Below are 72,089 nucleotides of genomic sequence, written 5' to 3'. Positions count from 1 at the left end.
GATGAAGAATCCACAATCAGACAGTGATGAAGAATCAAAAAAAAGTTTAGACAGTGATCTTGAAGTAGTTTAAGCTCTACTATCAAGAAAATATTCAAGAGGCAAAGGGAAATACAAAGGTAAGGTTCCTCTAATCTACTTTTCTTGTGAAGAAATTGGACATATTACTGCTAGGTGCCCAAATAAGTAGAACAAAGATGAGAAGAAAGGTCACAAGTACAATGGCAAGAAAGACTTCAAATCATTTAAGGATAAAGGTAAGAAAACATGTTTTATGGCTAAAGATTCTAATGATTCTGATGATAAAGAAGAAGATGAAATTATCTACATTGTTGTGAAAGATGAGTCTGATAATGATGAGTAAATGGCACTCATTTCTCATATGAGTAGAAATGATACATGGATCATAGATAGTGGTTGTTCTCATTACATGACTAGTGATAAAACTAAGTTTGAATACTTTGAAGACTATGATGGTGGCAGTGTAAGATTTGGTAACAATGAACCTTGTTGTATAAGAGGAAAAGGAAGAATCTCACTAACCAAGGAACTTGTATGTGATAATGCATACTGGGTAGAAGGACTAAAGTATAATTTGTTGAGTGTGGTACAACTACTCAATAATGGATTCAAAGTAGAATTTATTCATGGAAAAGCAAGATTTCTAGATGGCAAAGGAAAGCTGATTGGATTAGGCACTCAAACAAAAGGTAACTTATTTTATCTTGAACTTGGTGAATGTTCATGTTTCATTGCTCAAATTGAAGAAAGTTGGTTATGGCATAGGAGGTTATGTCATGTAAACTTTGAAAACTTAATAAAAATTAGTAAATTCAAGAAAGTAAGAGGTATTCCTAACATAAAGAAACCTGAGGTTGGTCTATGCAAGAATTGTCAAATTGGTAAAATGGGAAAGACTAGTTTTAAAAGCAAGAACTATCAAACTAAAGAAGTTATAGAAATTGTGCATACTGATTTTTGTGGACCTATTGGCATTGAAAGTTATATGGGTGAAAAATTCTTCATTTTTTTTGTTGATGATTATTCAAGAATGATGACTATCATGTACCTAAGAGAGAAATCGAAAGCATTTGAAAAGTTCAAATGGTATTTGGCCAGAGTAGAAAAAAAAAAGGCAAAATACTGAAATGCTTAAGGTTTGACAGAGGTGGTGAATTCTTTTCACATGAGTTCAATAACTTTTGCATTGAAAGGGGAATCAAAAGATAGGTTTCAACACCTCGAACTCCTGAACAAAATGGAATAGTAGAAAGAAGGAACAGATCTATCATGGATTGTGCAAGAACCTTAATAATTGAGAAAGACATTGCTATCAAATACTAGAAGGAAGCTATCAGCACTGTAGTTCATACCTTGAATCGAGTACAGCTAAACAAGGACTCATTCAAAACACCCTATGAGTTGTGGTATGGCTACAAACCCAATGTAAGTTATCTAAAAGTATTTGGAAGAAAATGTTACATTTTGAAAGAATATAGAAAAGGTAAATTTGATGTAAAAAGTGATGAAGAAATATTTTTGGGATACTCTTGCAAAAGGAAAGCATATAGACGTTTGAACTTATCTACTCACAAAGTCATAGAAAGTGCACATGTGAAAGTTGATGAGTTTGCAGAAAGAACATAAGAAGAAAGCAAAAAGGAACCTAAAGACTAAAGAAGATTTGTTTACATTGAACCTGATACAATGCCAAGTATTACCTATTAATCAGGAATCCCCAACTCCAGAGCCTTCATTAATCGAGTCACAAGAAGTTCAAACTGAGTCAATACCTACCAAGCTGCAAGAACCCAAGTTGTAGACAAAAGCTACATAGTTAGCATCTACCGAGCCTGAGCAACCAGAATCAGAACTAGAAGTTGAGACACAAAAGGATAACAATGCAAGTCATTCAAAAGGCAAGGATCCCATGTTAGCCAAGTATGTCAGAAAGAATCATGCACCAGATCAGATCATTGGAGATAAATTAGAAGGAACAATGACAAGAAGCAAGTTGAAAGGCACTTGTTTACTTGCTGATTTTGAACCTAGAAATGTCAAAGATGCACTAGACAATGAAAGTTGGGTTGAACCTATGAATGAAGAGATATAAGAGATAGAGAAAAAAAAAACATGGACTCTTGTACCAAGACTCAAAGACAAAAATGTGATTGGAACAAAGTGGGTATTCAAAAAAAAACTAAATGAAGATGGTAAGGTATCAAGGAACAAAACTAGACTAGTATCCAAAGGATATTATCAAGAAAAAGGTGTAGACTATGAAATTATTTTTGCTCCTATTGCAAGATTGGAAGGTGTCAAAACCTTACTTGCATATGCTACATTCAAAAGATTCAAAGTTTATCAGATGGATGTCAAGTCAACATTTCTCAATGACATATTGGATAAAGAAGTTTACATTGAACAACCTAGATGTTTTGTTGATGTAGACATGAAGAACATGGTTTGCAAATTGCATAAAGCATTATATGGTCTGAAATAAGCCCCTAGAGCATGGTATGAAAGATTGCATAACTATCTTATTCAGATTGTTTTTCAAAGAACTAATGACAAAAACAGTTTGTACATAAAGGAAGGACCAGATAATAAGATTGTTTTGGCAAAAATATTTGTAGATGATACTTTTTTCACAGGAAATGATGATCTTTGCGAAGAATTTTCAGAACAAATGAACAAGGAATTTGAATTTGTCAATATTTGGTGAAATAAAATAATTTTTTGATCTTCAAATTCAACAGAATAAGAATGGCATCTACATCACTCAATCTAAATACATCAAGGAGATACTAAAAAAGTTTGGTATGGAAGACTACAAATCGGTTGGGACTCCTATGTAACCTGGATTAAAATTGACCAAGGATGATGAATCAAAGCAAGTGGATCAAAAATTGTATAGATCTATAATTGGAAAGTTGCAATATGTAGTGCATACAAGGCCAAACATTGCTCTTGTAGTAGGAATTGTAGCAAGATTCTCAGTAAAACCAAAAGAAAATCACATGATGGCAATCAAAAAGATCATGAGATACCTAAAAGGAACTAAAGATTATGGATTATGGTATAAAATTGGAGGAAATATGGATTTAAAGGTGTTCACTGATGCACATTGCGTAGGAAATATTGATGACAGAAAGAGCACAAGTGGAGGAGCTTTCTTTCTTGGAAAAAGGTTGGTTTCTTGGACAAGCAAAAAGTAGAATTGTATATCTCAATCCATAGTAGAGGCTGAATATGTTGTATCAGCAGTAAATTGCTTAAACATTTTGTGGTTTAAACAATAATTGGAAGGTATGAAGCAAGAAATCAAAGAACCTATTGTTATGTTTTGTGATAACACAAGTGCAATTAACATCTCCAAGAATCCAATGATGCATTCAAAATCTAACATATTGCCATAAAGTATCACTTTGTTAGAGAATTGGTACAAGAAAAGGAAATAAGACTGAAATATGTCCATACAAAGGAACAAATTGCTGACATATTCACAAAGCCTTTACCTAAGGATGCATTCTTGTATCTAAGAGGTAAGTTAGGGGTCATTCCCCTATCTGAAGCTCACTAAAATATAAATTTAGTGATGCATCAACAAGAACATAATTGAAGATCTATTAGTTGATGCAACAAACCAATTAAGACATTGCAAATGAATCAGTACATCAGGTATAATGCTATTCAATTGTTTTGAGTTGTCTTTGGCATGTGTTGTCAAAGAGGGAGAGTATACTATCATATCTTTCTGTAATTTGCAAAATATAAGAGTTTGTATAAAAGGGAGAGATTATTATGAAAGAGGGAGTTTTCTGTACTTTTTTAAGAAAGAAAGAAAGAAAGAAAGGAAGAAAGTAAAGTATTCTATTAGTAAAAGACTTGTTTCAAATTTCATTCTGCTATGACATGTTGTGTTGCCATCAATGCCGAAGAGGGAGATTTTTGGATACAATTGTTCAAATTGTGTGTTGTCTTTGATGTCACACAAATGTCATATCAGTCATCAGATAGTATCTATTGAGCTTAGAAGGTTAGCAAGGCAAAGGAAAGTGTCTACCGAACTCAGATGGTCAGTGAGGCAAAAGGACAGAATCTACCGAGATCACACGTTCATCAAAGGAAATGTGACTGAATTCTTATCGAGCTCACTCAGTCATCAAAGGAAATGTGACTGAAGCAGTTCTTACCGAGCTCAGTTGGTCATCAAAGGAGATGTGACTAAAGAAATTCTTATTGAGCTCAGTTAGTCATCAAAAGAAATGTGGCAGAAGCAGTTCTTACCAAGCTCTCATGAAGGAATTCAGTTCTTACCAAGTAAACTCGACAGCCAAAGGATTTTATAGATATTGCAATTCTAACTGAGTCAAGAAGGTTAACTCAAGAAATTTCTAGAAGCAATATTTACCAAGCAGGGTTAGCCAGTAAAGTATTTCACTATTTTATGAAATAATGTTTATTTGTCCATAGTAATATCTATAGCCGACCGATGTATGGTTTATTGGTAAATGTAACATGTAAATGGGCTGACTTGACAACTAGAATGGTATAAGTAAGAGGTCAAGTCAAAAATTCTAAGTGTGTGAAAAAATGAAATTAATGTAACATGAAGATTGATTATTGTGGAAGCGAATTTTAAGGATGATCAGAGATCATTGAGGAGCAGCAGAGCCATATTTGATCAAGGAGGATCTAATGATGCTGAATAGAGACCTGTAACCAGAAAATTTAGTTGCATCTTGTTCAGGCTAATTCATTATTTCTTTCTAACCATTGTAGTAGTGATTTCAAATCTCTTAACAGAGTTGGTTTAACAACCATTTTGTAAATCCTCTAACAAGGCGAGAGTTCAATTGAATTGTTTTAAAGACCTCTAGTAAGGCCACTCCTAAAAGGGTGATTAAATCCTATAACAGGGTCACACCTAATAGTGTGTATTGTATTCTTTAACAGGGTTGGCTCCTAACAGGGCTCACTTTAGAAGAGTGAAAAATTGGTGACTAGTTGCTTGGTGGTTTTTCCCATATTTGGTTTTCACATTAAATCTGGTGTCTCTTGTGTTTATTTTGTTTTTAGTTACATGCATGAATTCTTGAAAAATAAGTAATAGTTTAATTTACCGAATTAAAGCATTTTTTTATCGAGTATCAACATTAACTAGATCTTTAAGACATCTAGGGGATTTGCGGATTAATTTTTGTAAGTAACTGATTCACCCCTCCCCCCTCTCAGTTACCCTATCTTTATCCCAACACTAACATGTGGCAGCGAGCCCTAGTCATCGATGATGTGGTGGTACAGTTAGCAAGTGTTGTGATAGTGACAAGGCAGTATGAAGAGCAAATGATAAGCTAACACATGGTAGTGATGTGTCAACCAGTTAGAGGGTGCCATGTGACGCCTAGGTGGATGGTTACATGATAAACATCAACCAATGGCATGCTACCACATGGTGAAAATGGGTCAAACTTAGTTGACCCAAAATGCATGGGTAAGGAACAAAATCAGAAATGATTTAAAAATGACTTTAAAAATATTTTCTCAAAAAAACATGTATAAAGCTTTTAAATTCAAAAAGGGTAAAATGTAAAGTTTCAACTTTAGGAATTTTTTAATTTTTAAAAAGATTTGCAGACCAAAGGGCTATAACAAGGGCATGATTTTCAAACTAAGATTCTTGGAGTTTCTAATAAGAAAATATAATAATATTATATATCTCCAAAATTGGGAGAGAATGCAATTTCTATTTTTGGAGTTCATTTTTGCACAAGAAGCCATTTGTTCAGGTTATACAAGGTTTTGTTCTAGATTCTCAGTTTGCAACTGCATTTAAGTATTGAGGTTCAGATGTGTTTTCTAGTAGGGTGATGAGCTAAATGTGTATAAAAGATAGTAAAAATGCACTCAAGGTCAAGTTTAGTCACCTTCAAGTTAGTTAAATCCAGATTTTATTAGCATTTCATGATGCATCTTAGATCTTTTGGTGACACAAGGGTTTTCATCATTCATAAGATATATTTCCAAGTTTGTTATAGAATAATGATGAAAACCAAATTAGATTTCAGAGGTAGAAAGAAGAGAAATGTTTTACAACTATAAAGAATGCAGATTTAGGTGGACACATGTCACTTCTAGATTAGATCTGGGATTCCATTATTCTTCTATATCTTTCTCTCTCTCATCCATTGTAGGGGTTGGCGATTTTCAGTGTGATACCACATTGTTGGATCCAGAACTTTGATTCCACCACATTCTTCAGCATATTTCTCTTGTATGAATAGTAGTAGTTAAGATAACATAGCTAGTTCTGATCTATTTTGTGATTTTATGAGTTTTTTCACATGCATATGAATGTATAGTTTCAAAGAAATGAATACAAATGAGCAAGAATATCTTTAGTTTCATTCCAATTCTCATTTCCTATCTCTATAATATGCAGTCTTATGTGGTTTAGGGATAAAGAACTGAGACCCATTTGCATCCCCTTAAGGTTGTATGTCTAATATATTTTTCTATTGGAACAAAAGGCCAAGTAATGCTTGATTTATTTGATAGGGTTGCTGGTGATTTTGAGAAGGATATTTCATGAAAATGAGGTCTTTATGAACAACGATATCTGATTCACAAAGTGATAAGATAGTTTTGATATCCTGATGTATGGAATATGTCATTGGCATCATAGATGTATGTGTTTAATTTGTGGAATTGCCCAATAGATAAGGCACTGATCAACTACATGATCAACTTGTTCTTACTGCAACATATTTGGGGTTTTGCTAAAATCAACATTATTAATCAAATATTTTTCCCTTTGATGTTGAAGAATAGAAAAGGATTCCCTCACTTAGCTTAGTAATTTCTTTGGCCATATTATTAGCTATTTCATGTCTAAGAACTTTACATAAGTGTTAGAAGATTAATGGTTGTATCTACTTTGTTAGATTTACGTGTATGTTTTAGCACTGGTACCATATAAGTGAATTTGAGGTCTACCTACCTAGGTTTTCTAGATCCTAAAGTAGAAGAAGGGTCTAGCCTTATAGTTGGCCCAGTATTTGAAAGGGTTGTTGAAGATGCGAAGTAGTTGCCCCTAGATGTATCTTTTTCTCATTGGGGTAATTTGAAACCAAGATGTTTCAATACACCAACAGATTATTCAGGCTAGAATTGAGATCTAAATCAACAAAGACAATTGCATAAAAAATCAGGTCAAGTCATTGTTAGTTTCTAACTATTGTAGTAGCGAATCAAATCTCTTAACAAATTTAGCCTAACAACTATTTGTAAATCCTCTAACAAGGTGGCATTTCTAGATTGAAATGTGTAAAGACCTCTATAAAGGCCACTCCTAATAGGATGATTAAATCCTTTAATAGGGTCACACCTAACAGTGTGTTTTGTAACCTTTAGGTTGGATCCTAATAGGGTTCACTTCAAAAGAGTGAAAAATAGTAACTAGTTGCAGTTGGTGATTTTCCCAAATTGGGTTTCCACATTAAATCTTGGTGTCACTTGTGTACATGCTATTTATTTTATATGTATGAAACTAAGTTAATTAAAGATAATCACACTTAATATCATAAGATTTGAATATTCAGTAGTTACCGAGTTACAACAAAATTCTATTTTAGTAGAGATGGTGTTTTGATTTGTATTAAAATCTAAGGGATCAGGGATTTATTTTTATGGTAACTAATTCACCCCTCCCCTCTTAGTTACTCCTCTTATAATTCTAGCACTTTGTAGTGTTTAATTTATTTCTATTTGTAATTGTTTGATATGATTTTAAAGTTTGAACTTTGTTTCTTGAATAGGATAAACGTAGTAGAATCAAAATGGTACTCTGCTTATTATGCCTATCAAATGCAAATGCAAAAAATGTGTTTGATACTGAATTTGATGCTTGTCTAAGACTCTTTCCATAGGGTGAAATGACCTAAAGTTGTTGTTGCTCCCTTATTTTGATATTTATAAAGAAGGGAATTTAGGTTCATTTGCTAAATGTTACAGTTGTAAATTTAGTACTTTTAAGTCATGATTATTAAATTGCACATTCAAATTTAACTTTTACAAATTGAATTCATTGAATTCTATCAATTATCATGTGTTAAAAAAGTAATGAGAATGAATATAAATTTTATCATTTGAATTTCTATATTTCATAAAAATGATCAAGGATTGTACCATAAAAACATATCATATTGTTGGAATGTTCAAAGTGGGAAGAGTACTTCTAGGGGGGGGGGGGGGTGGGGGGCTGGAGTGAATCAGAAGTATCACACTTTTTAGCCTTTTCTAATCGTTTAAATCAGATAACTAAAAAGTAAATTGCATGCATGTAATCATATAAATGAACATAAAGAAAACACATGCAATAACACATAACACCAGATTTGGTAACCCAGAAACCTTCTAGGAATAAGAAGGTAAAATTGGGGTGGGGATGATGCCCACAAAAATTTCTACAACAATAAATGTTTGGCCACTTTTTATGGTCTACCCTGTTAAAGGCTTTACATTGTATTAATAGTGACCTGATTAGACGATTTACAAACACTTTACATGAAGTGTCACCTTGTTAAAGGATTTAAAATAGGCTGTTAAACCCAACTAATACAATAGGATTTTCAGTCACCTTCTCCAAAGGTTCTTCTACCTAGCTGTTAAGCTAACCTATCAATATAGGATTTCCAACTTCTAATACAATGGTAAGAAAGTATTAGAATAGTGAACCTAATAGCATGCAATCTTTAATTGCTAGATTCAAGCACTTGATCTACTCTCTCTGATGTGACCCTTGCTTGATCTAATCTTTGTTCTTATCCCTTGTGCTATTTTTATCAACTGGATGTATAATTGCCGCTCTTTTCCTCTAAGTCTTACTTATTTCACACTGAATTTTTCTATAATCTCCCCATACATTGTTCTCATCCACACATGCAATGGGGTTTTTGACTTCCTTTTAAAGATTGTGAAGACTTAGGGTTAGGTATGGATCTATGATCCATATTGAATCTTAAGTTCTCACTCATTCCTTGCATTTTTATCATTGGTTGCATGCCTTCTCCATTTTTCTGATTGGCTGTATGCAAATCATATAAGAAATGTAAAAGATTCATCCTTATCCTTTTTCTCCTTCAAAAACCTTCTATGTTAGCTCAAAAAATGGTTTACATCTGAGTTTGTGAGGGCACAAACTCATATGCTAATTTTGTGTTACTCAACACATACTAGACTACTGGTGCTCGACACATATACCATCCTAGCTTGCTTGACACCTATTACATTTTATCTTGCTCGGTACATGTAAGATCCTAGATTGCTCAACATTAATTGTGACTCAACACCTATATGTCACTCGACACTTATATACTACTCGACACCTAAAGTCACTTAGCACCTGTTAGAATTCTGACTCGGCACACACTGTGGCTTAGCATATATGGTGTACTCGGCTTCAATATAAAAAGTGGTTAAGTGTGTTGACACTAAAATGTCAAAACCATCTAAGACTAACAATCTCCCCCTTTGACATGAGTGTCAAAAACACTTAACTAGACATTTATTCATCTGTCCTTATGAATACCTTATCGAAAAAATTTCAAAATTTGTTAAAAAAAAAAAGCCTTGTGACTCCCCCTTTACTGATTGTGTCTTGAGATTCTTGAAAGAAAAATACTGTTTGCCTAATACTCTTTGTCTTTTTCCTAGTTTCTTTATTCTATACCTATGTTCTATATATTTCATATGATTGCAAAAATTTTATATCTCCCCCTCACTTTGTCTTATTACATATCTCCCCCTTTTTGCTATAAATTTTTTACGGTATTCTCCTTTATATATAGTATTCTCCCTTATATCTCCCCTAAAACATATATCTCCCCTTTTTTGACACCAATGTCAAATGGTTCTAAGGAGTAATACCATACTTAGCCAAAAAGTTACTATTTACCTCCATTATTGTTTTTAGAGCTGCATCCCAATTCTCCAAAGCAATGTCAAGTGACTTGTGTTGGATGGCAGTCTCTGTAGCAAGGTGTACAAGTCCATCAAGTGTGGAAAGATTTGGATCTTTCTTTAAAACTATTTCAGCATAAACTTGCTCCTTATGGAGGACTTCTAAATGTGGGGTTATGGAGGATTGGATTTGCATAAATTTAGGGTCAATATTGGCTTCCTCTGCTATAACTACAACTAACTCCCTTTGAGTGTGAAGCGATTGAGAAAAATGCTTCTCACTTTGAGTTGGATCTTTTGGCAATTGCATTGTAGAAATTTTCAAATTTCTTTCCAAGCTCATTATTCTTTGATTTGTTTCTTGTGTGAAATTGGAAAAATCACACGACTTCCTATATAATGAGAAAATGTTCTCAAGTACAACCTTGACCTTATCAATTTTCTTGGCCAACTCTACTTGTTTAAGTGCTATTCCACTTGATATCTTCTCACTTCGTTAAAACTTTCTCTCTGACCATTCCATGAGTTTAACATTGGTATCTTGGTCTTCATTTGTCACCTGGTCAACTATGTCTAATAGTTGCTCTATTATTGGCTTTGCTTCATCTGGTGACTACAAGCTGAAGGCATCTATAAAGATGTCCTTGATCTCATGAAGTGCTTGCTTATGTTTGAACTCTTTCCTAAGTATTTCCTGCCTCATCCTTCTATCTAATGTAGTTTGCATTTCAGTCATTTGTGCCATTGTGATGGTCTTGGAATCATAGGAGGGTATAACAATATCTTCATCTAATTTAGGGTCTCCATAGTGAAGTACCCTTGCCACTCTAGTTGAACTTGAGCCTAGAGTTAAGAATTGCAAAAGAATGGCTTCAGTGCTCAGTTTCTTAATGATCTTTGTAGGAGTGTCAGTCTTTGGTTGTTTTACCAATTTTTGAATGGCAACTTGCTCCTTTTCTTTTGAGATATCCTCTTTTTCATCTGATTTCCCTTTCATTGCACTAGACATTTGAATAGTATCACTTGTTGTAATTGATGGAGGTGGTGGTGGAAGCATCAAAATCTTAGTGCAAGAAGCTATATATGTGAAAGGTGTTTCCTTTGGTTTCACCTTTTCTTTTTGTGGTGCTACTATTACCTTTTGTAACTCATCACCAGTTATCAATATAGGGCTTGTGCATAACTATGCCTATAGAGTGGATTGGTGAAAGATCTTGGAGAGATCCTTTGCAATAAGGGGATTGATGTTCTGAGTTGACTTGTTAGGAACATCCTTGATGATTACTGTGTTTGCAGGTGTGATGATTGTATGAGGAGGGCTAGGAGGTGGCATTTGTGTGTCTTGTATACTCTGTTCCTCTTCTTGATACTATTCAACTACTACCATTTCTTCTCCCTTAGTCAATTCCTCTTCTTCTTTCTCCTTATTATCTTCCTCTCCTCTTTCTTCTTTGCCTTTCTTTTCCATCTCTTTCTTTTCTTCTTCATTCTTCTCTATTTCCTTTTCTTCTACCTCTCCTTTCTACTCTTCTACTTTCTTTTTCTCTACCTTCTCTTTGGCACTAGTTTTTGCCTTATTTGTTTCCTCTACCTAATCATCATTTATCCTATAAATTTTTTTCCACAATTGTGTGGATTTATTCACTACATCCTCTATCTTATTTTGAAGGATGTTGAAGGCTCTATACTTAGGTGCAAACTTGCCACCATGTTTCCTGTTTGCCTTTTTTATTTGAGCTTTTGTCCGGTCAGGCTTTACTTGAGCTAGGGTGGATTCTCTGATCTCCCTTTCCATTTTTAGACAATAATGCCATTTATTCTCAATTATTTCATATAGTTCCTTGGGCATGGTATTGTCAAGTTCTAGAGGTTTGTTTTTAAATTCTGCCATCATGGCATACACAGATTCCTCTACTTTATTCTGCTCTTCCCTACTAAGCTTATTGAAATTAAGAGACTTTAAATCATTCAAATATGCATTTTTAATCTTAACACAAAGTTTATCAATTGTCATTTTAGGAGGATGGCTTACCACTTTAAATTGGCCAATATTCTCTGATTCTATTCTTTCTTCATCATTTGTATCTGGCTGTGCCACATACCTTCTTCTCTTCTTTGGCTCTTTAGTAGGCTATTTAGTGGCTTTCTTCTTCTCTTTTGATGCCTCTTTAGCCTTTTGAGTGGATGCTCTTGTAGTGGCCTTTGTTGCTGTTGGCTTAGTGACCTTCTTAGGCTTGGGCAGAGCTTTAGGCTATGTTTTTTCCTTTCTCTTCTTTTTCTTAGTAGGTGTAGGTGCTTCCTTAGCTTCTTCTCCCTGGACACCTTCCTCCTTGCCTTCTCCTAAGCCTTGTGTTAGCTCTACTAGGCCTTGCCCTTGCTCTTCTTCTTCTTCACTATCTCCTTCTACTTCTTCTTCTTGTTCTTCTTCACCTATTTCACCTTCAATGCTTGCTCCAAATTGCTTCTTTATCTTTTTGACTATTTTGTCTTCTTTTTTGATAATAGAAGCTATCTTTAATTTAGTTTCAACTTTGGACTTGACAACATCATATGTTCCAAAGTGAGGAGCTGCCTTATCTATTTCTTCTACAAGCAATATTGTGATTATTGCCGAGGCTTCATCTACATCAAGCTCATATCCTAATGGCCTTAGCCATCTTACTCTTGGTATTATTGCCTGAATATAGGTGTAATCAATGTCAACCAAGAAGCATATGTCATTGACATGTTTCTCTACCAATGAAACTAGTATTCTCATTCTTTGCTTCATGGATTTCTTAAAGTCTTCAAAATAACTTGTCATTTGTGCCTCAAATTTGTCATCCATTTGATCAATGAACTCATTGATTTGTGTAATTGCAATTTTGTTGGGGTTCCAATTCACCTTTCCTATAGAAGGAAATTCTTCCATAACATAAAATAATATACACATAAGAACTGAACCAAATTTGCATTGAGCACCTTTTGATCTCCTTATTGCTCATAGGTTTTCATTAATTTGCTACAACATGAGTTTTGACAGATCATATGTGTGATCTTTCTTCACTAGTTTGTAGGCTACATCAACTGCTAAACATGGCACACTGTTTAATCGACTAGATTGATAGAATTTGTGAGATATTATTATCACAACAAAATCTAGAAGAGGATCAGTTATAGTATCAACAATCATTCCCCTATTGTTCCATTTGGCTCTTGTATTTTTCTCAATGACCTCCTTTCTATCGCTTCTCAAGGTCTTTGGCCAATCTAGGGTTGGGAATCCTACAACCCTATGAACTATCCTCTTTGTAATCTTAATAGGCCCTATCTCCAGCTATAGACAACCATCATGAATTCTACTCAAAATAGTCTGTATCCATTCAATTTTGAATCCTATAGGATAGACTAGGGCATTGGTCAAACCCTTTTTCTCAACTATCTTGAATTCCTTTTTCAGAATCTTGTTCTTACATAGTTTTTCATAAGCTTGGAATATTTCAGAATCACCTATGGCACCAATTTTGTAGTTGTAACATTTTCTCACATCTTGTACCATGACTACTTTAGGTGGAATGAAGGATAGTGCACCAGTTGGGTCATTTTTGTAGGAAACTTCAAGAATTAGCCTAAATTTAGGTTGCTTTATTTCATTACTAACTAACTGAATCTCATGACTTTCCTTTGCTTTGGGGTTTCTTGAACTAGAGGCCATTTTACCAAACTAGGGTTTTAAACCTATTAAAAACTTTAACTCTTCATAGCTTGACACTTGATAAATACCTTTAAATCAATGAGTTCATGCTGAATTGCTGTTGGAATCCATGCAAATGGATGTTAGGTTTCTTCTTGATCACTTCTTTTCTCTTCTTTTCTTTTCTTTGTGTTTGTATGGTGTGAAAATGAACAAAATTTGACCTTATACCTGTCAAAGACTTAGCATTAAATGCTTCGTGCATACAACTATAAACTCGATACTTGAAGGATTCAACATGAGTCAACTCCTATTGTATTTCATTTACTCAACTTCCACTAGTTCTCCTCTTCACTCAGATTCAACTATCAACTCGACATCCATTGGAGCTTTACTCGACATCTGTGGACAGTTTGGTAGTATTTGCAAAAACTTTAGATTTTAACCTGGCATCTTTGCTCATGCAGATTTCTTCCTTGTAGTAATTCTTTGTCTTGGAACTAATGTATGACATAACTTTGTATATCAGTCCCATACATCTTTCTTTTGCTTAGTTAGATGAAGTGTGATCACTTGACCTTTTAGGTGAAGTGATCCCTCCATTTGATGTGCTACACTCATATTTCTTTTTCCAAGTCTTATTCATTTGTCCTCTTATTTGTTCAACATCAACCTTCTCTTTTCCTTTGTTGACTTCTGTCTTGAGTGCTTTTGACTTTGTTGGGCAATTCCTGCTGATATGACTAGTTTTCAAGAAACAAAAACATGTGGTTTGGCTCAACCATCTATTGTAATTCCCTCTAAAATGTGTTCTTATGCAATTTTTAGGAATGTGTCCATACTTCTGACAATAGTGACAGCTATACCTGGTATTGTAATCCTAGTTTTAGTGATGACCATGGTTGTTTCCTCTTGTAGGCTAATTAGATGTCCACATAGGCTTTGATCTGCATTTAAATGCTCTATGTCCATACTTTTTGTAGTTGTAGTAGTGATCTTCAAATCTTGGTGTCCTCATGGTCTTGGTTCTACATTCATGTGCTTGATGTCCTTGTTTTTTACACTTGTGACAAAAGTTTGCATTTGTAGGCTTATTATGCTGATGACTATTCTTGCTCCTGCATACATTAGAGGTTGTCCCTTTTTACTACAGAAATGACAAGTAGGTTTAGTGTTCTTACCTTTGTTACACCTTTCTTCTATAGTCTTGGATGATTCTTGTTGTTTAGTGCTGGTGTAACCAAGTCCTGAAGTATCATTACTAGCCTTTGGTGATTTTAGTAGTTGCTCAAAGTACTTGATAGCCTCATTGAGTTTTTTGAAGATTTCTTCTATCTCCTTTTCTCTCTTCAATTCATTCTGTAATTGTTCATTCTACATCTTCAGAGTGGAAATCTTAATATCCTTCATTTTTAGCTCATGATGAGCATTCATCATCTGACTTAACGTGTCTAGCTACATGTTTGAGATCCTTTCAAACTCAATTGTCTTCTCCTCCAATATATTGGTAAGATTTCTCTTGTCATCTTCTATCATGGCCTTGTCTTCAATGGTTCTCTTCTTTTGTTCAGTCACTTCACAAAGCATTATGGCTTGTGATTCTTGTTCAAGCTTGAATAATTTGATTTCTTTAGCTTGTGCTCTATTTTTCTCCATTAGTTCTACTATTGCTGCATCAAATTCCTTGGAATCTCCATTGCAAAAAACTTGTGTGGTATTAATCTCCTTGTAGTGTAATTAATTTTCAACTATTGCTATCTCCTTCCTTCTTTTTAAGGACTTTCACAATTCTTCTCTGGCTTCTTCCACTTTGTGTAGAGCTAGGTGCACATCAATCACCTGATTGTCTATGATCTTCCCAAGTTTGAAGACTTCTATCTTTCGATCTTTTCTCTAAGCTGTTAGGCTTCTCCTTGTGAGAACCTCTACTCTGATACCAATTGTTGGAATGTTTAAAATGGGAAGATTACTTTTGAGGGGTGGGTGGGGGGGTGGGGGGTGAACCAAAAGTATCACACTTTTTAACCTTTTCTAATCTTTTAGATTTTATAACTAAAAAGTAAACTACATGCATGTAAACATATAAATGAACATAAAGAAAAAAAATGCAATAACACATAACACCAGATTTGGTAACCTAGAAACCCTCCAGGAATAAGAAGTTAAAACTGGGGTGAGGATGATACCCACAAAAATTATTACAACAATAAATTTTTGACCACTTCTGATGGTCTACCCTATTAAAGGCTTTACACTATATCAATAGTGACCTGATTAGAGGATTTACAAACACTTTACATGAAGTGTCACCCTATTAAAGGATTTACAATAGGCTATTAAACCCACCTAATACAATAGAATTTTCAATCACCTTCTCCAAAGGTTCTTCTATCTAGCTGTTAAGCTAACCTATCAATATAGGATTTCCAACTTCTAATATAATGGCAAGAAAGTATTAGAATAGTTAACCTGAAAGTATGCAATATTTAATTGCTGGATTTAGGAACTTGATCTACTCTCTCTAATGTGACTCTTGCTTGATCTGATCTCTATTCTTATCCCTTGTGCTTTTTTGATCAATTGGATGTATAATTGCTACTCTGTTCCTCTAAGTCTTACTTACTTCACACTAAGTTTTGCTATAATCTCCCCATACACTATTCTCATCCACACATGCAATGAGGTTTTTGACCTCCTTTAAAAGACTATGAAGACTTAGGGTTAGGTATGGATGTACGATCCTTATTGAATCTTAAGTTCTCGTTCATTCCTTGCATTTTTATCATTGGTTGCATGCCTTCTCCATTTTTCTGATTGGCTACATGCAGATCGTATAGGAAACATAAAAGATTTGTCTTTATCCTTTTTCTCCTTCAGAAACCTTCTATGTTGGCTCCAAAAATGATTTACATTTGAGTTTGTGAGGGCACAAACTCATATGCTAATTCTGTGTTACTCGACACATACTGAACTACTGGTTCTCGACACATATACCATCCTGGCTTGCTCAACATCTATTACATTTTTTCTTGCTCGGTACATGTAAGATCCTAGATTGCTTGGCATTAACTGTGACTCAACACCTATATGTCACTCGACACTTATATAGTGCTCGAAATGTATTGGAATTTTGACTCAGCACACATTGTGGCTTGACATACATGGTGTACTTGGCTTCAATATAAAAGTGGTTAAGTGTGTTGACACTCAAATGTAAAAACCATCTAAGACCAACACATATGAGCATAATAATGCAAATAAAAAACAATAGTAATGGTAAAATTTGAATGAATCTTGATTCATGAATATGACATCATTTTACATAAAATGCACTTGTTTGTTTGATAATAAACATTTAAAAAATGATATAACTTTTTATGCATGATAAATGAATCATGATTAGATTCAGAGAATACTATCTAGAATCTAGAATTTAGACTATAGTAATTACTAACACATAATAAATTTATAATTGACACATCATACCATAATGGTTTAACTTGCCACATTATCTCATCATCTAAATCTTTGGATTCCTCGCCATCAAGTTCAAACAATCCATTTGTAATGCCCAGCCCAAAGATCCTTGGAACAAGGATACAATTCAAGCCAATATATATATTTTTTTACAAGTATGAATGTACATGGCAACATCATATAGGGATTACAAAGATCACAATGAAAGACTTCACCAAGAACCTGAGCAACCAAAAAATCTTCAAATGCCACTACCAAACATAAATGACAAACCATGGATGAACACAAATGATACAAATCCGATAACATACCAAATTCAAAATGAAATTCCAAGGTATTCAAGAACACCATAAAGGGTAACCAAAACACCTCCAAAAAATTTCAAAAAAAATGAAAAGTGCTCGCTGTCTACCTAGACAATTTTTTGCAAAACCCAAGCGATACTTTAAATCAACATGGTATGATAATTTCCAGTATCGTACAACCTTTCTAATGAAGGTGTGCAATACAATCAAGGTTTGGGTGACACTTCTCAAGAAGGCATGTGATACTTTACCAGTATCGTATGACCTTACTCTAAGAGGCGTGTGATACAACAAAGTGTCACATGATAGAGTTGATAAGGGCATGCGATACTTTCAAGTATCACATGATTTTTATCCTTTGGACATGTGATACTTTAAAGCATCACCTAATGCTAATGCATGGTTGCCTAGAGAAAGAATGAATTACTCTAAGGGCTAAAAAAAGGGATAAAATGGAAAAGAAAACCTCCACAATAAGAAGTACTAGCTCTATGTAGATCGAGGAATGAACACTCGAGTGAATAAACAAGAAGATGTCATGAACAAGAAAGAGGGACATATATCCATCTAAACCATAGTAGTAAAAAGGACATACTAAAAAGAAAAATTGTAGTGTACAAAACAAACATTGCAATAACTAAAAAACCAAACTAGGTATGTGGTTCCTCCCAACCGTCAATAGCATCATAAGACCATCGTGGATCCTAGCCATCCCCTATGGGTAACATCCCAAACTATCGACCAAATCATCGATGTTATCTTATGAGGATGTCACTACTAAAATGTGCTACAAAATAAGAATGAGGAAATCTAACATGCTAGAAGTAAAGCATTAGATAATCCAATAAATTAGCCACATCATCTATCATGTGCTGATCATCATACAAATAAGAAATCTAACATGATAAACCAATAAGCAATAGATACGCCAATGAAGCAATTCACATCATCTAATCATATGCTAAAGATCATAATAGAGGAATGTATCAAATAAACTAGCATCATCCAAACATGATATCCAAACATTCCAATGAAAGCATAAATCACAAGAAAGCATACTCCAAAACTTGAAGTATCAAGTGAAAACATCCAACAATGGCCGCACTAGGATAAAAGACCATCTCTATACACTAATCCCCAGCAGTGGTATGGGTAGCTACACCTCCCAACCATGTAGAACTTGTAGGTCCACTCCCACTATGCTGATGGAGATAATGATCCAACCACAAATATACATAAAGCACAACTTCCATGGATAACACTCACATTAGATAGTATGATGATTGAAACCAAGAACATAGATAATGCATAAACTACAGGTGCTAGTTAGATACTCAATAGGCTACTAAGGGATGACATCATGAAGAGTCACTTGGAATCAACAAGCCCAAGCTTGGATTGTGCATTTGAACTCCTTAATAGAGGGCCCTACACACACATTTTATTATCTTAAGTTTTATTACCACCCAATGTTTTCTTTAGTTAATACTTAGTTAAAACTTCCTCTACCAACCCTATGGGACAAGGTCACTAGGATGCAAGATAGAATCCCCCTCCATATAGTACCCTACCCTACTCATGCTCATCCAAATGAGTGCCTGTAGCATGCAAATTCCCAACCCAACCCCAATGATCATCAGTTCCAAAAGTACCATAGAAGATTAGACCTCGCAAGTCACCCAAAAAATGTATGCACATGTACTTATGTGTGGTGCACCACCATCACAAAGATCATAACCCAAGGACTGGATGAGATCACAAGCAAAATATCACTCATCCAAAAATAACTTAGGAGGACGAATTCTACATGAATCCCAAAGCCAATAAAACCATACATCATGAATTCACTCAACCAACCTCAATCTAGGAGTATGGATTCTACACAAATCCCAATGATGAAACAAAAACAAACATCATGAACTCACTCAACTAGCCTAAATTTGGAAGTATGATTCTACACGAATCTGGATTCCACAAAATAACAACAAGGGTCCAACAGAAACTATAACACCAGGTATAAAATCACTCAACCAAACAAAAAGATGGGAATATAGATGTAGCATGCATCCCAAAGAAATATAAAAAGTGCAACAATGATCTAACTAACATCCAAATGGATGATCTAGATCCACGACCCAACTCCTACCAAGAAAACTCAAGAAAACTAGGCAACACACAAAATGAGGTAAAAAACCCCAAAAATTGAAAAATTTCAAAATTAAAACCCATTTGGTCTTTAGGCACAAAAACCCCAAAAATCTAATAAAATTTTGGTTTGAACATCATATGCAAAAATGGCTAGCATAATGGTGAGAAACCCCAAACCCCCATCTTGAAAATATGGAAAATGTTCATACTCGACCAACCATGCACAACCAACTAACATAAATAGAAGAGAACAATAGCTCTTAGCCTCATAAAAAATGGATACAAAAAATAGAAGCTAAAATAGAGAAGAAACAATAAAATGGGAGAGCCCAACCTCATAGCCAAAAGGGGTGAAATGGGAATTTGAACCATAAAATAAAAACCCCATAGAAGTAGCCAGAAGGAAATCCAAGGTCTCATCAAGCTGGATCCAATGAGACCAACCTTGCAATGATCCCACACCCATAGCTACCACAATGGACAAAATAGTAAATCTTCATGAAGAGGATTTTGGGTTTTACTCTCAAACTTTCTAATTCAAAAGTAAGAAGTGAGGAATTAAATTCTTTTTTGGATACTTATTCACTTTTTGAGTAAATAATCAATTAGGGAAAATAAATAGATAACCTAGTTAAACCCTAAATCAATGTCATGTCCCCTTTTCAAATAATTAAAAAATAATAATCTTTGCTAAGGCAGGCAGGCCCAAGAAAGTGAAGTTTCGGAAAAAGGGGTTAATCTTTGGAAATGGTTGGACTAATAAATGAAAATTATTATTAAAATATGTTTCATTAACCTCTCTTGGACGTGAGTTACAGTTATGCCCTCTTTTAAGGGGTTTGGAGGCATTTTGGGCAGATTCCAAAACTTGATTTTTGCTCATTCTTTGTTATTCTTCAGAGGCTGCCAAACCTGTGGAGAAGGAGACCCAAGAACTAGAGTTCATAGGTTTCCAGGGAGACCCAAGAATGGGAGTTTGTAGGTTTCCAAGAAGGCTAAGGATAGGAGTTTGAAGCCATTCCATGTGCACGCTCATACAGAGTTTTCCTTTGTGCCGAACAGTGCAGATTTGTGGGTTTTCGAGTATGTTTTTTGTATGAGTTTGGTGTTTATAGTTGAGTATTTCATATCAGTTTGAGTTGCTGCTGTATTTCAGACTTTAAGGTGTTAAAATAGAGCTAAATATATGTATTGGGATGTGATTAAACTTTTGAGATAGATTATTAGTGTTTTTGGGGTGTTTTCGGGCATTTTTGTGTTAATTTCGGGAGCCCGATGAGCATAGTTTTTGTCCTACATTTCTGAACTCTTGTGTAAAGGCTATATGGATCTAGAAATTTCATTTTGTAGGCTGTTATGCTGCTGAAATTTCTGTAAAAATTTCCATTTTCAGATTTATTAATAATTTGTGAAGTTGTGAAGCTTTTGGCACTATTTTCAACATACTCGATTTGGAGTTTCTTGAGAAATTTGGTGGATTTTTGTGATATTAGTTGTTTGATCTTAAAGATCTGATTAGAGGTTAGAAATATCATATAAAATCAGAAAAGGGACATTTCAATCAATCCAAATGAAAATAGGCTATTCCTAGTAATAGGAATCCATCTATAAAAAAGTTGCCAAAAATTTAATTCAATAAAATTAAAAGCCCAAAAACCCAAAAATATAGAAATTTCCTTAACAACTTTCGTGACAATGCAAACTTCTAAATGTACAGACATGCTTACTAATCTAATCACATAATGAAAATGAGTTCGGATTTAATAATCATTGAAAAGTTTAACTAAATAATTAAAATAAGGATACATCAACCATGTAGGGATGTCATTGGTAAAATACAAATGGCTAAATCACTAACTCCATTTATCATTGCCAGGGATATAAATCTTGCACACTAAACAAGTAAAATTGCATATAACAACATAGCCAAAGCAATAAATTCATTGAACCAACTAATTTAACCATTTATTGAATTATAATGAAATAATTTATTTACATCACTCATGTTTGCATAAAGCATAACAACATAGGAATGAAGTAAATAACCATAGCATTAAATCCATCACATAACATAATCAGAAATATGTCCAAGTATTGGATAACCATATATCATCATAAAAAACACTGTCATCTCAAAATAGCATCATCATGCAATATGATCAACTAAACAAAATAGTAGTCTAACATCTATCATACTAGAATAAAGTATAATACCTAACTCTCTGGTCATCTCAAATGTAAAACATAACACGAGTAACAAATATCTCTTAGATCCGAATATAACAAGGTAAATATCCGCAACACAAAACCAATGAATCCAACATGGAAAATACATTTCTAATTATTTAAGAATTTAATAATGATTGTTTAAATAACATAAAAAAAAACACTTAAAACACATAAGAGAACACAATCATAAACATGACTAACCACCACTACAGGAACCTTGTCCAGTGTAGCAGGTAATAGTACATAGTGCAATCTTTACACACATCTCAGGGTAATCACAAAACAACATCATGATACCACATCAATCTTGGGAACCACTAGTATAGACCTCAGTGAATCATAAATCATACCATAATCTCATAGATCAACCATAAGCATAATCAAAGCAACTGATATAGTAACATAAATCCAATCACCTCAAGGGTGTAGACCACTCATGGTCTTGATCATGATCCCATCTCAAGGAGAGGTCAACAAAGTTGCATCCATTGGGATGACTTACATAAGTCAAATGGGAGAGGCATTACACCATCATGCTCCATGTTTTCTCCAGTAGGCATACCTCTATCATCTTAATATTAATCCTCAGCTTCAACATCAATGCTACCAATACCAATAACACTACCTAAGTTACTGATCTCATTGTTTGAAACGTTGCCAAGACCTCTTCTTTGGCATTTCTTCATCCACAATTTTAGTGCCCTTTCATTAGGAAAAGTATTGATTTCATATCTAGATGTATACATCCTTAGACAATTTTCTAAATTCTTGTCTAGTTTATTTCTTACCTTTGATTGTAGGAACCCCAAGGCACTAAAAAATATCTCATCCTCCATAAACCCCAATATCATGGTTAAACATAATTCAACAAGCTTGAAATTTTTTGATATTGAATCTTGCAACATTCTCTTTGAGCTAGATTTGTCCAAAGTTTGGTTATTGATCCTTATTCTTTGGGGTTCCACATAAGATCATATTGTTCCATCATTATATTGGAAAAATTATAGGACTTCTCTCTCAAATAATATTCATCTAAAAATCCATTTACAGTCACCCCATTGATTTCTTTTCTTTTGAAAAATTTATCTATCAAAATCAATAAGTTATCTCTAAAATCTTTAAGACTTCCTAAAATCTAATAATGGGGAACTAAAATATACATTGATTCAAGAAATTCATGTCGAGGCAATTGTTAGTCATTTTAGCTTCCCCCTTTTTGTTTCCATGTCACCATCACTACATACACGATTAGATGTGGCCTTTACCTTAGGTCTTGTGTTACGATCTTACGATCAGGATCAATATCATCTAGTCGTAAGCCTTGAATTTTCCCTCTTCCAATGTTACAAAGTAGAGGCTAGTGGGGGGTCGTAAAGGTAAATGTTGAGTCTCCTAATCTTAAGATATCCCATATAATCATAGCATCATGAGTGTGTGTTTTGAGGTTTCTAATCTCATGATCATCCCATATCGTGTCATTGTAAGTGTTTTATGGTAGATGGTGAGTGATACAATGTTATGGCATGTTGAAAAGAGTGTATGATCATAAAGGATTGAAAGGGAACCCATGACCATATGAAAAGTAGGGAATCATATGATCATAAGAAAAGAAATGTTAAAGATGAGTGGGGCCAGGTGCATGAGCATAAATTATTTGAGACACATGGCAATTGAGTCTTTAGAAGATATGAAAACTAGCTAATCTAATCCAGGAGTCTCCAAAGTTATGAAAAAGGGGAGATAACAACTAGTGTATGATCAAAAGGTAAAGATAGTGGTAAAATTTAAAGCTTCCAAAGTCATGATAAGAGTTAGTTGATTGTGATTAAGAGATCATAAGAAAAGAAAAGGTGAGACTAGATGTTACACAAAGCTAAGGTCATAGGATCATGAGGACTAAAGTACATGCTAATGATGCTACAAAGAGTTTATAAAATGTTAAGCATGAGTTCACAACTCCAAAAGAAGACATAGCTTTCAATGTTTCAATCTTACGATAAGTTGTGGCTCGTAAGATCATGATTAACTTAAAGGGCTTCTTCAAAGATATGAAAAGTAATAAATTGTAAGATCATAAAGGCCAAATTCCAAACTTATGAGAATATGAAGGGTTTTGATTTCAAAGTGATCATAAGATCATAATCCTTAAGTTTGACATGGACAAATATTTTTTACTTTTATGAGCTAGAAAATGACAAAAGGCCCTCAACCAATGAAGTTTGAGAAAAGCACAGAGCATGCAAAGCTAAATAAGTTATGCCAATGCTCCATTGAGATGGAAAAAAAAATTGATTTTAAGGGTTAGAATGCACAACTGAATTAGGAGGAAATAGAGCCAGAAGGATGAGTGTTGACACAACAATGATGGGGATGTAATCTTTAGGTGGAGTAACCAGTAAGAAACTTATATGAAATTAGATACAATGAGTGGTCCACTAAGAGAGAAATAAATGTCTTGGAAGTAGTTGGAAAGATTAAGGAAAAGGCTGTTGTGGGCAATCAAGGGATTTTTTTCCATCAATGAGATTCTTTTGATAGTGTTCTTGATGCCTGATAAATGCAAATTTCATTCTAGCACCACCATGATTATTTATTTACTAGGTAGAGTAGTTATGACTACCATTTCTATCTCTTTAGGGCTTGAGTTACACATAAAAATAAGTTTTTTCACATATGGACATGCATCCAATCAAATCTTCCTAGGATGAACAATTATTATTCTCTATAACTTGAAGACGCTGGTTGAGTTTTAGGGTTTTAGTTGAAGTCTTCTCAGTTATGCCTAAGCTATAAAAGAAAATTTTGTAACTCTTTCAAGGGTTGGTATTTTGTCTAATTCTATATTAGCTATATTACATACTCTGCTACTATAATTTCCTTTTCCTCTGAGTGAATATACTTCTCTACTATACCTCTTTCTTCCATTAGTATACTATGCAATATCTTCTTGCCTTTTGTTAATGTATTGCTTCCATTCTTCAACTTGTATGCTGTAATTGTTTTTCCTTTAAATGATATAGAGTGAAGCTCCTTCCTTATAAAATTCTATTGGTTTTTGATCTTCATGTGGTTCCTAAGTTAAAGAAAATATTGAATCTAGGTACTTTGGGATTATATTGATGAACTGTGCAGTTTTAGGTAGAGATAAAACTGAACATACTATTTGGTGTATCAACCCTCTAGATTAGATTAGCTAGTTTGATTTCATACATTTCCTTCTCCCCTTTTCTTTTAAATAATTTGTTAGGTGTATCATAATATTGAGAAATTCATCCTTATCTAAAGACTCAATCTCATTGTTCAAGTCCCACACCTTGGAGATTGTTTCCTTGTTTCACAAGGGTGCCTTTAGGTCAAACTCTAGACAAGGTTGTAAGATTTTGTGACAAGTATTTTTGGCATGCTTGGTGGGACAAAATTCAAGATTAATAAGAAGTCTACTAGTTTTTTGGTGTTAATTAAAGGACTTCAACTTCTATGCTAATAAGATAGTGCAACTCTTAGCATTTTAGCCTTCAGGAGACTCACATTCAATCACTTGGTGATTCCATCTCTATATCTTGGTTTCTAGACTAGAACTGCTATAATTCATGCTTAAGGTTCAAACTAGGGCATCTTCTAGAGGAATTATTTAGTTTCATGAAATTTAATTTTCTAACCCTAGAAGAAAGTGAAATAGGCTCTCTCTATCACCAACTAGGAGTTTAGAAGTAACACTTATGCCTCTTAGATCTCTTTCTACTCCTCCAGTTGATAGATCACAACCTAGGGTACCATATTTTCATCTAAATAGATCATTATTTCATATGGCCCTCCCTAGGAATCAAGTTTTTTCTACCTTCAATGGAGGGATTCCTCTCATCTTATCCCAAAGACATGATATCCTAGTATCTACTCTTAAAAGTCTACCAGATTTTACCTATGAAACTTCTATTTCCCCAATAGAACATATTCAAGAAGTTTCAAGCATCTATAATATACATGGTATTATAGAAGATGATGTTTTTGTAAGAATTTTAGCCTCATCATTAAAGGGAAAATATTTACAATGGTATAGGGGATTACCACATAATTCTATCAATAACTAGGATGAGTTAGGAGAAATATTATACAAACATTTTGAAGATAAGAGTGATCACCTATTACTCTTAGAGTAGCTTGTTAATCTCAAATTGGTTTTGACGAGTGAGTATCTATACACTTAAGTCATTTACTTAGTTCACATCAAACAAGTAATATATGCCAAGTACAACATATAAGTTAGAACATGCCAAGTAAATAGTGAGTATCGAGACACTCATGTGCCAAGTCATTCAAGTGCTAAGTAGATAGTATGTGTTGAGTGATTTAAGTTTTGAGCAAGCAGTGCATACCAAGTCATTCAAATTTTGAGTGGCAACATTGAAGTTACAGATAGTGCCAAGTACTAGGGACTTTAGATGTTGAGTAACATGGTTTTGACATAGTTGTTTGTATTCAGACAAACTACTATCTAAACCATTTTAAAGTTGACATAGAGATTGATTTATGATATTTTATTGATAAGGACAAATCTTAAGTGTGAATCCCTAAGTATTACATGCATCCAATTTTAAGTGACAATATGGGTGAATCATAGCCACTGATTCATACCTAATCCTAGGTCACCTAGGTCTTGTTAAGGAGGAAAAACCCTATATGTTAAGTGAGGAGAGAGGAAGAGTTTGCATTTGCAAATAGGACATTCATGGTGACCAAGGTATTATGATTTGAGTATCATTTGTAGAATCACTTAAAGGAGAACATAGGAAAGGAAACAATGGATAGCAGAGAGACATTTGATCAGAAAGGATCAAGTACAAATCAATATAGAGGTGATTAGACATCAAGAAAAATACTGCTAATCGCAAGATCATTATTGAGATATTCTAACAGGTGAATCAGTTAAATCTCTTAACATAGTAGTCCAAATAGGTTGTATTGAAATCCTCTAACAAGGTGCTTACTTAATTATGAGTTAAATTCCTTTAATCAGGCACACTTCTAATAGGGTGTTGAAATGCTTTAATAGGGTAAGACCTAATAGTCTTTGTAAGCTTTTAATAGGCCAAACCTTTCATAGGGTAGATCATGTTTCATGATCAGACATTGTAATCTTCATTCGATACATCTTATTACTATAGTAGTGAAGATTTTTGGATTTCATCCCCACCCCAGTTTTACCTTTTCATTAGAGGGTTTTTGGGTAATCATATCTTGTGTAATACATGTGTGAATGCTTACTTGTTTATATACTTTAGATGTAAATGCTTTATATAGTATTTCAGTTTACTTGTTGAATTAAGAGATGGATGTATGGTGAATTTTTTTATGGGTATAAGTTTGAAGCACTAATTTACCCCCTCTTTGAGTTTACCTTTCCTATTGTAATTCCAACAATTAGTATCAGAGCCAAGTTCTTTGAAAGTAGAGCTTTGCAACTTTGAGGAAAGATCTTGAAAATGAAAGTCTACAAGTTGGGAAAGATTAGTAAGAACTAGAAGATTGAAATACAACTCATTGTACATTAGTTGAATAAAGCAAGAGATGATCTAAGGAAACCATTGAGAAGAAGAAAGGAAATTGATATTGAAGAGAATGACACACAATAGCAAGAGATGGACACTATCGAACTATTTGCAAATGGAAACTCTAATGAATTTGATGGAGTAGTTGTAGATCCAATGGTAGTACCCTAGTTGAAGATATCAGAAATATAAAGAGGGAGTAGGAATCACAAGCCATATTGTTATGTGAGGTGACTAAATAGAAAAAGAAAGGTATGGAAGACAAAGTCATGATTGAAGATGGAAAAAGAATTTTGACCAGTAGAATAGAAGAGAAATCATTAGAGATAAATAGGATCACTCACATGCTATTGGAAACAATGAATCAAGTCATGATTTCTAATCATGAAATAAATAGTAAAGACATTGAGATCTTGACACTAAAATTGCAAAATGAATAGTTCAAAAATGACTTGAAAGGGAAAAAGAGTTTTCTAAAAGTTTTAATAAACCTAGTGAAGCCATCAAGTACTTTGAACAATTGATGAGATCTTCTAGATCTAATAATGATACTTTTGGATTGGGATACACTAGTAATTAAGAAGGACAATCATCCAAAAGTGGTGAAGAAAGAAGTAACAAAGGTGAGAACTCCAAACCTACTTGTCATAATTGTGGTAAGATAGGTCATATTGGTAATGTTTGCACAAGCAAGATTGCAAATCTAAATGTTAAGTAGAAGAATATGGGTCACTACCACAAGTGTAACAAGACCAAAGCTCATAGTCTAGTGCAAAGTAGGAATTTAAAGAAAGGAATTATTATGGGTGACTTTAATACTCCGTTGATGGATGAAGAGATGAAGGGAGGTCTACCTCTAGATTGGGAAAGCAAAACTGACCTTGAAAACTTCATAAATGGTCTAGCTTTTTTGGATCTAGACCTCATGGGAGGTGCCTTTACTTGGTCAAATAAATGCATTGGTCAAAATTGTATTCAAGTCAGACTGGATAGAGCTCTTATCAATCTTGATTAGCTGAAGACCTCCTCTTGTAAATAACTATTTTGCCCAGAGTGGGTTATGACCGCTCCCCTATTTCCCTTTCGGTCAGTCCCAAAAGGCCTCCCCCTTTTCATTTTGAAAAAATGTGGACCTCCCACCCTGACCTTTTAGACAAGATTAAGCTCTAGTGGAGTATTGATGTGGAAGGCACATCTATGTTTAGGGTAGCAAGAAAACTAAGCAATGTTAAAAGGATGGTTAAAGCTTGGAACAAGTCTAATTTTGGCCACATTTTCTTTGAGAAGGAAGTCCTAATCGACAATCTTTCTGCTATTCAAACCTCTATTCAAGAGGATGGATATGATGAGTTAAATAGGGAGGTTGAGTTGTCTATCCTTTCAAATTTACACAATATTATTAGAAAAGAGGAGAAGTTTTGGAGACAAAGATCAAGGGTGAACTGGCTCAAAGGGGGAGATCAGAATATGAAGTTTTTTCATCTCACTACTCTAAAGCATCGTGCAAACAATAGAATCACAAGTTTAAAGAAAGGATAGGGATTGTTGACCAAGGATGAGGATATATCAATTGAGGCTATTTCTTTCTTCTCTTCCCTGTTGTATTGGGATCCTTTGCTTTCCAAAGTGGATCAAGATGACATTGTCTCTTGTATCCCTAAGGTCATCCTTCCTCACCATAATAATTTGCTTCGAACCATTCCTTCCGAGTTGGAAGTTAAAGAAGATCTCTTCTCTCTGCCAGCTGATAAATCCCCTCACCCTAATGGCTTCTCGTCTTTCTTTTTCCAGTTGTTTTGGCCTGTTCTGATGAAGGATGTGGTGCAGGCTGTTCAGGAATTCTTTGGGGCAAGAAGCATTCTTAAGGAGATAAACTCCACCTTTTTAGTTCTCATTCCTAAAACTCCTAGAGCCAATTCCTTGGACAAGTTTAGACTTATTAGTCTTTACAATTCTTTCTACAAGATCATTTCAAAGGTTCTTACTTTTAGGTTGCTCAAACTCCTCCCTCTGATTATTTCTCATCCACAAATTGGTTTTTTCTTGGGCAAACAAATTTTAGACTCCATAATGATGGTACATGAAGTGATTCACTCTATGGAAGCTAGAAAAAGGGAAGGGATGTTACTTAAACTAGACCTTTCTAAAGCCTATGATAGGGTTGACTAGTCTTTCTTGGATAGGGTGCTGAAGGCTTTTGGGTTTGATGACAAATCTTGTAAACTGATTTCTCAGTTGGTGTCTACTTCCTCTCTTGCAGTTTTAGTTAATGGATCCCCCTCCAATTTTTTCAAACCCTCCCGTGGCCTTTGTTAGGGGGATCCTCTTTCACCAATACTCTTCATTATCTTGACAGAATGCTTTGGAAGACTTATAGAGAAGAATAAGAAGCTAGGGAGAATCAAAGGTTTTAAACCTTCTTCTAAAAGTGCCCCTTTTTTGCATCAACAATCTATTGATGATACCATAATGGGAGGGGAGGCTTCTATTAAAGAGGCTAAGGCTATGAAGGACATGTTGGATATCTACTCCAGAGGGTTGGGTCAGCTCATCAACTAGGATAAGAGCTCTATTTTCTTTATCAAAACCCCTGAGGACAGACAGAAGAAAATCTCCAAAATTCTAGGATGCAGTGTGGGGAAGCTTCCCTGTACCTATCTTGGGCTTCCTTTGGGCACAAACCCTCCTGATTCTTTCTGGAACAACATTATGGATAGATTTAATTAGAAGCTAGTTGGTTGGAAAGGGGCCTCTCTTAGCCAAGCTAGAAAATGTCAACTAGTTAAATCCACCCTTCAGAACTTGCTTGTCTATGCTTTGAGCCTCTTTGTGATCCCTGTGAAATTTGCTGAGAGAATGGAAAAAATTTAGAGAGACTTCTTATGGATAGGGGCTGAAAAGAATAAAAGGTATCCTCTTTTTGCTTGGGAGAAAGTTTTCCTCCCGAAGAAATATGGGGGTCTAGGCATCAGGAAGCTAACTCACCTCAACAAGGCTCTACTAGCAAAGCAAATATGGCATATCTTCAGTAGCATAGGGGAATGGAGAGACATTATGGAAAACAAGTATATTAAGAGACCCTCTAAAAAGTTTACCCTCTTCAACAAAGATATCCCAAGAGGGTCCACTGTTTGGAATGGTTTTTTAAAAGCTAGGGATCTGGCTAATTCTAGAGTATCTTGGAAACTGGGAAATAGGGAGGACATCTAGTTCTGGTCTGATAGCTAGCTCATTCAGGGCCCCCTTATTAACAACCCCATCTATGAGGTCTGGCTGAATGACTGCATCAACCCTTTTGGGAAAAAGGTTAGTAACTACAGGAATGACCCGGGATGGATAGACCTTTCTGTCATCTCTAAAGATCTTATCCCTATTATGATTATGCTTAATTCTATGACCCTAAATAACAATAGGGATGCGTTGGTTTGGGGAGATAATGCCAATGGGCAATATACTGCTGCCTCTAGGTACTCGGCCCTTTGGAGATTAAAAGAGATTCCTCCTTGGTTGAGGGCTTGGATTCCTAGCCTCATTCCAAAAATTAATATGTTCTACTGGCTGGGTCTTCAGGACAAAATCCTTACCTAGGATAACCTCATTAAAAGAGGTCATATTATGCCTAGCAAATGTGTGTTATGTAAAGATTAGACAGAGACTGACGATCATTTGTTCATTCATTGCTCTTTCTCCAGGGAGATTTGGATCTTCCTCACCCAGGACCTGGGCTTTAGCTAGTGTGTGCCTTTCAACCTCCTGGACCTCTTCTATCAATGGAAATGTATGTTCAATAGGTGTCATCTTCAGAAATTAAGCAACTAGATTCTGCCTCATTTCTGTTGGAGCATCTGGAAGGAGAGAAATAACAGAATCTTTAGAGATAAAGAGCAGCTGGCTAAAGTGATAGGAAAGACAACATTTGCTAACATTAAGGAAAACTATTTAGTAAGGAAAGGTGGAGATATTGAATTAAGTGGCAAAAATAAGGAGAAGGCAAAAGACAGAAAGATGAAAATATAGGAAGCCAAATGGCTTCTCCCACTAGAAGGTTGGCATAAAGCCAACTTCGATGGAGTGTCCAAAGGTAATCCTGGCTCCTCAAAAAGTGGAGGCATAATATGGAATGAAAATGGAGATGGTATTGCAGCTTTTTCCCTCTTGCTGGGTTATCAAACCAACCACTTTGTAGAAGCAAATGCTGTGTGTAATGTTATCAAACTAGCTTTTGAAACTAGAGTTACTAATCATTGGCTTGAAGGGGATTCAAACAACATTATTAAATGTATTAATGGCAACTCTCAGCCATCATGGTCGATTACAAATCTAATTGATGAGACTTGTGAGACACTTGCCAAATTTAGTAGAGTCCATGTCACTCATATTTTTTGAGAAGCTAACCCAGTTGCTAACAAGTTTGCAAATATAGGGGTTGGTGCAAGCCAAATTATGACATGAAATCCTAGAAATACTTTGCTGGTAGATGTTAAAAGCTTGATTGATCTGGACAAGATCCAAGGATGTATGGAGAGGATCAATATGCAATTATGAGTATGAATGGATCAAAGGGAAAGGGTACTTCCCAAAAAGTTAGCATGGGAAATTGTAATTGCTGCAATTTATCATAGACTAGTCAACATGCTTTGTGGGTTGTTTATTACATTTTCAATAGAAGAAATAGAAGGGCTAATTCTTTCTGCATTCTGCTTATTCACAGAGGTTCCAATCTATTGCAGTGCAAGGTGCATATGAGAATTAAGGGTGTGTAGAGTGCAGACATGGTTGGAGAAAGGTGTAGAAAAGAGCTAGTGGGTGAAACTGAGAAATGGAAGAGCAAGGATAAAGTTTGGGAGCAGCTAGATCTGGGTGGGATTACCAGATACATAATGAAATTGCATGACTTTGATCAGGAGGTGACCAATAGTATGATTGGTTCATGGAAGGATGGTAGAGTGAAGGTGAATGGGGTTTCTTTCATGATCACTAAGGAGGTTATTTCAACCATTACTGAAATCTTGATTGAGGGTTTTAAGTTTTTCAGGGACAAGAAGCTCTCAGCTAATGCTGTGCAGGACTTTGTAAAGGATGAGAAGGAATTGAAAGCCCTGAAGAAGATTGACACATATTATATTCCTAATACCATGAAGAAACTATGGAGGTATGTTCTAAGAGCTATTATAGAGTATATTACTTTGGACCCTAGGTTTGATAGGGCTCATACCCACCACTTTGTTCTTTTGAATCATTTTTGACGTAGCCGTAACATTTATTTTCCTTTTTACTTATTAACTTCCCTAAGGAAGGTGGTGGTTAGCTTCAAAAAGAAGGCTACTGATAACCCCACTTTGCATGAGGGGCTCCTATTTCTTATTTATGAGCATTTTAAGGCCCAGGCTATTAGCAAGGCTCCCCCTCAGACTGAGAATGTGACCTCTAGAAGCTCCAGCTTCTCTTCAGACTTGAATAAAATTCAGAGCTTTAGCTTTGAGGATGACGTGATTTCTTCCACTGATAAGAAATCCACCCAATAGGTCAAAAACTCGCCTTCCTCCATCACCCCTAGCAGAAAAAGTCCTAGGGATCATGGGCAGAAGCATCCTGTGAAGGATATGAAGGAGGGTAGTGATGAGGAGGAGGATGTGGAGAAAAAAGAGGAGGAAATGGAGACGTAGGAGGAAAATAAGGATGATCATGGAGAGAAGAAACACCAGAGGGAGGGTCTGGAGGATAAGATAAAGTAGCAAGAATGGGATATGTCTTTGCTACCTCTTTCACCTATCTATATTCATGCACAACCTGAGGAAAAAAATTTGGATTCTAAGACCAAGGGTGGGGAGGTGTAAGTAAATAACAGGAGGAAAGCTTGGAAAAACATCAGAGTTAGGACCTCAAAAATGGGCATTTTTAAAGAGGCCATGATCCTATAGATCCTTGTGGATAACCAAGAAGAGACGAGGCTTGAAGAACTTATAGACCCAATGATTGTGGCAATTTCAGACAAAGCAAGGGAAATTGGGTTGAATCTCCTGAATAATGCCCACAATAGCATGATTGATAACTTCAGATCAATCAAGTGGCTTTTCCATGAGTTGGAGGAGGTCAAAGAGCAGGTGGATCATATGGAGTATAACAGGAATGGAGCAGACTCTGATAATAAAGAAGGCAACAGTGAGAGGCTTAGTCTGGCAGAGAGAAGGATTAGCAACCTCAAAATCTACAATCATAAGCTCTTGAATAAGATGATTTCAATGCTTAGCTCTATTAACAGTAACATCATATCCTTAATGGACTGGATCAAAGACAAAGCTATGAAGGATGATGAGGATGGAAAAGACAAAGATGAAGCTAGAATGGGGGTCGACACTGCTATGGACAACATCAACAATGTTCAAGTCTAGGAGAATCAAAAGGAGCACTAGCATGAGGCTGAGGAGAACAAGAGGGCCTATCAGGTAGCTCAGGTCATGCAAGACTTGGAGAGAAAGAATGAGGACTAATCCTCTGCCTATTATTTTGTTTCTTCCTGTGCCTTTTTTTGACTTTTTGTAAGGGCTTTTTCCCTGGTCATTTCTTGTGGTTTTTGTTCTTGGTCTTTTCTATGGTTTTAGTCTATTAGCTGGGCCTTGTGCTTATTATCAACCTTTGAACTGGTACTTTTTTGGTTGGGCTTTCCATGCTTATTATCAGCCTTGTTTATGTTTTAACTCTTGGGTTTCAGGGTCCCTGTAAAACCTGTTTATCTAATAAAAAGCAAACAAGGTCATTAGGCACATGAATGTAGAACCAAGACCATGCACACTCAAAGATTTGAAGGATACTATTACAACTATAAAAAGTATGGATATATAACTTTTGACTACAGATCTAAACCCAAGTGGCCATCAAACAAGCAGACAAAGGTAAAGAACAATGACAACTCTTATAATTAATATTATAATATAAGATACAGTTGTTACTACTATCAATATTATGGACATATTCTTGAGAATTGTATTAGAATACATTTTAGAAGTGATTACAAAAGGTGGTTGAGTCAAACCACATGTTTTAGCTATTTGAAGGCTGGCCACATAAGAAGAAATTGTCCAAGAAGGTCAAAGGCACCAAGTTGTGAGTTCAAAAAGGAAAAGGAAAGGTAGATATTTAACATTTCAAAGATGAGATGAACAAGACATGGAGGACAAAGGAAGATTGCAACACATTAAGTGAAGATGAGATCACTTCACCTAATGGGTTAGGTGATCACACCCCCTCAAATTAAGCAATCAAGAGGTATGCGGGACTAATATTTAAAAGGATAAACTATAAATCAGTTCTAAGGATTTAGTTTTGATATGCATGAATAAAGATGCAAAGTGTTGTTAGGAATAAAGAATAAATCTTTAAGTTTTGTCAGTTTTCATGTTACTGTTGAGCATGAAAAAAATTTCACTATGGTTGCTAAGAGAAATGTTAGTGGATGCTGAGCTAAAAAAGTTGTTAGTAAAGGCCAAGATCATAATGGTTGCTAAGCATATGGAAAAACATATGGATGTCGAGTGAGCAAAAAATTCAATTGAAGTCAAGCTTACAGCTATGTAAGCACTTAGCGTTAAATGTAATGTTTTAAGGACTATTTGATTAATTTTTGATCATTTGACATCACTCAAATTTGAAGTAGCACATGAAGAGCTAAAGGCAATCTAGAGAAACTGATATGAGTGTTTACAAGAGATTTAAAAGTTTGTTTGACACCATTCTAGTAGGATTCACATGGTATTTGTCATGTGCTAAGCTACGTAGTTTTAAATTTTGCAAACCCTAGTTTTCATGTAAAGGTGTCTAGTTCTTCAGCAGCCAAGGTTCTCGAGGGAAAAGAGGTTTTAAATGTATAATTGATAATTAATAAAATCAAATGATCTACTTTTATGGCTATCCCAGATATACCTTACAAACACGATCCCTCTGGTGCGTTATCCATGATACCACTGCAAGTTTTGATGATACAAGATGTTAGAAACTATTATACATGTAAAATGTGGAAGTATAGGTGATATGGAAATTAGGGAGACATATGGAAAACTATGTGAGAGTGGAGGATTGAAGGAAGAATTTAAAATTGTTGAGAAGAAAGGGTTAATTAATGCCCTATATTTTCCCAACGTATTCAAAATAGAGTGGATAAAAATTATTTTGAGCATAATTCATGACAACTCTGTATGGCTAGAGAATGGACCAGTGAAAATCACCAAGAATATTATACATAGAGTCACATGATATCCAACCCTAGATTGGCCCAAGATAATGAGGAGTGAAGCTAATGAAATAATTGAAAGAAACACAGGGGCTGTGTGGAATAAACAAGGGATGAGAATTGATATAATCACAAATCCCCTAATATCTTTTTCAATGAGGATTATAGCACATGAGTTCTATCAATCTAGTAGATTAAATAATGTACCCTACATTGCAGTTGATGTGGGTTACAAAATAGTGAAGAAGGATCATACTTATGATCTTGCTAAGTTGTAGTTGCATTAATTAATTGAGAATTTGGGAGCTATAAGGAAAACCAAAGTGCACAGTATAAATTTGGATCTATTATTGTATGTATTTTATTTTATGTACATAATACATTTCCCACATTTGGTTAAGTTCCACAGAAAGTAAACAGACCTATTGCAATTCAAATAGGTGAATTTATTGAGAAACTAGGTGATAACTTTGAATTTGTCATGAAAAGTTATTTTGGAGATTTTAAACAATCAATGAAGAAAAGACTAAGGGTACCAGTCTCACCAATGGAGAAACATTTTGATGATGTTTGCTCCCTAGTTGACACTGATTTCACATATGCGAGATGGCTAAAGCCATTAGGATATGAAATAAATTTTGATGAGGCCTGTCCAACAATCACAACAATACTTGCAAAAGAAGTGGATAAAGAAGTCACAACATTTGAAAACTATGAAATGGCCAAATCAAAAAATTACACTAGAATTGAAGACTACCTCAATGATTAGGAAGAAGGATAAACTGGTTAAGAAGCTAAAAGAAAGATTTGGTGAAGGAGCAAATGAAGAAGAAGAGGAAACACAAGCTCAAGCATCATTAGCATTAACAAAAGGTCAGGGAGAAGACCAACAAGAAGAAGTGGAAATTGTAGAAGGTGCTGAGGAAGAAGAAGCCAATGAAGCACTTGCAAGCACTGAGAAGAAAAAGAGAAAAGAAAAGACACAAGTAGTGAGCAAAAAAAAGAAGGTTGCTAAACCTACTTAGCCCAAGCCTACAACACCTACCACAAGGGCTAGCACTAGAGTCATTGCACAAAAGGCTAAAGAGGTAGCCAACCCTAAGGAGAAGAAAACTAAAGCTTAGAAGAGACCAAAGAGGAAATATGTTGCTCTAGTTGAAATTGATGAAGAGAAGACAGAATCGGATGACAACAACCAATTTAAGTGGTGAGTCATAACCCCTCTTCAAATTTAGACAATCTATGTGAGAATATTAGGAACAATGTTGATTTATCAAGATTCTCTCATATTGAGTTTGACAATTAGGGGAAAATTGAAAAGAACCAAGTTGACGAGGCAGTTTATGCCATGATGGAAATATTTAGAAAGACTAATCTAGAACTTGCCAACTCCATACCTAAAAGCTTGTATGATAGAGTTGAGAAAAAGTGGCATTATTGTTTAGACACTAAGAAACAAATTAGGGAGGCATCTCTTACCCAAATTATGCTAGAACTTAGTAAGGCTGAAATGACTAAAGCCATAAAGAAGTATGTTGCAAGATTTGTGCCAAAATACAAGGCATTCAACATATTGAAAAACAACATAGAGGATGTTGTACATAAGTCTAAGAAAATGTGGAAAATAACATATGGACTATCAACATCTAGGGAAGCTGAGAAGACACCTATTGAGGTAGGTGAGGATGAAGAAGATGTCAAAGAACATGAAACAATTGAGAGAGGCACATATATGAGCATTGACACATATGCACCAACTAAAGAAGAGCAACAAACAAAAAAGAGACTATAAGATACACAAGTGCCGAGTGCCAGCTCTCCACAGGAGACAAGTACACACATTGATATTATCAAAGTTAAGGATGTTTCTGAGACCATTTCTTGAAATATCAATCCCCTCAAAAAGGATTATTTGAAAATCATACCTACTGAGACCACTCTCTAGGCCAAACTATGTGACAACCCTGTACTGGTGACTGCAGATGAAATTCAAAAGACAACTACAGGGGAGGAAGTATAAATACCAGACACACCTATAGTCACTCCTCAAATCACAAGTGTACAACCTTCACTACCTATAGTTGTATATCAAAGGAAGTAGATAGAAAGTTCCCCTATCAGTACACTTATGCAAGACACTCTAATCTTAGTGAATATGCAAGAAGTTAAAAAGGTTAAGGATAAGATAGTTGGAGAAGAAAAGGTAGAGACACAAGAGAATGAAGGAACTCAAGGAAAAATAGGTTAGGTAGATACATCTACACCTCCAACACAAGATAAAGGTGCAACAAAAACTACAGAGGAAGATAAGGACAAGACTAAAGAGTCAAGTTTGATATCCAAGCTAGAGGAGCAACTAGTAATTCAAACACTAGTGACATTACCATAATCTGCTACTCCTCTAAGTCAAGCTCTTTAGAGGCCAAGAACTGATGCTACACCATTACAATTTTCAAGGCCGAATCCTAGCTCATCCAAGGTAGAAGAGGTAACTACATATGGTGATGTTAGCCTAGATGAAGAGATTGTATTGCCTAAATTTGATTTGGTAGCAATCACAATTGAGTAGATGGGTATGTTAAAAGAGACCCTAGCAAAGAAGAAAATTTGAGAACTACTTAGAAGAGAGCATAGGTAGAAGCAAGCTTTGATTGACATCAAAAATATTTTCCTAGATGCATCCAATCTGTTGACTCTAGATAAAAACAAGCCCATCAAAGAACAATTAAATAATATAGTGGAAATATTTAATGACACAAATCTAGATACAAATGTAAAACTACTTGAATGGTCTGAAAGGAAGTTTCAAAATAAGGTAATTGGGAAGATATCAAGTGATATTGCACTAACACAGGTTGAGCTAGCAACCAAAATAGAGAATGTAAAGAACATACTAGAGAAAATTTTCTCTTTGTACACCAAATTGTGTAATCCTACACTATTCACACAAGAAATAAGGAATCAAATCCTGAGCTTAGAGATCCATTTATAGTCATCTAGCACTACTTTTCCCAAGTCTCTAGCTTAGAGTGTGAAACACTTTAGGTACCTCTTGCAATCCTAGAGCCAGTTAGCATCTTTACAAATAGATGAAACCAACATTAGGGCTAAAATTATCAACATCCAACCAACATTAACTTCACACATGGAGATATTGCACAAGGAACTAGGCTTTGCTGAAACTCTTATGAAGAAAGATCTTCATCTTTCTATACTAGAAGGCTAAGTCCACCTTGTTGCTGAGTTGGCCATCCAACTCAAGTCTTTGGAGGTAGCTTGTGATAATTGGGATGTAACTCTAAAGATCATACTTGAGATCCATAAATCATTTTTGGATAAATACACTATTAGTGTAAAACCCATTGACATAAGTGTCAAAAAGGGGGAGTAAGAGTAATGGGGGAGGAAGCAAGTAGAGCAAAGAGGGAGCAAAACCCAAGGGGGAGTAAGGAAGTTAGTGAAAAATATCAGCTCAGAAAAAAACATGGATAGAGTATCAGTTTATGCAAATCTACTTAGCAAGAGAAAGGTTTTGATACATAACGAAATAATTAACTTAGGGGGAGTTACAAAATTTTGACGTGTGATTGATAAGTCATGTATTGAAAATTTTTGTATAGAAGCTGAATAGATATCTATGTTATTCTCATAATGATAAGATCATTTATGAATGACCAAGTGTTTTTGATACTCATGTCAAAGGGGGAGATTGTTAATCTCACATTGGTTTTGACAAGTGAGTGTCTATACACTGAAGTCATTTACTTAGTTCATTCCAAACAAGTAACATATGTTGAACACAACAAACAAGTTAGAACATGTTGAGTAAATAGTAAGTGTTGAGCCACTCATGTGCCAAGTCATTCAAGTGTAGAGTGATTCAAGTGCCAAGAAAGTAGTGCATGCCGAGTCATTTAGATGCTGATTGACAATATTGAAGTTACAATTAGTGCTAAGCACCAAGAACTTTAAATGCCAAGTAACACAATTTTGACATAATTGTTTGTATTGGTACAAACTACTATGTAAGCCATTTTAAAGATGACATAACAATTGATTTACAATATTTTTTTGATAAGGAAAAATCTAAGTGTGAATCCCCATGTATTACATGCATCTAATCAGAAAAAGGGAAGGTTTAAGCAACAATATGGGTGAATCATAGTCGTTGATTCATACCTGATTCTAAGTCACCTAGGTCTTCTTAAGGAGGACAAACCCTATATGTTAAGTGAGGAGAGAGGAAGAGTTTGAATTTGAAAACATGAAATTCATGGTGACCAAGGTATTATGATTTGAGTATCATTTGCAAAATTAGTTAAAGGAGAATAGAGGAAAGGAAATAGTGGACAGCAAAGAGACATCTGATTAGAAATGATCAAGTACACATAAGTATAGAGGTGATCTAACATCAAGCAATAGAGTGCTAATCATAGGATCATTCCTTAGACATTCTAAAAAGTAAATTAATCAAATCTCTTAATGGAGTAGTCTTAATAGGCTATATTGAAATCCTCTAACAAGGTGCTTACTTAATTGTGACTTAAAGTCCTTTAATCAAACAAACTTCTAATAGGGTGTTGAAATCCTTTAATAGGGTAAGACCTAATAGTCTTTGTAAGCTTTTAATAGGGTAGACCTTTCATAGGGTAGATTGTGTTTCATAATCAAACATTGTAACTTTCATTAGATACACTTTATTACTACAATAGTGAAGATTTGTGGGTGTCATCCCCACCCTAGTTTTACCTTCTCATTGGAGGGTTTCTGGGTAATCATATCTTGTCTCATACATGTGTGAATACTTAATTTTTTACATACTTTAGATGTATATGTTTTATATGGTATTTTAGTTTACTTTTTGAATTGAGAGATGGATGTATGGTGAATGTTTTTATGGGTATAAGTTAGAAGCACTGATTCACCCCCCTCTCAAAGTTTACCTTTCCTATTATAATTCCAACATAGCTGACTACAATCAAGAGAGCACTCCATGAATATATGATATATTTTAATTATAAATTCCAAAAGACATGGGATAAAATACCTACTTCAGTAAAATCTTCCCCTAGTAATGCTTTCTTGTATTACCTAAGAGGTTTCAATTTTGATATTGCTACTACTTTGCAAACCATTGGAGGGGATACCTTACTAACTACATATGAAATTGCTATAAGAGTAGAAAATACCTTGATTCAAGGAGGAAAGTTATCTCCAAGGCCTCCAATGCCTTTCCTTCTTGACATGCCTTCTCATTAGCCTATAGTAGCCCCTATTCCTACTGCATCCACAAGACAACCTCTTTCCATAACCCCAATAGTCTCTACATCTTCTAATGAGTTAGAAGAGTTGAAGAACATAATGCAAGCCTTGATGAAAAATATTGAAAAGATCAAGGATTAGAGCATAGATATGGATAGGAGGTTTCAAGACCATTCTTCAGTGGTTCAAAGGATGAACAATAAGTTGGTGACCTTGGAAAGGAAAAAAGCTCAAAACAATAGGCCTTTCCAACCTCATTATCAAAACCCCACATATAATAGGCCACCAAATTAGGGTCAAGGTTATGTTCCATACAACCAAATTAGACCTATGGGTAATGCCTCTACTATAAAAAAATGCAAAAATCTAATAAGGACATTAGTTGTTCAAAAAAATCTTGCTCAAGAACAAGAACATTGTCCCTCTTGCAATTATTTATATGAATATTGCCTGTGTCATAAGGTAGAACCATCTTAGACATTAGTCACATAGGATTAGGTAGTAGGAAATCAGTATAGTGCTAGTCAACCTAATTATTGTTGTCACCTATTGTAGTAGGGTGATTTTTCTTTTATGAACCATCAACCAAAGGAACATTGTCATGCCAACTATGATAACTATGATGCTATAGCTCATAATACTACAAGCAAAAGAAGAGCCATTGTGAATGCTATACCTCCTCCATCAAACTGGGTGTCAACTTTAGGTGTTACTCCTCATATTCCAATTATAAATGCACAATCAAATATTGCTCCCCAATAGAAGCAAAACATAAACAACAAGAGGTCTACTGAACCTCAGGCTACTCAAATTCAGTCATTAGTCCCTATAACCCCTAAGGCTCTAGTCAAAGTATTTCTCACTCCTCTTAACATAATAGATTAGATTAAAAGGACTAGTGTTAATATTCCTCTGTGAGATGTTGCCATTATGCCATCACAATTGGAGCTACTACAAAAAGGGGTAAAGAGTATAAAGGTGTCAAATCAGCTAGTCACCTTAGATGATGCAACAAGTTTGGTACAACCAAAAAAAGAAGGAGACACAAGTAAGAAAAATAGACCTCATCCTTTTTATGTCTATATGATTATAGGGGGAAAAATAGTTCAAAATTGCATGATAGATTCTGGATCTAGTAGTTTTGTGATGCCTAACTGTGTAGTTGAACTCCTTGGTATTAAATATGAAAAAAATGGTTAGAGATGTTCTTTAGTTAAATGGTAGCTCTATTACAATAGTAGAAATTCTAAAAAATGTAGAAATGGCATTGCATGCATGCCCTAGTAGTACTATCACTCTTATAGTATCAGTAGCTAAGGTTGATTAACATTTTTTCATCTATCTTTCTAGAAACTTCACTACATAGATAGGTGGTTATATTGGCATTAGATTGGTCCTATATGTTCTTTAGGACAATATATGGGACAAAAGCCTCCATAAGGGAAAGATTTTTAGCCCTTAATCATGTAGAGACCTACACACCTAGCCCTATAAACATGAATTGTTTAGTCTGTTGGGACTCAAAATCACCTTCTTGATTTGAGTACCATTCCAAGCTTTTGAGCCTTTTAAAGTGCATTTAATGCACGTCTACCCAGTTGTCCTTTTGAAGGCCTAAGAGGTGTTTAATGTTTCTAGAACCTTACATTTAGCATATCCACTTGTCCCATAAATATAAATTTCCATTCCAAGTCATTTTGTGAAGTTCTGTTTTGAGTAATGTCCAAATTTGATTTTTTACCTATGTCAAGCAATGACATGAGGCCTTGTTTGCAATTTAATATCTCACACCCAGTTATGTTTTGTGACTTACCACTTTGGAAGTATCTAGTATGCATATAAGAGAACCTATGTTTCATTTTGACATGTTTTGAATAGGTTTTGAATCCCTCAAAGTTGGTTGTTTATTATTGTCATGCTAATGCAAATTGTTCAGAATTTTGGGAGGCCTTACTTGACTTGTTATAACTTTCACCCAATTGATTAAAATGAGATAAGTCCATTGCATTTTAGAATTTAGAGACTTGTTATATTTGAATTTTGAGCTTATAACGAATCCATTTGATCAGTTTTCAAACACTATTCCATATGCAATTTATAAAGTTTTATTGGTGTCAAGAAGTGCAGATTGGTCGGTACCCCTATTTAGGATGTTATAACTCTGAATCCATGATAGGTGAAATCAAATGGATTGTAGCATTGCATTCTACTCTAAAAATAATTTAAGTGTGCTAGTTTGTGATTCTGGATGAATCCATTTGCATACTTTTTTAGGTCCATTTGGTTTGTGAAAATTACTTTTTTGCCAGTATTCCCAGTTCTGCAAATCCAAGTAGCCCACTTTGATTGCTCACCAAATTTTCCTTGTTATTTTTCATGAGGCCAAATAATAGATTTATATTCTCCTCATGATAGTAAACTAATTCCCTAGTTTTGGTACCCCCAAGTGTCTGTTTTTGCCATTTGCAAAGCCAAACCCGAACATGTTTTATGGCTTGCTAATGTGTTTGCTTGCAGGTAGTTCTGGGAAGGCAACTTTGATGGTCAGTATCTTTTGATTGAGTGATCATCATGAAATGAGATTTAGTTGGGTTTAAGAACATAGAATAGAGACTTAATATATCTATTTTTAGATCTTGGTCAGGTGTTTTGGTCAATTTTTAAAGCCAATCAAATGACCTCTTGGCATGAAATTGGTAGTTTGCAAGAAAGATTAAAGGTCAGTTTTAAATGATGCGACAGTGATTGAATTTCAATCAAATTAGTATCAGATGATTAATGGATTAGTTTTTCAGTTGTTCATTGAACCAGTCCGAGATGTCAATTGTTTGAAAACATTTTTTTTAGCTAGACCCGCTTTGGAGCTCGACTAGTTTCATTAGATCAGCAAGATGTTAGGGTAGAAAATGCTACAAAGCTTGAGGTTGATAATGATCCGATAAGTTTATCATGTGTGTAAAATATTTTTAAGTCCAATGGATGTTGCCTTCTAATTGAAGGACTCACACTTTACTAGTGTATATGAATATTTTTGGTAAATCCTTAAAATCAAAGTCTAGGAGGCAGCTAAACATCTCGTCTATACAAGGTGATAAGATTTGCTAAGAATAAAGGAAGAGGTCATTTTGTTCTCCACCATATCAATTCAGAATCACCCCACTTGTTGATGAGGATGATGGTTTTGGAAACATTGAACTGTCATGAGCCTGCACTTTAGCCATTACTACATTCTGAGGGAGACTCCATTGGAAATGTTGCAAGGACCAAGCACACATGTCAATAGTTAGTAGGAGATTGAAGGTATGTTCAAGTGAGAAATACATGACAAGCTATAAGGCTTAGACATTATGCTTCACCTCACAAATTTTTGCATTCTATAAAGTAACCATTCAAACATCGTGTCTGCATTCTTTAAAAAAAACCACTCGAATAATGTTGATTGCATCAACACAATCAATAAAAGAAAGGATGAGTAGGAAAAGAAGGAGGATGTAGTTATACAAGATGAAATAAAAGATGAAATGATGCAAGAATTCAAAAATTAGGGAGGTGACGTGACTTGGTAAACTCCAACGCAAAACCAATAATTGAGTTTGAAGTATATCGAGTTTCAATCTGATTTGGTCAATTGCCCCACAACACGTCTCCATGTATCTTGTGCTTATAAATTTCCCAGGCTCTCTTCAACATCAACACCTACATGTTTTCTAGCTTTCCCCTTGTTAGCAGCCAAATATAGTCAATAATAATGATGCCTTGTTCATTCTAGTTACTCTCTTCAAGCCCTATCTGCAATATTGTGGTCAAGTGAAGCGACAAAGGAATTAAAGGAAGATGTAGTGATGAGAAAGATGTATATTGTCCACATCATCAAGTCCATAAAACCCAACCATTTCAATTTACACCATCACTGGTAAACCTCAATGGTCAACAATGTCTTAGGGTTGGATCCAACTAGTTCTATTGATTGTTTACAAAAATTACAAGTGTTTTATGGTTTTTGAACGTTGTAAATATATGGGAGAAAGAATTTCCTAATTAGGGAATTGTTCTCCTATACTAGATTGGAGAGGCTAATGCAATCTTCAACTGTCATCAGCTTTGAATGTACCAATCCCTATCACTGCCCCTCCATGTCAATTGGCTATGAATGTGTTGACATCAACTGTGAATATAAAATCTCCTGCATTAACATCAACAGTTAACATAGAAACTCCATCTACCTCCATCTCAGGCAGTCACAGTAGTAGGGAAGAGCCCCCATGACACTATAGAAGGTTCTTCTATACTAGATTGGAGAGGCTAATGCAATCTTCAGCTATCATCAAATATGAATGTACTAATCTCTACTACTGCCCCTCCATGTTAATCAGCTATGAATGCATTGACATCAACTGTGAATATAAAATCTCCTACATTAACATCAACAGTTAACATAGAATTTCCATCTACCTCCATCTCAGGTAGTCACAGTAGTAGGGAAGAGCTCCCATGACACTATAGAAGGAAGACACAAGCTATAGATCAATGAGGGAAAAGTGAAAAATAGATTTTTATTCTATCCCACATTCATGCCATCATTAGGTCTTTTGTTTTTTAAATGCATATTCATACTAAATGTATAATTTCTTGAAGAAGTGGCTCTTTTGGTTATGCATAGTTTGTGTGGTGGACCTAGCCAGTTTAGCAGCTTAAGAAAATTTTGGACTACATGCACAAGCAAGGATGATGATGTGGCATAAATGATGTGGATCTAGACGAATGAAATCATGAAATGTGGTGACAGAAGGATGAGTCATGGAATGACATGTGGTAGGGCACTCTAGACTTGGCATGGATTTTGAGGTAGCCACATCAGCAAGGAGTTACACATGGTGTAATATTGTTATGTCACAATGATGTGGCAATATGTTGAGGTGTCATGCGACATAGCAACCAAGCACCACATGGAAAAGCTGGTGACATGGTAGGATGATGTGGTGGGATAATGAGGCATATGAAAGGGCAATGATGTGGACAAATGTGCCAGAAAGACTTAGAAGAATAGAGACCAATCTGGTGGTGCCATGTGGTGCCCGACTGGTGAATGATGGTGCAAAACTAACCAATGGTGTGTTGACACGTATCTAGTTGGTCAAACCTAGTTTGACCTAGATTAAAAATGGAGGGAAAATAAAAAATTTAGAAAATAAATTTTATTCTTATTTTCCTTCAGAAAATGAATGTGTAGGTCTTTTAAATTTATTAAGGATATAATCTAAAGCTTTCACTTTAGAACTTTTAAAATTTTTTGCATAAAACTTTAAAATGAGATGCAAACCTAAGAACCTTGCAAGGAGCCTATTTTTTATTTTGAGATTCTAGACATTTTTGGTAAGCAAATGTAGCACTATTATATATCACTAGAATTGGGAGAGAACACCATTTTTGGAGTTTATTTTTGCATAGGAAGCCATTTGTTCAAGTTATTCAAGGTTTTGTCTTAGGTATCCCTTTTTCAGTATCATTCAGTTAGGGTAGTCTAGATTTGATTTCAGATGAAATGGTCAACTGGATGAACATCAGAGGCATCATGAATGTAGTTAGGGGTAGATTTTGTCACCTCCAAGTTAGTTCAGTGGGTGGATTATCAACATTTTAGATATTTTGGCAACACAAGGGTTTTAATAATTGAAGAATAGATATTTCAAGCTTGTTACATAACAATGATGAGAATCATATCAAATTTTAGTTATAGAAAAATAAGGGATGGTTTACAATAATAGGGAATGAAGATTCAAGTGGACACATGTCACTTCCATATCAGATCTAGGATTTCATTCTTTTCCTAGATCTCTCTCTTTCTAATTGATTGTAGAGGTTTTAATCTTGAGTTTTCTTAGTATTGTGAGATTAGGGTTCTAATTTTTGATATGTTTTCATGACTATGATACCATTCTTTAGCATATTTCTCTTGTATGAACAACAATAGTTAAGCTAATATAGATAGTTCTGATCTATTTAGTGGTTTTATGAATTAATGCAATCAAATTTATAATGCTAAGTTTTTGGAATAGATTGTGTAGAGATTTTTCATCAACGTTTCGAATCACACTACGTGATCCATCATCAGGAAGAGAGAGCTAGAGGTGTCAGTTTTATGAATTGTTTACATGCATTATGAATGTATAATTTTAAATAAATGAATACCAATGAGCAAGAATCTTCTTAGTTTCGTTCTAATTCTCATCTCCTATCTTTGTAATCTACAATGTTTTATGGTTTAGGGACAAAGAACTTAGACCCATTTTGCATCCCTATAAGGTTGCATGTCTGATATGTTTTCCTATTGGAACAAAGGGCCAAGTAAATGCTTGATGTATTTCATATGATTGCTAGTTATTTGAGAAAGATACTTCATAAGAATGAGGTCTTTATGAACATCAATGTTTGATTCACAAAATGATAAGATAGATATGATATCTTGATGTATGGAATATGTCACTAGCATCATAGATGTATATGTGTAATTCATGGAATTGCCCAATAGATAAGGCACTAATTAGCTACATGATCAACTTGTTCTTACTACTACATATTTTGAGGATTTTCTAAAATCAAAATTATAATCATCCTTTTCCCTTTCTATTTAAAGAGTTGAAAGGATGACCTCACTTAGCTTATCAATTTCTTAGGTCATGTTATTAGCTATTTCATGTCTATGATCTTTGCATAAGTACAAAAGGTATAAGGGTTTAATATGATTTGTTTAGATTTAGTTTGTGCTTTGAATATTGGTACCATATGAAATATCTATAGGTCCACCCACCTAGATTTTGTAGAGCTTGAAGTAGAAGAAGGCTCAAGCCTTATAGTTGGCTTGGTGTCTTGAAAGAATATGTTGCAGATGGGAAGTAGCTGCCCGTAGATGTATTCTGTTTGCATCTGGGTAATTTTAAGCCGTAACATTTCAGTACACCAACATAGTCCACAAGATAGATGATAAGGGCATGGCACATGAACTTGCCACTTCCTTAATAGAAGTGTATGATTATCTTTAAATGAGTGGGCCAGTTCTTTTCAATTTGATCTAGCACAAGAAGTTGAAGAGATAGGCATTGGAACATACTACATATTGGAGAAAGGTTCTCCTATTCCTAATCTCATAAAAAAAGAAAAGGACATTGATGGATTATGGAGCATATTCTTTGATGGTTCAAGAAACAAGAATGACTCAGGAGTTGGTATGATGCTTGTTTCCCCTAGTTTGGAGAAATTTTACTTCTCTTATAGACTTCAATTTAGTTGTACTAACAACATAGCATAATATGAAGCATTGATTCAAGGCCTCCAACTTGCACAAAAGAGGGCGATCAAATCTTTAAAGGTCTTTGGAGATAGTGAGCTAGTTGTTAACGAAGTAAGGAGCTAGAACATCACAAAGAATAATCTAATCAAATCATACAAATATAGAGTTTTGGATCTACTTGAGGGCTTCCAAGAATTCAATATCCAAAGTGTCCCTGGAAGAGATAAAAAAACATGCTGATAGACTTGCAACAATGGGTGTTGACTATGATGTACTAGAGCATCTTGAGGACAAAAGAGAGCCACAAATTAGGTTGGTTGTAAGACCTGTAGTTCCAGATAACCATGCCAATTGGTAGGTGTTTGACTTTGATATGAAAATTTTCAACTTTCTACAAAGTGAAGTAGAATTCTATGATAGGAATCAATCCAAGCTACAAAGCTAATATGGTGATAAGATCATGAGCCTCAGTTCCAACAAGTTGCCTAAGGGTTTAATCAATTTAGAAGGTGTTTTCAATCTTGATGATCAAGCAAGGAGTAAGGGTCTAAACCTAGCTATAAATAAAGATGATTACATATCAATTTCCATTGCGGATGGAAAGGTTCTTAGTTTGGGAAAGGTATGCTCTAAAGTTGAATGAGAAAATTGTAGTGCCTGCCCCTAGGTCACATTTTTCTATCATTGTCGAACTCTTTTAGGGCTAGTTTTATGTTGATGGTTAGCAACATTGTTTTGAGACTATCAAATATTGTGCTATGGATTTAGTTGATATGTGATGAGATCACTTAGACTTTACATTTCATGTATGCATGATGATTATTTTTAGTGTTTGCAGTTACTAATGATGATTAGTAAGATGATTTATTATCATATGTGTTTTCTTATGGATACTTACCCCATACTTGCATGTGTATGGTGTGCGTGTTTGTTCTTATGTATGGCGTGTCTGATGTGGTTAAGGAAGGGAGTCGTAGTCACCTGCTAGTTGAGATCTACATGATGCACCACTTCCTGCCATTGTTTGTTTAGTTTAGTATATATTGTATGTACATGCATGGTTTTTATGCAGGTTGCAGGTACCGGGTATCGACTTCCCTGAATTGCCAAGATGAGCGTACCCTATCACATTATCTCAATGGTAAGAGAGGGGAGATAAATTCTCAAGTCCAAATCCCAACCCTTTAAGCCATTTGTCCTAGTTGAAAATTAAGACAAGTATCTGAGTTGAGTGCCCTTCGAATGTGTTGGATGACATAATTCATGATATTAACCATTGGTTTGATTTTGTATGTATTTTGGCTATGATGGATTTTCGTATTTTACCTTGAGAGTCTTTGGAGTATTTTCTATTAATTAAGCCTAATTAAAAGATTTAATTAATGGTTTAATTCAATAGAAAATTAATATAATATTTTAATATTTATTTTATTTAATTAATTGGAAAATTAATTAAATAAAATAATTAAATTTGAAGATAAAAGTTATAATTTTAAAGTTGGAATGTGATAATATTTATTTAAGTTAATAAATATTTTATTAATTAAAGTTTCAAAAATAAATTTAAAAGTGGAAAAGATATTAAAATTATTAAAAGACTCTAGATTTCATGTGATTAAAATATAAATATATTAAGATAAAATAAGTGAAATTATTTAAGCTAGTGCATGAGATTTAAAAATAATTAATAAATTAAATTGGAAAGAGTAAAGTAAATATTAATTAATTAATGTGCATTATTTTAATATTTAGGAGTTTGCAAATTCTCGGGAGTTGTCATGTAGACAACACTGGAGTTTGCACTCTAATTATGCACAAGTTGTCTACACTTAAGAGTTTTCATATTATTTGAGCACATGGTGTCTACAACCTTATGACTTATCTAGAAGGTAGGAGTAGGCTCATGCTTATTTGTCATGCTTATCTTCTAGTTGTTTCTAGAGACATTCTAGATGCATCTTAGAGGCCTTTAAATAGAGGTTCTCCTAGTGTGTTTGGACAAGAGGAAATGCATTCGAGAAGCTCTTATGCTTCTACATGTTCATATGCTTCTACAAGCACTCTTAGTCACATGGGGTGGTTGGTTTGGATCTTGGATGAATTGTGAATGTTGGAGAAGGAGGGGATTCTTCTATGGACTTCTGAGGGATGGCAAATTAGCATCAGTGTCCACGTGCACTCATGATTTTTGCATATTCTATTTGCACTATTTCTCTTCCTGTCTTTATCGTGTCTGTTATATGTGTCTGAATATAATCCATGAACAAATCTTCAATCTTGCAATTAGAATCTGGATATGTATGTTAATTTTTATTTGGTTGCAAGGAAAACATTAGAAAACCCTAGCTTCCATTCATGAAAAGAAATTAGATCTGAATCGAGTTTTGGGTTCGAATTTATATTATGAAATTAGATAGACAAGATTTGAAATTAAAATGAAAGTTCTAAGTTGAAAATTTGAATGGTTAGATGTAATCTTTCTATCAAATTATATTTTCAGATGTGTACGGATAAACCTATTGTAGACACCTAAAAATCCTTTAGAAAATAAAGTATTTTTATTTTCTGAAAAATTCCTGATGACATCATCATTTATTAATTAATTAATTATTTAATTAATTAATTAATTAATTTTTATGCCATTAAATTCTTTTATCTTAATTAAAAATATTTAATTAAGGAATCCCTCCCAAAAATGTTTAAATCTTATTTAAACATTATTTCCTTATTTATTAATTATTTAATTAATAAATTGACCAAAAATCCTAAAATAAATTAAAAAATTATTTTTTTCCCAAAAGTTGGCCAATTTCCTTATGACCAATAACCTCTTCCAAAATCTTCTAATCCTTCTTTAATTTCGATTAAAGGCTAATCTCATCATTTCCTACCCCTAATCCCAACTCAAAATATTTAATTAAAATTAAATATTAATCCTCATGTTTATTAAAAAAGTTTTAATAAATATCTCCTCAACCCAAACCCTTGAAATAAATAAAACTTTATTTATTTTCTAAAAATCTAATTTATCCTCACCCTAAGAAATTCTAGACTCTTCTAGAAAGTCTTCATCCTCATCCTAGGAAATTCTAGACTATTCTAGAAAGTCTTTATCCTCATCCAAAATCTAGACTCTTCTAGAAGATGTCTTTAAACCTAATCCTAATCCCCTCCTAACCTTGTCACATTCCCTAAACATGGGTTAAAACTTACTAACCCAAGCCAAAGTTAACAAATATCTCTTCCTTCACCCACCCTCATTAAATGCCATCCACTTGCCTATCCTTAAGCTAATCCTAAACCATCCTAATCCATCCTCTAATCATTTGCACAAGCCTAAACAAGCTTAAAACATTTCTAATCAAGTCCAAGTCGAATTTGCTCTCATCACCCTCAAAATATCTCAACCATAAAACTTTATGAAGTCCACTAGGTCATAAATGACTCTTACAAGCCCTTTTATTGCTCTTACAAGTCATTATGAGGGTCTTTATGAAGATTTTATCTCTTGAGCCTCCTTTGTTGACTCATCCTTGCCCTTTCCTCCATCCTCTCACCATGTGACATGTGTCACTCCTTGATTGGCTATAAGGAAACACAATCCATGTGCTCTCCTCTCATGCAATCTGAGCCTTCCATAAGCTTTTTCCCATCCTTGCATCTTAGCCCTCAATCCCTCAAGCCTCTTGCCTATAAATTGGATCCTTCCCCTTTGCAAAATAACACAATCCATGAAGTAAAGTTATAATGCTATTTTGAGAGCCAAATCCATACTAAAGCCATCTATCCACACCAAAATTCCACAATCATCCATTGAAGCCTTTGGAAGCATATTGAGCATACATCCTATCTATTTAGACAAAGCTACTCAACAAGAGAGCTTCTCATTGAGAAAGCCCATTAATGGCTCATATTTTCAATTGAGAGCTCATCTTAGTCTATCTTGAAGTTTATGAATTTTGTTTAGTTTGTAGAAGCTTTATTTAAATTTGGTTTCTATTAGCATACTAACATTGCTCATATACACCTATTAGATGGATAATGGATAAATTTAGAGAACAATTACCTTTTAGGAGAAATTCTTAAAATTGAAAGCCCTTTTTGTTTTAAATATTATGTATATGTTCTCTTTTAAAATATACTAATTTGCATATATATATATGTTTATTATTAAATACTGAAATGTTTATTAAAAACCTACGTATATATATGTTTACACACACACACACACACACACACACACACACACACACACGTATATATATATATATATATATATATATATATATATATATATATATATATATATATATATATATATATATATATATGTATATGTATATATATATTTATATGTATATGTATATATTTATATAAAATATATATATACATGTACATGTACATGTACATGTACATGTATATATATAAACATATACATATATATACATATACATATACATATATATATATATTATATATATATATGTATATGTATATATATATATATATATTATATAATATATATATATACATATACATATGTATATGTATATACATATACATATATGTATATGTATATATATATATTATATATAATATATATATATATATACATATACATATATATATGTATATACATATACATATATGTATATGTATATATATTATATATAATATATATATACATATACATATACGTATATGTATATGTATATATATATATATATTATATATAATATATATATATATATATATACATATACATATACGTATATGTATATGTATATATATATTATATATAATATATATACATATATACATATATGTATATATATATACATATACATATATGTATATGTATATACATATACATATATGTATATGTATATACATATACATATATGTATATGTATATACATATACATATATGTATATGTATATACATATACATATATATAGATATACATATATATACATATAAATATATAAAGATATACATACATACATACATACATATATATATATATATATATATATATATATATATATTAGCTTTGAAATTCTTTTAAATCATTGATATTAAAATTGTTATGTGGGAAATGTTTATTGATAAAAACGTTTATTAAAAAAATTAAAACTTAAAAAAATATTTGGGAGGGACCTCAACGTACCCCCCCGACAGCATACCTGCACGAGTCGCAGAGTACCCGTGTGTTCATAGGGTACCTGCAACCCGCGGGTCGCATGGCCCTTTCCTTGAATATAGTTGGCAGGGTTTAATTTTTTTTTTTTTGCGACCATTAATTTAATGCATGCTCCCCACTGACGATACGTCAAGTATGAGGTCGCACAGATTTTCAAAAGGCGCGCTTGGTAATGTGATATAAATAAAATCGCAGTCGAAGCATTCGACTTTATTAACATATGTATGTTGTTAAATATATATATATATATATATATATATACATATATATATCATTTGCAATTTATGATTTGAGTAATTCGATTTTGAAATTATTATATATTGATTATTATATATATATAATAATGTAATTTGATTTTTAAGTATGATGAAGTTATTTGATTATTAATTATTATATATATATATATATATATTTATATAATTATAATAACAAAATTTTATTAAAGTAATTAATCAAGGCAATTAAATTTCAAATAGTGATATAGTTAGAATTTATCAGTTTTAAATATTTACGTCATCAATTATTTTTGGGGTTCTTGAAATTGTAAATGGATTGATTGGAAAAGATAAATGATTTAAAAGTATTAAAAATAATTTGTGAATTATTATTAAAAGAGAAGAGATATTGAATTATTAATTTGAATATTGAGGAATTAGAAAATGGAGTCTAATGGTTGACTTTTAATATTAATTTTATTTAATGTATATTAAATACTATTTAATATATATTAAATAATTAAGAGATGGTAATTTATATTATGTAAAGATTTTTAATGATGATTATTATAATAATGTAAATTAAGAGACTTTAAATGATATTGGATTAAGATTTAATTGACAAGGGGTCATTATCAATGTTATGACATTTAATAACATTGCTATAATTTGAATTGTAATGTTATTATTAATACGTTATGTATTATTAAATAACTTATTGATATACCTTAATCATGTTAAGAGCTGGTTAAATATTAACTAATGAGGTTAATGGAAGGTTCTCTAGATCGATTATTTATAGTTTTGATGAGTTTATTATTTATTAATGTTTGTTGGGTCTAGCAAATCATTAATAAATAATAGTATAATGGTCTAAATGATTATCATTAATACGAATTTTGATTCATTGAAAAGAGTGACGAATGTGGTCATTATAGATTTATTAATATGATTCCCAATATAGCTTGTTATTAAATATTAACAAGTTATTATTATTGAACTATTAATATGAATATTTGTGTATTGGATTGTAGTTGACTTTTTATGTACAAACTATTGTTAGTTATTAGTCAACTAATTTTTATTGGGTTGTTGGTATCGTTATGTAATTATTAATTAAATTAATTAATTAGAGTTAATTAAATTAAATTGATAATGAAGTTATGTAATAAAGTTTTAATTGATATGCTAATATTGATTCCTCTAGCGAAATTGTAAAGTATTACATCGAAGTTGACAAGTCGTACTCTCATGCCTTGAATAATGACTTTAGATATTTTAAAGGTGAGACTTAGTAATATTTAATTGAGAACTATTAGAATGTTAAAAAGGTCATGGATTGTGTACCTATGTTAATTGATTGATTTAATTGATCATTTTAATAAAGTTATAATCTTGTCATTCAAAGACTAGTAACTGGCTTCCTTATAATTTAAACGAATAAAGATCTTTGATTTATGTTGAAAGTTGAAGTAACATTAAAGAAGAGTTAATCAATTAGAATATGGATCATAGTTGAATATAGAAAACAATTTAATTAAAGGTCAATGATGATCAGTTTAATGAGTAAAGTATTTACCCTTAAGCTATTCTTAGAATATTATTTTAAATAATGGAAGAATAATGCTATTGGGGGAACAAATGGGCTGACTTGTAGGTCAAATGATTAAACTTAGACACTTGAAGTATACATGTTAACATAAAACTGATACCTCTACACTTAATTCAACCATGTGATTTTAGTAAGCCAAAACATGTGTTTGCATTGTGTTTTCTCTATGCTTCTATTTTGGGGTTTGGGTTGACTAGTGTTGACCAGTTATAGGATGTCTACCAGAGGCTTGGGGGTTATGATTGTGATGATGTCTTTTGATTCCAATCTTTATAAACCCAACATGGTTATGTGATGGTATTCTCTATGAAATGTTTGTACTTTTGATTGTTATTGCTTATCAGTCTTCTTGAGCGAAGCTGAGTTATATGTATCTGAGACACTTGACTTAACCATTTTTGAGTCATCGATCAGTTATCCTTGGATTACTTTCCAGTCACCATGATGGGACTAAAGTGTTGATTTATTTCTTAATGATGTCATGTTGTGACATGTTTTGACTCAACCATTTTGGAGTCTTCGATCAGTATGATTTTGAGATATATTTTGGTTGTTGAGAACCAATGGATACTTTTGATTATCAGTGATACCTTTAGTTGCCAATAGAGAACTATTGTGGTCATGATTATTTATGGATTCTTTTCAGTTGCTCATGGAGATTTGATGTCTTTTATCATGGAGATTTGATGCCTTTATTGTGGATATTTGATGATTCTTATTGTGGATTATCTTTTGGTATTTCTTTCTAGTCGCTTGTATAGGACTGGGGTGATTTATGATTCCATGAGCTTAGGGTAGGTTATCTACTTGTAGTGTCGGGAAGTGGCTTGTAATGGGGGCTAGGGCCCTAAGTGGCTACTAAGGTAACTCATTGTAAGTTTTGTTAATAAGTGATAACATTTACACTAAATGGGGATTAAATGAACCTAAAAAGATAATTATTTTGGTTCTCGCCCATGCCTTGAGTGCTTGTACAGACTATGATGGGAGTAGAGAGAATGCTTGGTTGCGACCTTGCATTCCATAGTATGCCTTGTTAGTATGAGAGGATACTAGTGGCCGCATGAGGATTAGTAGGGACCCATGGAGTTTAGCTAACTTCCAGGGTAACTTCTACATGATATATGCGATGACACTTTCCCGCTTGCATAGTAGGTTCCTACATGTCTTTGTGTGCCTCTGGGAAGTAGATGTCGCTTTGTGATTGGAATATTTGATTTAGTATACTTTTAGAATTCTTGGATTTAGAGAGTATTTATGCTCTGTGGTTTTGATATCCTGTTTGGGACTTGAGGTTATCTCCTCAGCGCAGTGGGAGTGGACCACTTAGGTTCCACGCTATCGGGTGGTAGTGTATTTCCACTCTTATCATTTCAGATCTTTTCGAGACACCGTGGCTGGAGCATTCTTGGTTGGTATTTATCTTCATTCTGTTCTTGGATCATTATGATAAATGATATACCCTATGTTGGATGTATTTACTGGTATATTTCTTACATAGATGATCTGCATATGTTAGATGATGTTATCTTATGCTTTGTTTTGCATGTTACATTACTTTTTGCATGTGATGTAGTATGATTTAGATGTGACATTCCTACTATGTTAATACTGATGATCTCTTCGGTGATTTGGGATGTTACGCACGGAGGGATGGCTAGGATCCATGATGGTCTAATGATGCTATTTACGGTTGGGAGGAACCGTGCATTTAGATTAGATGTGTTGTAGTGCCTGCCCTCATTCACATCTTTTTGGACATATTATTGTTATTATTATCAGACTATGTTAGACTAGTTTTATGTTGATGGATTAGTAGTATTATTTTGAGACTATCAGACATTATGTTATGGATTCAGTGGATATATGATGAGATCATTTAGAATTTACATTTCATGTATGCATGATGATTAGTTAGATGGTTTATTATCTCATGTGTTTATTATGGATACTTACCCCATACTTGCATGTGTATGGTGTGCATGTTTGTTCTCATTGTATGACATTTTTGATATGGTTAAGGAAGGGATTTGTAGTCACCTGCTTAGTCGGGATCTACATGATGCACCACTTCTTGCCATTGCCTGTTTAGCTTAGTATTATATATATATTGTATGTACATGCATGGTTTTTATGTAGATTGTAGGTACCGGGTATCAACTTCCCTGAATTGTTAGGATGAGCGTACCCTATTACACTATCTCAATGATAAGAGAAGGGAGATAAATTCTCAAGTCCAAATCCCAAACCCTTAAACCATTTTTCCTATTGAGGTAGGACAAGTATCTAGATATTTTACCCACCGAATGTGTCGGATGACATATTTTGTGATTTTTAACCCTTTAGACTGATTTTGTATGAATTGTTCTATGATGGTTTTTCATATTTTACCTTGGAGGTCTATGGTGAATTTTCTATTAATTAAGTCTTAATAAATAGATTTAATTAATAAATTAATTATTTGGAGAAAATTAATATAAAATATCATGGTCTTTGATATTTTGATTATAATTAATTAAATGAGAACTAATTGAAGAAAAATAATTAAATAAAAGAAAATTAGAAATTAAAATCAATAATAATTATAAAATAATAATAAAGTAATAAATAAATAATAGTAATAAAAGTTATAAAAATTAAAATGAAAGTTATAAAAATTTAAATAGAAGTTATATAAAAATTAAATAAGAGTTATAAGCTTGCCTACGAGTTAACGCACCTTTTTATTTCTCATATGTCAACAACACGGGGGTTAGTGTACCAATTAAGCACATGGTGTCTACAACCTTATGACTCATCTAGAAGGTTGGAAAAGACACATGCTTAGTTGGTGATACCTTCTAGTTGTTTCTAGAGACATTCTAGGTGCTTTCGAAGAGCTCTTTATATTCAGGCATTCCTAGAAGCTTAGACATAGCATTTGGAGAGTGTTTGGAGCATTGGAGGACTCGAGAACTTTGGAGAGGGCAGGAGCTTGCTCTGCGGGTCTTCTGAGGAAAAGAAAATTAGCATCAGAATCCGGGTAGACTCTTGTGATTTTGCTTATGCTATTTTCGAATCTTGCACTTCCTGTCTTCCTTGTGTCTTCCATATGTTTTCTGAGGATTTCCATATTTTGGTTGTTTGCAGTCTCAATATGGGTAGTTAAAATTTATTTGAGAAAAACCTTATATGCGTAGATCTAAGAATTCTATGGACTAGAGTTAAAAATTGTAGCCAAATCCATTAAAAGAATTATAGGATAAATTTAGAGAGTAAATATTCTATTGAAAATTCTTAAAATTGAATATATATATACTCTTTGTAAGAATATATATATATATTTCAAGTCTGCATAAAAATACACTTATATATATATATATTTATGTTGTATAAAACTCTACGTATACACACACACACACACACACACACACACACACACACACACACATATACACATATATGCCTTTATATATATATATATATATATATATATATATATATATATATATATATATATATATAAAATTAAAAGTTGAATGATATCGCATCATGATTGATTGAATACATTTTAAAAATGTTATTCAAAAAAAAAAAATTATTAAAAATTAAAATCGCATATATTAAATGCCGAATGAAATCGTTTTATGCGATTTTAAAAAAAATGTATTTAAAAGTGGGGGGGGGGGGGACAAGACTCGCATCCCCATACCCACTACGGTCTTAGTGTACCTGCTGTCATAGGTACTGCGATAGCAAGGGTACATTGTACCCACTGACGTCACAGGCCTTGTGACCGCAGGGTTCTGCGTACTGCCAACAGTACACATTTATATATGTGTTTGTTTTAAGTTTTTATATAACAGTTGTTTCATGTTATATATGAAATTGAATTTCATTATTAATAAATTTAAATATTAAATATTATATATTATTAATAATTATTAATTGTAATATTTATAATTGATAATTATTAAATGTTAAATAAATTATTTTAAAATTTTAAAAAATAAAAAATAAAATTATCTTTTATTAATAATGATTATTGATAAGTTATATAATATTTATTAAGTTTTATTAACTAATTTAATTACGATTAGTTGATAATTGAAGGAAATTAGTTTATAACGATAATGAGTATTAGTAGATTTGGAATTTAATCTATTAAGGGATCATTAGTTATAGTGATGACTTAGAATTATAGACCGTGAATTATATGTTTTATTAATTAAATTAAATGTTAAGATTAATTAATAAGGGAAGTTGTTTGATTTAAGTTCTGAAATTATTATTATTAATATAACATTTAGAAAGTTGAATTCTAAGAGTTAGAGAAACTTTTATCTATCAACAATTACATGGGCTAGGAAAAACATACAAAATGTTCTTCCATTCATTATCCAAACTTGAAAACATAAACTGAGACCTCCGCATTTAAATTCAAGTATGTAATTTTAACAAAACCAAAACATGTGTTTGCAATGTGTTTTCTTTATGCTATTTTTTTGGGTTTTGGGTTGACTAGTGTTGACCAGTTATGGGACGTCTACTAGAGGCTTGGGGGTTATGTGATTGTGATATCATGATGATGTTTTAATCTCGATCTTTATAAACCCAACCATGGTTATGTGATGGAATGCTCTATGTAATGTTTATAATTACTGATTGTTATAGTTGAGATTCTTATGTATGAGACACTTGACCTAATCATTTTTGAGTCATCGATCAGTTATCCTTGGTTTATTTTCTAGTCGCAATGATGAGACTGAAATGTTATGATGTCATGTTGTGACATGTTTGACTCAACCATTTTGGAGTCTTCGATCAGTATGATTTGAGATATATTTTGGTTATTGAGAACCAATGGATACTTTTCATTATCAGTGATGCTTCAGTTGCCAATAGAGAGCTGTTGTGGTCATGATTTTCCATGGATGCTTGCTCATGGAGATTTGATGCCTTTATTGTGCATATTTGATGTTCTTATTATGGATTATCTTTTATGATTTTAAGATTTATGATTCCATGAGCTTAGGGTAGGTTATCTGCTTGTAGTGTCAGGAAGTGGCTTGTAATGGGGGTTGGGGCCCTAAGAGGCTACCAGGGTAACTCATTGTAAGTTGTTTAAAAAGTGAAATCATTCACACCTAATACTAACTAAATGAACCTAAAAAGATAATTGTTTTGTTCTCGCCCATGCCTCGAGTGCTTGTATAGATTAAGATGGGAGTAGAGAGAATGCATGGTTGTGACCTTGCATTCCATAGTATGCCTTGTCAGTATGAGAGGATACTAGTGGCCACATGAGGATCAGTAGGGACTCGTGGAGTTTAGCTAAATGCCGGGGTAACTTCTACATGATATATCCGATGACAATTTCCCACTTGCATAGTAGGTTCCTACATGTTTTTGTGTGCCTCTAGGAATTAGATGTTGGTTTTGTGTTTGGAACCTTTGAGTTAGTATACTTCTAGGATTTTGAGACTTAGAGAGTATTCTTATGCTATGTGATTTTGATAGCTTGTTTGGGACTTGAGATTATCTCCTCAGCACGGTGGGAGTGGACCACTTAGGTACCACGTGGTCGGGTGGTAGTGTTTTTCCACTCTTATCATTTGAGATTCATTGAGACATCGTGGCTGATGCGTCCTTCATGATGGTGGATATGTATCCTTTCGTTGATGATTAGTAGATGAGAGATGATGTTATCTTATGCTTTTATTTGCATGTTAGATTATTTTTTGCATATGATGTAGTATATGTTAGGAGTGACATTCCTACTATGCTAATATCGATGATCTCTTCGGTGATTTGGAATGTTACGCACAGGGGATGGCTAGGGCCCACGATGGTCTAATGATGCTATTAACGATTGGGAGGAACCATGCACTTAGTTTATTATGTTTGATCTTTATGATGGATGTATATGTCTTCTATGATGATGTATCATGTGTATCATGTGATTATCTTTACTTTTATGTATCATGGATTAGAATAGGATGGTGTACCTTATTTCACATATGTATATTCTTTTAAGCTTTTCATACCCTATGACATGTACAGTGGATGATTGAGCAATTAGAAATGTAATGTATAAATATTGGACTTATCATTATTATTTCATGTGGTTGTTGTATTATATGGATTCAATAATGTTAGTTGACTTAAAACGTTAAGGGATCCTTAAAGAATGTAACCTGTTGTGTATGTTATTTTTACTTTTAGATGGACATTGCTGTTGCTTCCGTTATTGTGTATAAGTTATTTGTGGTATTTAATTTTATGTTTAAAAAAAATGCTACCAAACTTAGTGAAATTCTAGGTTAATTCTTTGGATCCCTTGGCAGGGCATTACATGTGTTTTATGATTCATGGCTATCTTTTATGATGGATATTTATATCTTCTATGATGATGTATCATGTATGGTATTTGGTTTCATTTATGTTATCGCATCATGGATTAGAGTTAGTATGATGATGTACTTTATTTATATGGATGTATATTCTTTTAAGCTTTTCATACCTTGTGACATGTGCAGTGGATGGTTGAGCAATCTAAAATGTAATTACAAAAAGGACACTTGTATATTTTTTAAGAACATCAGATGTATCAATGTTATTTCATAAGGATGTGATGAATAGTTATGATTAGATGTAACTCAACGTTAAGGGATTCTTTAAGAATGTAACCTGTTATGTATGTTATGTTTACTTGTATTTGAATTGTTGCTATTGTTTCCGTTATTAAGTATAAATTGTAAATGGTTTATCTTTCTTGTTAAAAAAAAAAATTGTTTGGAAAACTTAGTGAAATTTTAGATTAATTCTTTGGATCCCTTGGCGGGGCATTACAATTTTTTTGTTCATTTATGTCAAGAATTCAATGATATATTTGCATGGATATATGATGATTTAAAGGGTTTTGACCCAAGTTTGTTTCAACATACCATAGATTTAAATAATGATGCAAAGCCTATTAGGAAAAAACAAAGACCAATCAATCCTAAGATTGAACCTATGATGAGAAAGGAGCTATTTAAGCTGATAGAGGATAATATGATTTTTCCTAGTAAGCATTCCTCTTGGGTAGCCAACCTTGTTCTTGTTTGAAAGAGGAGTGGAGAAGTTAGATTATGTGTAGATTTTAGAGACCTAAATAGGGCCTCTCCCTTCCCTAGAATAAAACTTATCTAAGGTCAGTGGCTCTAAAAGATTTTCCTTCCTAGATGGGTTTTCAGGTTATAAATAGGTGTTAGTCTAGAAGCTTGATAGATACAAGAAAACCTTCACTACTTAATGGGGCATTTATATCTATAGAAAAATACCTTTTGGATTAACCAATGTAGGTGCTACCTTCCAAAAAGAAATGGAGATGGTTTTCAGGAGCATGTTTGAGAAATTTGTGCTGGTCTACCTTAATGACATAACAATCTACTAAAAGAATGTGCTAGACCACTTTGGCCATCTAAGATATGTGTTCATCAAGTGCAGTGAATATGCAGTGTCCTAAAATCCAATAAAGTGTGTGTTTTCCACTAGTCATAGAAGGTTTCTAGGACATATTGTCTCTAGGGATGGCTTAACCATTGATCCAAAAAGAATATAAGAAATACTTTCTCTTCCACTTCCTAGTCATAAGAAGAGGCTGCAAAGTTTCCTTGGTAGAATCAAATTTGTAAGAAGGTTCATTCCTAACCTTGCTACCATGGTCAAACCCCTTACAACCATACTGAAGAAGAATATGGTTTTCACTTGGAAAAAGGAAGGGAGATCTAGTTTTGAAGAAATAAAAGCAACAATAGCATCAACTCCTACCCTTATCAATCCCAACTTTGATAAAGATTTCATTCTCTATACCCTTGGGGGTGAGTCAAGCATATCAACTATCTTGACATAGTTGAATGATGCAGATGAAGAGAAACCTATAGCCTTTTTTAGTGAAGGGCTAAAGAATTATGAGGAAAAATAAAATTATGTGGAAAAACAAGTTCTTACTATCATAAGAGCTTTAAAGAAATTTAGACATATGTTATTAGATAACAAGGTCCAGCTCCTAGTTCTACATGCAAGTGTGGAGGAGTTCCTCTTGAATAAATATGTGAGTGAGAAAAGAGATGAATGGATCACCAAGGTCATGGAATATGACATTGAAATCAAAATCACAAAGATTGTGAGAGGTAAAGGATTGTGTGAGCATATGATTTCATCCTAGGAAATGACCAAAGAGGTTGCACTAGTATTAGATGATGAACAACCAACAAATAATGGAAAAATGAATAGTTGGATACATGATATGACAACCTTCCTATTTGGAGGAGGATATCCACAAGGATTAGATAGAGCTAAAAAAAGACAATTTAGATTATAGCCTATTCCTTTTGTCCTAGTGAATGGAATTTTTTATAGAAGAGATCTTAATGGAGTCCTACTAAGATGCATTAACCATGACCAAATGGATAGAATGATCAAAGAGTTTTATGATAGCCTTGATGGTGGCTACTTCTTAGCTAGAACAACAACCATAAAGATAACGAGAGCTAGTTTTTATAAGCCAAATCTATTCAATGACTACCATAAACATGTGAGTAAATGTGAGAAGTGTGCCTTCTTTTTAGGTAAATAAAGATTAGTAGCTATTCCCCTTCATCCTATTTAGGTTGATCAAACATTTTCCAAGTGGGAGCTAGATTTAATTGGTCTAACCAATCCACCTTCTAACTCTAGTCACAAGTGGATCTTTGGTTCAATAGACTACTTTACAAGGTGGACAAAAGTAGTAGCTTTGAAGGATGCCACAAAGAGTTTAGTAGTGGAATTCATTGATGGAATTATTACTAGGTTTGGTGTCCCTTCAACAATTATATTAGATAATGCCAAGTCCTTTGTTGGGACTCACATTTCCTCTTGGGTAGTTGACCATGGTACTATTTGAGCACTTCCTCAAATTATTGTTCCCAGGGAAATGGCTTGTTTGAGTCCTCCAACAAGAACCTATTTAGGATTATTAAAAGGAAAATTGAAGACAATCAGAGGTGTTGGTATTTAAAGTTAAGAACAACTCTTTGGGTTGATAGTACTTTACCTAAGAGAGCAATTGGGAACTTATCATTCATGCTAGTATATGGAAGGGAAGAAAGGCTTCCTATTTTAGTAGATTTTCCCTCTCTTGAATTAGCTCATCAATTAGAGATAATTGAAGATAATGCCATGACAATCAGGTTGGCAGAATTGATTGAACTAGAAGAAAAAAGATAGAAAGCTATGTAGACACTTGAGACACATCAACAATAGGTCAAAAGGAGTTTTGATAGAAAGGCTAAAGCTAGAGTTTTCAAGGAAGTAGACCTTTTTCTCAAGTGAGATGTAGATAGAGCTAAACTTGGTAGACACTCCAAGTTTGATGCTACATGGAGTGACCAATATGATATCACCAGTTGTAAAGAGGCTAAAGATTTTTAGTTATCTAGGCTTGACAGTGATATGCTACCAATTTTGGTCAATGAAATTTACCTTAGACCTTGCTTCTATGGAAGGTTAAGGCTTTTTGTGCACAGTAGAGTAGTTTCTTAGTTTTCAATAAGTGCATGAGCATAGGCTATTTCTCTGTGAAATAACAAGGTTTGAGATTTGGTAGTTGTAGAGGTTATAGTTTGTGTTGCAAAATAGGGCTCATTTTTGTGACTCCATACCCCATGGATTGCTAAGGCCACTGGGCCATGCTTAGCATGCAAGCATCCCCTTTGAGTTACCAAAAATTTTAGTCATTTTAGCTTCCCCGCCTTTTTTCCATGTCACCATCACTAGATCCATGATTAGATGTGGCATTTACCTTAGGTCTTAGGTTTAAGTGGGATATCATATATCATTTTCATATTTTCCATCAAGTGTTATGATATTACGATTGGGATCAACAACATCTAGTTGGAAGCCTTGAATTTTCCCTCTTCCAATGTTACTAAGTAGAGGCTAGTGGGGGATCGTAAAAGTAAATCTTGAGTCTCCCAATCTTATGATATCCCATATAATCCTAGCATCGCAGGTGTGTGTTTTGAGGTTTCTAATCTCACAATCATCCCATATTGTGTCATCCTTAGTATTTTATGGTAGATGGTGAGTGATACAATGTAACGACAAGCTAAAAAGATTGTATGATCGTAAAGGCTTGAAAGGGAACCCACAACCATATGAAAAGCAGAGGATTGTAAGATCATAAGCAAGGAAATGTTAAAGATGAGTGGGGCTAGGTGTATTGGCATAAATAATTTAAGACACATGAAAATTAAGTCTTCTGAAGATACAAAAGGTAGTGAATCATAATATTATAGGAGAAAATAGTGAAGGTTTCCAAAGCCATGACATATAGCTGAGTGTATTGTCGTAAAAGGATAACATAAAGTGAATCCAGGAGTCTCCAAAGTTATGAAAAAGGGGAGATAATAGCTAGAGTATGATCAAAAGGTAAAGATAGCAATAAAAGTTAAAGCTTTTGAAGTTACGCCAAGAGTTAGTTGACTATGATTGAGAGATCATAACATAATAAAAGGTGAGACTCAATTTTACAGAAAGCTAAGATTGTAAGATCATAAGGACTGAAGTACATGCTGACAATGCTACAAAGAGTGCTTATAGCTCCAAAAGAAGACATAGCTTTCAATGTTCCAATATTATGATAAGCTATGGCCCATAAGATCGTGAGAAACTTAAAGGTCTTCTTCAAAGATATGAAAAGTAATAATTCATAAGATTGTAAAGGCCAAATTTCAAACTTACAAGACTATGAAGGGTTTTGATTTCAAAGTGATCATAAGATCGTAAGTCCTAAGTTTGACATGGAAAAAGATTTTTTACTTTTCTGAGTTGGAAAAAGATAGATAGCTCTCAATCAATGAAGTTTGAGAAAAGTATAGAGCATGCAAAGATGAATAATTTATGTCAACCCTCCATTGAGGTGGCAAAAACCATTGAGTTTAAGGCTCAGAATGCAAAATTGAATTAGGACGAACAGAGCCAGAAGAATGAGCATTGATGCAACAATGATGGGGATCTAATTTTTAGGTGGAACAAGTAGTAAGAAACTTATATGAAATCAGATACAGTATGTATTCCACTAAGAGATAAATAAATGTCTTGGAAGTAGTTGGAGAGATTAGGGAAATGGGTGGTTTTGGGATATCAAGGGATTATTTCAACATTAATGAGCCACTTTTGATAGTATTCTTGACACCTAATAAATGAATATTTCATTCTACCACCACCATGGTTATCCATCTATTGGTTAGAGCAATAATGACCACATTTTTTATCTCTTTAGGGCCCAAGTTGCATGTAAAAATCAAGTTTTTTGCATATGGATGTGAATCCAATCGAATCTTCCTAGGATCAACAATTATTATTCTTGGCAACTTGAAGACAATGGTTGAGTTTTAGCATTTTAGTTGAAGTCTTCTTAGTCATACCTAAGCTATAAAAGAAAAATTTGTAACTATTTCAAGGCTTAGAATTTTCTCCGATTCTATATCAGTTGTATTGCATACTCTACTACTGTAATTTCCTTAGCCTCTAAGTGAATACACTTCACTGCTATACCTCTTTCTTCCATTAATCTATTGTGCAATATCTTCCTACCTTCTATTAATGTATTTCTTTCATTCTTCAACTTTTATGTTGTATCTCTTTTGACTTTGAATGATATAGAGTAAAGCTCCTTCTATAGTGTCTACCCCTAGTTTTCTTTTTTGTTTCATTTATGCATGGTTATTCTTTAATGATGATAGTACATAGTGATTTTGAGTTATTTCATGTTATGGATTATTTATACTTATTTTCTATGGATACTTACCCCATACTTATATGTGTATGGTGTACTTGTATGTTTTATCTTATGTATGATGTTTCTAATATAGTTGAGGAAGGGAGTCATAGTCATCTGCCAGTTGAGATCTACACGATGCACCACTTCCCTCCATTGCCTATTTAGTTTAGAATATTTGTGTATGTACATGCATGGATGCAGATTATAGGTACTAGATATCGACTTCCATGAATTTCTAGGATGAGTGTACCCTATTGCAATATCTCAATGGTAAGAGAGGGGAGATAAATCTTGATTTTGAATCCTATCCCTAAGTCAATTATCCTAGAAAGTAGGACAAGTAACCGAGTTATCTACCCTTCCAAATTTGTCAATTGATGTAAATTTGTGATTACAACCCTTGATTTTGATCTAGTGTGTTGTTCCTTTCAGTGGGTTTTCATAGTTCGTCTTGTGGGTCTATGGTGATTTTCTATTAATTAAATGAAATTAAAAGAATATTTAATGATTTAATTTAATGGGAATTTGATAAGGAAATTCAATGTTTAATTATATTCAATTAATTAAATAAAAGAATTAAATTTAAAGATAAAGTTATAGTTCTTTTTTGGAGCATAATAATATTAATTTAATTTAATAATAATATATTTAGGAGATCATTTTTAAATAATTGCTAAATATTATTATTACTTAAGTTAATAAATATTTTGATAAAAAATGCTTTGAAAATTAATTAAAGAGAGAAAGATAACTATTTAAATAAAGATAATTTGTAATTAAATATCTAAAAGTATGAAAATGTAAAAAGATGATAAAATAATAAGAGATAATGGTTAATGAGTTCCCTTGTGTGATTACACAATCAGAGCCCCAAATTTAGGGGAGAACTCTTTATCAGAGATCGAGAGCTCATTTTGCAATTATCAGAATTTTGAGAAGCAATTTTAGAGAAGGAATATTTTTAGAAGGAAGGGATTTTCTCGCATGATTCGTGTGTTTGCGTGTTACCCTTAGATTTAGGTAGAATCTTGTGATTAATTTACACAATAGATTTCCATTTTCCAATCTTCTATCTGCTTCATGCCTAGATAAATCCATTCTTAGAAATTTGTAAATTTTTTTGATATCATTGATGAAACCTTGTTGTGAATCTTAGTTTGTTTTCATTTCAAAGTTATTAATAAAACCCTATTTGCTAAGGGTGTAACTAATGGGATAAAACTTCTTAATGATAATGATACCATATGGATCTCTTTGGATGGACCATCTCATCGAGTTTCTTTTTTGAATATCCATCATTGCTAGTATTGGCTAAGAAACGAGTAGAGAGGATGCTTAGTTGTGACCTTGCTTCATTAGTATGCCTTGTCCATACAAAAGGATACTAATGCCACATAGAGACTCTTGGGGGAAAAAGTATTGAAAGACTACTAGGGTAACCTTATATTTGGCTCATGTGATGATACTTTCCCTCTTACATAGTAGATTCCCTATGTGTCATTTTTTCCTCTAGGTTTAGATGTCACTTGTGTCTTGGTACCTTTGAGATAGATTGCTTTCGAGTTTCCTCAACCTGGATGTTTGTTTTGACTTTAGAGTTTGATATCCTATTTGGGATTTGAGACTATCTCCTTAGCATGGTGGGAGTGGACCCTTTTGGGTTTCACAAGATTGGGTAATAGCACTTTTTACTTTTACAATTGAGATCTGATAGTTCGATGCTGTGACTGGAGTTCCCTATTCTCTATCTTCTTTCATTCTATTCTTATGTACTTTGATGGATGGTTTTACTTTATTCTTTTTGGTTTCATAGATCTTATGTGATGATGTAATCTATTTTTATGATGTATATTATTTCAACCTTTCATACCCTGTGACTTGTAATGTGGATGATTGTGCATTTTTATTATTGCCAAGTGGCATTCAAGATAATTGTATATTATTTAAGTGGATTCATACTTGTAATGATTCTTTGATATGGATTTATTATATATTGGATTTAGTATTAATTAAACTTAAATGTGATTCAACGTCATGGGATCATTAAGAGATGTAATATGTTTATGTGTTGCTGACGTATGAATGTATGTTATTGATTCCACTATTTTATAACTATTTCTATATATTATCTTTCAAAATAAAAATGTTTGGAAAACTTAGTGAAAATTTAGGTTAATTTCTTTTGGGTTCCTTCGTAGGGCATTATACCTTCCTTATAACATTCTATTGATTTTTTTATCTTCGTGTGGTTATTGAGTTAAAGAAAAGATTGAATCTGTGCACTTTGAGATTATATTGATGAACTATGTAGTTTTAGGTAGAGATAAGACTGAACATACTATTTGGTGTATCACCCCTCTAGATTAGATTAGGTAGTTTGATCTCATGCATTTCCTTCTCTATTTTTATTCAAAGAAGTAGTTAGGTGCATCTTGATAGTGAGATTATTGAGGGCTACACATGTCATTTTACACAACATATTATATTCTGCAATATAAATTAGTATTTGTTGGCTTTTACATTATATTTCTCATTTTCTCTAGCATGGGGAGAATGGCTGCTAATGTTACCTTTCAAGTAGATCACCATATTTATGTTGACTACCCTAATAATTGTGAGTTTATTATATTGTACCAAGAAATGATGGATATTCAAAAAAAATACTCGATGAGATGGTCCATCCAAAGAGATCCATTTGGTATCATTATCCTTAAGCAACTTTCTCCCATTAGTTAGGCCCTTAGCAAACTATTGAAATTCCATAAATTATTTAGGAGTTTGACAAAAGTTCCTATAGATCTCTTTGATTAAAACTTTAATTCTATATATTTGTGGAGAGTTGATGAAAATTCCAAAAGATAGATTTAGTTTGTGGGCCATGCAGGGAATGTCAATAATGTAAGGTGTAAGAAATTATTTTAACTTTGTGACACAATCATTCTTGTGGCCTTGAATTATTGAAGCTCCATCTGATCCAACACACACCAACTTTTAGACAATCATCATTTCATCTATACCTCCATTTTCAATTATGGAACTCTTTACTAGTTTAAATATGTTTTTCGTTGTTGAATTATCCTTCATTTTAACAATAGTTAGTGGAGTGGGTTGGCAGACAAAATTGTGTATAGTATAGACATGCATGCATACCGAGGAAGTATTTTCTATTGTTGTCACCATCTAAAGATAATGCAATGAAATTTAAATCTTTAATTTTTGCTTTGATATTTTCCTTTTCAACCTCAACAAGACAACTTGTCCATTCCCATCTACTATTTACTAACCAATGACTCCTTGGATAATAATGAACTTTTGCAAAATGTAATAAACTACTCAATGATGGGTAGTCTAACATGGCACACCCTTTACTTAAAATATAGAAGACAACATTTAACTGAAGAACTTTACCCATTTCTTGAACTTCCATTGCTTTTCCAAGAAGAGATTCAATGGATCCCTTTACTTCAGTAGGATTTGTTTGTATTTTCTCCTAAAATTCAAATGCTTTTTCATTCTTAACATGTTGACATTCCTCCTTGGTTTTCCATCTTGCTACTCATTTTTCCACTCCATCTATGATTTTCTTCTTATAAACTTTATCGATATGTTTTTCTATGGTGTCAATTTTTAGCTGCAACCTCTTTTCCTTTTCACTTATCCTTGTGTATGCCATACATCTGCATTCTACTAGAGGCTCACCTTACTTTGGATTGCATACAGGTTCAATGAATAGATACTTTGAGGCCCATTCTTTTTAAGAATTCTTGATTGATAGATCCCAATGTTGATCTTTTTTGGATTTCACACCAGTTTTTGCATTGTATTTCCTTTTTCTCTTTCCTAGTTGTGCACCATAACCATCTTTAGAATTATCATCCAAGTCTATTATATTATTCGAGCTATTTTGGCTATTGACCTTTAGATCTTGGCTACTCTGGGTATTTACCTGAATATCTTCTTCAAGTTCATTGTGATTAGATATATTAGGTTCACCAACTTCTTCAATATGTGTCAATGGAATTGGTAGTGACAATGGTTGGGAATCTTTTAGATGCACTTATGATGATGTAGCTTCCTAATTTTAGCCACCAAAATATGATGCCAAGGTGCAAGTGCACTTGGTTGGGCTTTCTTGACTTCCACCACATGTAGGACTCTTATCCTTGTTCATGTTCGACATCTCCCAAGAAATATAGACTACCATAAAATTCAAGTTGTTCAAAAAGTGACACTTGAGTATAGTCTTATATATATATATTTATCTAAATAGTATTCATTGGTTGTATGACCTACACTATAAAATATAGATGTTCTAGGTCTACCTAGTTACTGCATGACTCGATAGTACTGATCACTAGTCCTAGTTGATAATAACTTAGCACTGATAGTCTAACTTGTATCTACTAAATATAAGTACAAACTACAATAATAGATAACAGATAGATAGGGGTCTCTTTGGCTAAAATGCAGTCATCACACTTGCATCTTGCTTGACAATGATCTCAGCAAAAATTGAGACTTTGCTATTGATTAGAATTGAGACAACATACTTGTTGGTATCTCTAACCACTATTGTCTATTAGTGTCAATCACCTAGTCATTTACAAGGTAGAGTCATATGGTCAACACTATGACTAAGCTAGTCTACATAAACTGAGTCATGTACACAAGATAGTATGTACAAAGTAATTCTATAGAAGCTGAGTAAAGTATGGTCATGAAGCAATTTTCTATATGTATCGAGCTCATTCAATGACCAAGAAAGTCATTAATGACTGAATGGAATTCCAACTATATAACTACTAAGTGATATAGTATATACCAAGCATTAGAAAGTTAATAAAGGCCAAGAAATAGCAATGGTGAGCACCAATAATAGTAGAGGCCAAGCAATGCAAAGTTTATATAAAAGATAGGAATGGAACAGAGTTTTAAGAAAAATGATTATCAGGCCAACTTGGAACAATTATTTAAGTTTGGAAGGGGTTGTTATAGAACATTTAATACTTGTTGAGGTTATTGCAGAACATTTACATGGCATGGATCACATTTCCCCAAGTGTATGCTCAACAATTAAGATGAAGAGGAAAAACATGTAACCATCTAGAAGACTCTTCATAGAATCTTATATAGCAATGATCTTAACCTA

Source organism: Cupressus sempervirens, chromosome 5, assembly GCF_028749045.1.
Source record: "Cupressus sempervirens isolate cs-2001-9-10 chromosome 5, ASM2874904v1, whole genome shotgun sequence".
NCBI classification, from domain to species: Eukaryota; Viridiplantae; Streptophyta; class Pinopsida; order Cupressales; family Cupressaceae; genus Cupressus; species Cupressus sempervirens.
The sequence above is the reverse complement of the archived record's forward strand: the minus strand, read 5'-3'. Positions refer to the sequence as shown.